This window comes from Calypte anna, chromosome 1, assembly GCF_003957555.1.
Source record: "Calypte anna isolate BGI_N300 chromosome 1, bCalAnn1_v1.p, whole genome shotgun sequence".
In the NCBI taxonomy this organism is placed as follows: domain Eukaryota; kingdom Metazoa; phylum Chordata; class Aves; order Apodiformes; family Trochilidae; genus Calypte; species Calypte anna.
In genome coordinates, this window is record NC_044244.1 from 129,683,962 (window position 1) to 129,756,050 (window position 72,089).

Here is a 72,089-nt window from a genome sequence, read left to right on the forward strand (position 1 = left end):
AAAATAGGTTTGTTGGTCTCAAAAGCATTTGGTGTTAGATATCACATTTCACATCCTGAAGCACTGTATCCTACTGTATATGTTACTTTATTCAGGGGAAAAGAACTGAATTTTCTTTGTTTCCTTCACGTGCTTTAGAAATAAGAATTTCTGAATTTCAATCATGGTTTAATTCTCATACAGGATATTTAATACCTTCAGAGCTTCTACTAAAGCAAAATAAAAACAGAACCAGATAATCAAACAGATAGATGACAAACATTTTAATTGAGATAAGAGCAGCAAACAACAGGTATATTCAAAGAGGACAAAGACATAATTACCATCTGATGAAAAGAACTTCCAGCAATATATCTCTGTCAAGTGCTTCAGATTCCAAGTAGGGTTGCCATTGTGCCATTTTTTGTGCCTAGATTGTGTATTTACAAATGCCTCTGTATTTCACAAAGACATAAGAAAATTATAATCTTAATTAGATCAAGAGTGCAAAATGAAAATCAAGTTGCAACTATGAGTGCTAGAAAAAAACCTTGAGATAGAGATCATGCTGGAAAGATTAATATGACACGTTATTTAATTTAAGTAAATATTGCTATGTTGCAAAAATAATTTTAAAGAAAATACAGAGTTGTTCGTTACAGTTGCCTTAGGGAAAATATATATGAGTGATATTGTCTTCATACTCCTACTCACTCTGCTCTTTATGAAAATATTTTTATTGCCTGTTTTGCAGTCTTGGTTCACATGGTTGTTTAATTCATTAAGTTGAAAATCACTTTTTTTGCACATTATGTGAAATATATTCCCTTTTATATAAAAATATATATACACACATATTGTTATGTATGTAGAGATATATTTAAACAGAGAGAGAAAAGACAAAAAAGAGAGAATGTGTGTTACCAAAGCAAAGATAATCAGCTTTTCTATCTTATTCAATGGGAACAATAGTAATAAATTTCCTATTGAGGTCTGCAAAAATGGCTTTTTTTCAGTTATTAGTGTCTCAGCTGGATGTTTTCTGTGAATGAATGTCTACACTGGGCAGAACCATAGGAAATCCAAAAAGCTATTATAAACCATCGTATGTAAAAATAGTTCAGATTATATGTGGGTGGAAGATTTGTCTTGACTACTCTGACAGAATTCATGCCCCTCTCACAGCATCCAGTTTGCAATGGTTTTGTTTCTTTTCAGATGCTTGTATTTCATTTACTGTTCATCTCTTTATCAGGTCTCCCATACAGTGAGAGCTCCCATGAAAGCCCCTTTGCTCTGGTTTCAGGTGCTGCTCTGAGTTAATGCAAGCAGACATACAGTAGTTAAGATTTTAACACCTAGAGTCACAGTTTTGCCTGCAAAAAAGGTGGTTTCTTTGCCACAGAGCTAGACTCCCTGTTAGTAAACCATAAAGGGGGAAATCCAGAAGTTGCTAGCTGTGAAACTTGGATCTCAGTAGAAACCATTATTTAGGAAAAAATAAACAAATAAAGAAACAAACAAAAAAACCCACCAACAACACAACAAATAAACAAAAAAGCCCAAAATACCCAAAAAAGCCCCCCCAAAAACCAAAAACCAAACCCAAAACAAACCAGCCAAACACAACAAACACAGACCAAAAATCAGAACAAACAAAACAAAATAATCCAAAACATTTAAAATGCTGAATCACTGCTACCGTTAGCATTTAAATTCCAGAAAGTGCAAAAATTGCTCATATATCTAAAAATGTCACTGAGCTTGAGTACCACACTAGTGAGACTTTATTTAGAGTACTGCATCCAGTTCTGGGCTCCCCTGTTCAAGAGGGACAGGGATTTACTTGAGAGAGCACAAGGGAGGGCTACAAGGATGATTAAGGGACTGGAGCACCTGCCTTATGAAGAAGGCTGAGAGACCTGGGGCTTCTGAGTCTGGAGAGGAGAAGACTGAGAGGGGATCTAATTAATGTGTGTAAATATATGAGGCTGGGTGTCAAGAAGGAAGGTACAACCTCTTCTCACTTGTGCCCTGTGATGGGATGAGGGGCAAGGGATTCAAGATAGAGCACAGGAAGTTCCACCTCAACATGGGGAAGAATTTCTTCACTGTAAGGGTTACAGAGCCCTGGCACAGGCTCCCCAGAGAGGTTGTGGAGTCTCCTTCTCTGGGGACTTTCAGGACCCATTTCTGAGTGACCTGCCCTAGTTTTGGTCCTGCTCTGACACAGGGGTTGGACTCCATGATCTTCAGAGGTCCCTTCCAACCACTGATATTCTGTGATTCTGTGATTCTGAAATGATCTGAGACAGAGTATTCATTTACACTGATATTTAGACTTCATCATGTTCCTTTTCCATGTCTAACTGAAAATGATGCTTTTCTTTATAAATTTTAGACTGAGTCATCCAGCCCATTTCAGCAGCTGTATTAGCAAAAAAGAACCTTTTAACCTGGTAGCTATAACACATTTGTAAGGGAACAGAATATAATGCAAATTAGCTCCAATATAGGTTGGGCAGGGACTGGCTTGAGAACAGCCCTGAGGAAAAGAACCTGCGGGTACTGGTGGATGAGAAGTTCAACATGAGCCATCAGTGTACACTTGCGGCCCAGAAACCCAACAGGATCCTTGGATGCATCAAGAGAATCATGGCCAGAGGTCGAGGGAAGTGATTCTCCCCCTCTACTCTGCTCTCATGAGACCCCACCTAGAGTAATGCATCCAGTTCTGGAGCCCCTGTTACAGGAGGAACATGGATGTGCTGGAGTGTGTCCAGAGAAAGGCCACAAGGATGATCAGAGGGCTGGAGCACCTCTCTTGTGAAGACAGACTGAGAGAGTTGGGGTTCAGTCTGGAGAGGAGAAGGCTCTGAGGAGACCTTATTGTAACTTTCCAATATCTGAAGGGGGACAAAAAGAAAGCTGGTGAAGGATTTTTCAGGATGCCAAATAGTGATAGGAGTAGGATGAATGGATTCAAACTAGAGGAGGGTAGATTTAGATTGGAAGATAGGAGGAAGTTCTTCACCATGAGGGTGGTGAAATACTGGAACAGGCTGCTCAGAGAGGTGGTGGAAGCCGCATCCCTGGAAGTTTTTATGGTCAGGCTGGAAGGGGCTCTGAGAAACCTGATCCAGTGGGAGGTGTCTGTGCCCATGGCAGGGAGGTTGGAACTGGATGATCTTAAAGGTCCCTTCCAACCCTGAAAATTCTATGATTCTAAATAAAACTGGCAGCCCTTTTATTAGGCTTATTTGTACTATGTCAGTTCTGGCTAGTCCAAAAAGACCTTTATTGAATTAAGAAGAGGTGGAAAAGGTTGTGTCATAAGTTTCCATTTCAGCATTTTACAACAAAATTATAATAAAGTTATTATTCTGATTACAAATGATGCTGCAGTTGTTTATTTTCCTAAATTAATAAACTTTAGGGTGGGCGACAGGATTACTCTAAGACTGTATAAAGCATCAAAAAAATCCAAACTAATACACATTTGGATAAATGTAAATGGCACAAAATATTCTACATAACATGAACATTAACTTAAGTAACATTAACATTAACATTAAGTAATAATATTTGTACAATCAGCATGCCAAAGTATCTCAGAGGACTCTCTTGTGTGGGGCCCATGGTCCCTTTCCTTCTACCTGGGTCAAAAAGCCACAGACAATCTCTGCAACATGTTGTCTTGCCTGATGAAAACTGTCCCAAAGGGAGTGAAGGTCACAGCTGAGAAAGAAATGAAAGTAAAAATGGAAAAAGCAAAGAAGAGAACAGCACGTATAGACCTGCCCCTTATGCCCAGAAAATAGATCAAAGTTAACAGGAGTAATCGTATTTGATGAGATCCCTGCACCATAAAGGTAGTATATGTTGTGGAGGTCCCAATTCTGCCAACCTGGAGTACGTACCCAGAATGCAGAGTTTTTAAAGGGTTGTGTAAGTTTGGAAACTGTAACGGTGCTGGGCATGAGCTAACATGTACACAGGCTTTTAAATCCAGGCTGTTTGCATCTGGCTGTCTTAGAGCATGGGTGAAAAATATGCACAACTGTCTCCAGCTGATCACGTAGATATCCTGTATGTGAATAAACACATTTCAACTGAAGGAGGGGAAAAGAAGACAACACATTGTGAAGCAAAATGTATCTGTAACTCATTTGCTTTGATTGGCAGACCCTCACTTCAAAATCCCTACCTCTCCAGGTCCTCAGTCTGGCCAATAAAAATTTGGACACCAGGCTAAGATCAGAAGCCTCAGGGGAAGAAGTGTTGCCACAGACCCAAGCCTCAAAGAGGTGATGCCACCAAAACCTGCTTCTCATTAAAACCATGCAATATTGCATGCTGCCTTTTTCTACCATTCTTAGGCAAACAGATTAATGTATTTAAAATATACCTGTCTTTCCTGTCTCCCAAAAAGCTCTATCCTGGAATAGATAAAGTTGAATGTTGGATCTGGGTGACTTTCATCTCAGCCTCATTCCTCCTTCTAGGAAGACATCTGGCAGAAAATCCATCACTATGTGCATAATAAAAATGACTGAGATCAGAAAAATTTTATTTTTTTCCAGTTTTAGTTTTATTTTCACATTTGGATTTAGACAGCATCTAGCTTTGCAGATAATCATTATCATTGTTTAATGGTGCTCTCTGTTCCTAAATATCAGCTAGAAAACACACACCTCTGACAGCACTGTCTAAACTAAGAAGTAAGCTTCAAAGCCTACACAAAAAGAAGGAAGAGTGGTGTAGGATTGAGTAGGACAGGACAAGACAGGACAGGGTAGGGAAGGCAGGGCAGGGCAGGGCAAGGTATACACTGTTCTCTAATGACACCTATATTACATGTCTCTTTCAAATATTATTGTGATATGCCTTCTATTTCCATTTGCTATAAAACATAAATTACTTGGTTATTTCCCTTCATATGAAATTAATTTTTTACTGAAAAAAGGATTGGCGAGTTCATGGATATGAATCTGACTTAAGTGGCTGATAATTGTGCTACTAACTTGAGTGAATGCAGAGCCAGGACCTCATCTGCATGAGTTTTCCTATGTACTCACTGCAGCTACATTTTTGGTTTCTGTATATGCCATCCCTAAAATTGTTTTGAGGGCATTACAGGATGTTATGTCACATAATTGCTTATTAATTGGTGCAAAAGTTATACTGCAAGAGTAACAACTTCAGGAAACAGTAGTAATGTATCCGTAATAAAATCCAGACTGTGTTCTAGAAGACTGCTTTTTCCTTCTGAGATTAGTCTTTCCTCACAAGAAAAATTAAAAAAGAAAAAAAACCCACCACACCACAAGAAGTGGCCTAACCACAGTACTCAAGGAACTTATAACACATGGAGTTCATATATCTTGGAAGAAAGAAATGTGGAATTCCACAACCATGTACACCCCACCTAGAGAATTTAACTCCCTGTCTGATGAACCAGGAATGACATCATGAATCACTAAGTGGTTGTTTGCTTTGTGAGTAGTTAATTTCTGGTGTATTACGTATAGATATGTGGGTGAAAAATTATTTTACTGAAATGGACTTTAAGCCATTTCCCCAACAGTTGCATTATATGCCTTTGTGCCTTTCTGTGAAGTAATTGTTTTTTCTTTATCTTCCATGCAGTTCTGTGTAATTTTTAAGGCATCCTGGATCTAAAACAAGATAGGCAGAGAGGTGGGTTATTTGTGTAAATCAAAATGGAGTCTCTTATTTTGCATATAATGTAGATTCTTACCTGAAGTTGTATCCCACTGCAATGGACCCCAGATTTTTATCTACATGGTTAGATAAAAGAAAGCGTTAGGATTAACGATACCAGAGCCTAAGCATTTCCAAACACTTCCTAGGTGATGCTCCTTTACAGAAGGGGTTCAAATCCCCAGAACATGCAAAGGGAAAGGTGACCTTTGGAAATCTGCTAGTGGGATGCACCATTGCATGGTCCACCATTCCCAGACCCAGTGTACCTACAACACAAGAGCAAGAGTTTGATCCACCACCTAAGGTGGTGAAATGAACAAGAGAAATGAAGCTGGTAAAGGGTTTGGAGCACAACCCTTATGAGGAAGGGCTGAGGGAGCTGGGATTGTTCAGTCTGGAGAAAAGGAGGCTGAGGGGAGATCTTACTGCTCTCTACAGCTATCTGAAAAGAGTTTGTAGAGAGCTGGGAGTCAGCCTGCTCTCCCAAGTAACAAATGATAGGACAAGTGGGAATGGCCTCAAATTGTGCCAGAGAAGGTTTAGGTTGGATATTAGGAAAAATTCCTTCACTGAAAGGGTTTTCAGGCACTGGAACAGGATGCCTAGGGAAGTGGGCACATCACTTACCCTGAATGTATTTGAAAGATATAGTGTGTTTTATTTAAAAGATGTGGTGCTTGAGGAGATGGTATAGTGGTGGAGTTGGCAGTGCTGGGTTAATGGTTAGATACTGTGATCTTAAAGGTTGTTTCCATCCAAAATTATTCTACAATTATAAGTATTCACAGGCCACAACAGAGGCTGTCCCTGCCTCTGGTCAGCAATTCACTGGAGGACAATCTAAGCTGGGGCATGAACATATGTTTGCATGTAAATGTTGCAAGGAAGGTGAGCCTCAATAGGAAAACAAACTTACAGATTTTACAGCATTGTCAAAGGCTGGCAAAAGTGGAAACCATGGAAGAAGAAATGCAGAACTTCAGTGTCACATCATCCAGCAGGAAACCATGAAAAAATAACCACTTGATATATGTAAAATACTGATTCAGTTCTTCAGATTTCATCAAGTTCAATAAATGCAGAGTCACATCCTTAAACTTCACGATTCATCATAAATGGTTTAAGTTTGGTTTACATGAAATTTATGGACTATTCATTTTTTCTATGTTGCCATTCCTTTGAAAAAAAGCATTATATGTTAAAAATTCACAGCTGCACCTCCTGTCATTTGTCTTTTTCTTGTGTATATGTTTGAAATCAGCTTCCCCATTGCCCAGTTTCCTCTTAGATAATATGCAGTCCCAGAAAACATGAATCTGTACCTAATTAGAGAGAAAAAGGTAAAAGGAGGGGTTGGTCTGGATCTATCTGATCATTCATATTGTACATATCTGTACTAAATGCTAAATTTAATCATTGAGAAGCTTAAATGTACCAGTACTCTGCAGCATTAAGCAATAGAAAAGATCCACAGACAGATCACTTAGCAGATATACCACACACATGGGTTTGTTGACAAGTTTAGTCTTGCCAATTATATCAGAAGCATGTTCCTTTTTTGAAAGAGGAAAACACCACAAAAACAGAAGATGGAATCTGTTCTGTAATAATAGCCACAAACCCCTACTGAAGAGTAGGAAACTGAAGTCTGAAACTGAAACGAAATTTTTCTTGACTTTAACAGGGACAAGATTTCACCAGCCAGATCAATGTTCAGAAATCTCTGAGAGGTCTTTTTTCTTTAAAAAAATCAAGTCATCCAAGCTTCTTAAATTCTGAGTAACAAATAAGAGTAAACCATGATTCTAATCAGGCTCACCTTTCTTAAATGCAGTGCTCACTGGGATATACAATGGAGACTGTTCAATCCAAAATATTTTAATGATGCTCTTAATGGCTTGGGTTTTGCATTTAATTTTGGCATTTTTCCTAAGACAGTCAATTCAGACTCAGCTGCAGCAATAATGGGTGCAGACAGGTCCCGCACAGCATAAGAGCCTGGAAATAAGGAATGAGTGATCTTTTCCATATCATATACATAGTTTGAGTGTTCTAAATATGGCTGAGCCACTTAACAGCATTACACTTTTTCTCTTAAACTGGAAGCTTTAATCTTATTTCAGATTGAAGAATCAAGGAACTGAGACCCTACAGAAAAAGTTTAACCCAGCACTGCCACAACCTGAAAACAGTTGCTTTATAACAGTTCAACTATATCTGTTGAATGAAAAAAAGGGTACTTGATATGGCAAGGAAATGGACTTCCAAGTCCAAGAAAAATACTGAATTTTTTCTTAACTTGTTCAGTCCCAACCTGAAGTAGCCAAAAGTTTTATATTGCAGGTGGACTGGCAGAGGCCTGAGGACCCTTGGAGCCTTAATTGCTCTGCGAAGCCTCAGAATTAAAAAATCTGGCACATGATCAAGTGAGCTGAAAGAAGCCAAGAAGGCTGGGGAGATCAGGCCTCTCAAGGCTTCCATGTTCTTGGCTCAGAATTAACCCTCCAGGTGGTCTGATGATGATCCTGTAGCTTGGAGAGGAGGCTCTGCTAAGGAGCCAGAGAGAGAGATTTTCATCCATCAGACATATCTACATTCCTGCAAACAACTTCAGCGAATCAGCATTTTCCACTGAAGCAATTTTCCATTAAAAAATTGCAGTCAGTCTGAATGCTGTCTGCATGCTACAATACAAAAACATGTGGACAGTCAGTGTCCTGCCTCTCTAAACCACTTTCTCCTGCCTTCTTACACTCTTTTCCCATTTTTCTGAGTTTAAAATTCTAATAAAATATACTGAGGTTTTATAGTCTGTTTATTCTGTGCTTGGTATACAATTTATTTATTTATTAATATATGATATTATATATTACATATATATATAAAATATATCATATATTTGTATATTATATATCATATATTTATTATTACAATGTATATTTATTATTAGATTATATTTATTATTATTATTATGTGCATTGGTACGCAATACCAATGGAGTATACCAATGGTATACAATAACAGTGCAGTTCCTAGTATCAGACTCTGTAATATGCCCAGTCACAACACTGGGTGTCCCCAGTGGCTGGGAAGGAATACATGGTTTGAAGTTTCCTCAAGCCCATGGCTCTCTTTCATTTTAGGATCTTATTGATCTGTCACATTCAGGAAGACAGTTTAAAAGATTTTTCTTGTTATTTTGTCAGTTGCTATAGGTGATTGTCCTGCTTTGGCCCAGAATAAAGGTAATTTTCTGTCTTGTACCTTTGCTTTCAGCTAAGTCTCTTGTAAGTAGCTGCACTTGCTGAAATTAACAGCAAGTTTCTCAGGCAGTGTCTGCTTCTGGGACTGATAACACTCGATGTTTATAGTTACAGCCAGAGACTGGTGTGCAGAGCCAAGGACACTGCTCAGCTCTGAGGAACATTTTACCCTCCAGAAGGAGAAAAGGAGTAAAGAGGTCCCACCTGCAGCCCTCCTTTGGGGAGGAACGGACAAGATAGATGCCAAAATTGACCAGAGTATTCCATCCCATACATGTCATAATCAGTATAAATTTGAGGGATCACAAGGGCCAAACCCCTCCCTGCTTCCCCTTCTTCACCTGTCCCTGTTTGCTTCAGCATCCTGGGAGGAGTCCATCTATTCATCTGCCTGTGGTCCTGATCCATGCCAGCCCATATCTGTGTGTTCCTGCCTCCAGCTCCCGACTGCTGCCAACTCCAGGAGTCCAGCCTGGACTTTCCCAGGGCTGCCCTGCAGCCTCAATGGTGACATGAGAGTTATTGGGGGAAAGAGGGAGGAACATGGAATCAATTTTCCTGTATATTTCTATGCATTTAGTAATTTTTTTGGGGTGAGCTCCAGTGGTGCAATCAGGTTAGCGCAGTGCTTATAGAAGCAGCACAAAGCCCAGCAACACCAAGGCTGTGAGTTCAAGTGGGAGCTGAGCCTGGCCTTCAAGCCTCACCTTTTATTGGCCCCCTGGTCCTGCTCATGCCCAGTTGGGGCCCACACTAATCAGGCACAGGTGGGCTTGACACAAGCTCATGCACACTACCTGGTAATTAGTGGCACCTGGTTGCCTCATTTCACTACAATTTTTCCTTTTTATCATTCCTGTTTCATTAAAGCTGTGTAGTTTAGTTTCCAACCCATAAGTCTCTCTCCCTTATTCTCTCTCCTTCCTTTATTAGGGAGGGGAGGGGGATTATTAGAGAGCATCTGTTACTTGGCTTAATTGCCGGGCCAGTGTTAAACCGTGACAGTGATGAAATGCAGCAACACGATAAAGCTCCTTCTTACTCTATCTGCAACTTAACATATGCCAGGAAGAACCAATTCAGCCTACCATGTAGGCTTCACCATCTGCTTGACCCACCTTACTTAACTACCACTGTAAGGAGGGGTGATTCTGACCAAGTTGACTTATTTTCAGTGTCTCTAGGACTAGCTCCATACCCCTAATAAAATACCAGTGAAATGCCCCTAGGTTGTTTAGTCTCTACAGCACATAAAAGACCTTGGGCAGAGTTTTTGACAACATTTTCACATCCCCCAAGTGCAGGGAGGGTGTGCAATCTTCAAACAAGCTGACACAAGAGAGGCCTGCTGAGGTTGGCTCAGCTTATTTGCAGTGAGCCCAAAGACAGAAGCCAATATTCCACCCTATAGCTGGAATCAGCAGCTTATCTGATTAACTATTTACAGTGTAGTTGGTATATGTAAGGAAGCTGGATTCTCTTCCTTTTTCTTAGGGCAAAACTTGTCCACTTGAGCATTTTAAGGCTGCAAATTAGCCTTAGTGCAATACTGTTATGAAGTAACTATACTCTTAATATTTAGAAAAAAACCCTCAAGTAGCTGCTTAGGGGTTTTATGGCATTTTTATCAAAAGATGATGCTATCATTCCACATCACAGTGTAATGATTTCCATTTGCTAGACAAAGGTATTTTAAATCTGTAAAATACCTGTAAGCATGGATAAAACTCTCAGGACACATCTGTAAATTCAAAAAGGCACACTGAAATCAAAATAGTAATAAATGCTTCTTGACTGCTATCTTAGATGCCAAATCGTATTCTGGAAGCATTTTTATAACTAAATTCTGAACTCTGAAATAAGGGTTTTGTAACGGAAACAATTACAAAGGGAAGGCCAAATCCCTGCATCTGGATTCAATGGAAACACCGTAAGGCTTGGATGCTCTTCATCTAAATATGTATATATAACACATGTACAAATAAATAAAAGCCCGAGTACTGTAGATGCAGTAATGTAAAAGTGTATGGTGGTATACAGTTTTTTTCTTGAGGAAAATAAGAAAAAGGTAGTAATAATCAATAAATATTTTAAAATTTAACTACTTTTCATGTTAAAACCCAGTATCTTTTATCTTTGATAACATTTTTTCTAAATGCAATCTTTTAAACTCAACTCTCCATCTGTGCTGGAAGATTTAACTCTACTCCTAAATATAGCCTCTAAGTGTTGTTTGGTATATATTTAAGAAAAAGCCTGCTTATTAGAGCAGCCCTAAGCTTTGTATACTTCCTTTGTAGCAGCAAGAAGACAAGTCAAACATGGGGATTTTCCTAGAAGGATCCCTAGGTTGTGTACTGCATGGCACTAATGTGGAATGGGATGTGTACGCTGCCTGAACTCAGACTGCTCTTATAACACCATGTTACAGCTAATTAACTACTACAGAATGAATTAAATTGCTGTCTGATATTACCTAATATATGCTGGTGATGTATGCTATAAAAATACACAAATCACATATCATATCAAAACTCTGATTTCTAAGGTCCTGGTCCACAATCATTCAGCCATTCATATCACACAGACTTGCATAATCCTGCACTATTAAAAACATCTTAAACTGACTAAGGTAAAGCAAAATATAATCTAAATATGCACTTACTTATCTGACTTGCTGTATGTAAGGAAAATATCTTTTCTCCTTGTTCACATTCTGTTCTACTATTTACACAGCTCCCGTACAAAACAATTACAACTGTTCATTCTGTAAGACTGCACATAAGTTAATTAAAAAAAAAAAAAAAAAAAAAAAAAAGAAAGAAATATTTGCTCAAATCCTCTAGCTTCTAAAAGTACACATTTGTTTTGTAGTCTTCAGTTCAGGTCTTATAGAGGATAGTAAGACATTTGTGGCCTGTAGGAATACTTTGTAAAAATCTTGATGGACCAGGACATATATCTCAGAGGATAATTTCTCCAGGGTTTGTGCTCACTAACGTGCCATTAATTATCTGAGGCAGACCATTAAAAGCATGTATCAGTATGGTCAGGCTTAGCACTGCAGTAAGTACATTGAGTGACAATGCTGCTGAGCATCCCCTTCAGGATTTAAAGTTTGCTTCCAGGTGTGAGATCCAATGACTCTGAAGTGTTTCTCTGTTAGCCTTCAATGAAGAAATACATGTGTGAGAGTACCAAAAAGGGCAGGAAGTTTTTTAAATCAAAGGAGTTTTTGCAAAAGCAGAATGGGATAAAAACGGAGAGCCTGAATATTATTTATTCCACCACATTAACATGGTGGAATAGTTGTCCAGTGAAAATAAGAGGGGAAAGATCCCTGGTTAGTTTTGCAAATAACCTCGTTAAGTTTCTTAAAAAGGTTGTACATCAGGATAGCCTTTTGTGACAGGAGGCTGAGTTCATGGGCCCAAGAGTCACACGTGCATGATAGTGAGGTAACTGCAGCCTGTAATGTGTTTCAAGCAGGAAAAGTGTCAGCAAGGCTCGGACTTCAAAGGGAAGCTCACTGCTAAGAGGTGAATACTTGGCTCTAGGTTTCCTTGGCAAAAAGAACTTGCAAAGCTGAGCAGTGGACTGGCAGCAGACTTGTAAGCATAGGATCTGTTTAAATTCATAGGATTCTGTTTAAATGTTGCTCTTCAGACAAAAAAGAACAACAGTGGCTGAGAAGGTTAAAACCGAGGAAGTGGAGGAACATTTCATGATTTGCAATGCCAAATAATACAGTGCAAACCACAGTCACCCAGGAAAGTGAAGGCGACTCATGTGGAGAATGTTTATTGCACACTGCTTCTTGCATTATTCTTGGTTTTTTTAATACCTCAATAAACTTGAATTCTTGGCTAAGGAAGGAAAGCAAATGAAGTAATGTTCTCATCACCTCTTTTATTTCAGCTTCTATTTTGAAAAGAGGGAAATATTTTTCTTTCCTTGGTTGATTCTTTAGCTCACAACATATAGAAAAAAGTGTGGCTCTGTTACTCTTCATTTTGTAGATGTGGGAGTAGCATAGAAAATGCCTGACAACAGTTTCTATGTTATTACTCCCAGGTTATTAACAGTCTGATAGAAGTATCCTACCCAGTTGAAAGAAAAACTTCCTTTTCATAGTGCTTCTCTGGGAAATTAGAGGAAAAAAGATATAAAAGCATACAATATACTTCCTCTGATGGTATCTCTCTTTATAAATTGCAGCACATTCCTTCATTCATCCTTTTCATCTTTAAATAACTTCACTTTTTAGTACTTCCAGGTGCCACATCATTTATTGCCCTTTTGCTTTGTCATTTAGAGCACAGGGGTGAAGCAACAGCGTATCCCTCAAGCTATCAAGAGAAATGAGTTTTTTCCCCAGGTTTTCACACAGACCACCCTTCAGATAAGCAAGTTTCCAGTGGGCTGCACTGGTCTGGGGGGAGCTAAAAAAGCCCTGCCCAACTGCAGCAGTGTAGATAACCCTCATCCATCCTGTTCTCAAAGGTCTCCGGATGCGCGTCAGTCTGGAGTTGTCTGAATAGGCAGAAGTGTTGGTGCAGCACTATGCTCAAGCAAACAAACTCTGTGGAAAGGCAGACATGGGATCAGGCTAACACAGCTATACAATCCCTGCCTGGAGCTGGCCTCCAGCCATAGCCAGTGGGCTCCAGCCACCCACTAGACATACCCAAAGGCACTGGAAGCAGGGACAGTCGTGTGACGTCTTTGTTTGCACTGGCACGAGAAATCATTCTGTTTTGCAGATGCCAGGTGAAGGCCCACCAAGGCTGTAGGGACTTGTGATACAATCTATTAGTAATTCCCAGCCTTCCCTTGTTGCCTGGATTTTCTGCATACCTCAATGAGCCTTGGCCTATCATTGCTTTCCTTCCCACCCTGCTGACCCTAATTTTTCTTTATTTCTCGTTAAAAGGCATTTACTCCAATTAGTTTGTGATATAACTTTTCAGGCACTACAGTACAAACATGTGAAATGGCTAAAGCAAATAAAGGAAACACTGACACTGGCACTAAAGCAAGCGTGCTCTCCCAATAAAAACACCCAGCGCCTGAAGACAAGTAGAGAACAAGTCATGACAAGGGTATTATTTCTGTAAGTTAACAGTTTGTTTTCTGCATCATAAAATTGAATGCAGTCCATCAACATTTCTGGAACTCCTCATTTTTCTGCTGGAAGTTAAACAAGGTCCTAATTCATCTGGAGAAATTTATTCCCAATTCTCTGCCAAGCAGTAAAAGCAAGAGTTAATTTATTACCAGCTCCAACAGAAGGAATTTTAAAACTACCATTTTTTCACATGTGTACTACTCACTGGATTTCATTTTTCTGGGCTCCATCCTTGTGCTCTTTAGGAGAAAGCTGGGAAAGTCAACATGCCCATCAGGTATTTTTATCAGTGGGACTGGGGTCATCTATTCCTCTCTTTGCTGAGCCACAGCAAATTAAATATTCTAGATTTAGTTTCAAAAAGAAAACAGAAGCTCTGAGCTCTCCCTCCTTTTCTATGAAGCTGCTTGAAAAGGAAAGCTGAGAGAGCAGCTCTGCTCATCACTGTGTGAAGGACAGGACTGGATGGAGATAGCACAGGAGGAGGGAATGATGAAAGTTTAATGATGTATGCAGCTATACTTCAAGCAAGGACCACAGGATAGAGCATTATACTTTGATATGTGAGAAAGCAGAAACTTGGGTAAGAAGAAGAGTAGCTAGCTGATGGAAAAACAACCTCAAAGAGGAAGGCCTACAGGGAAATACAAGATCAGTTTTCTGAAGAAGGGTATAAGGAAGAGCACTTGCTGAGGACAGTGATACACTCACACTGCAGCTGCAAGGAGACGGCAGAAATTATGCTCTTTGAAAGGTTCAGAGAATAAAGATGAGTCACAGAATCACAGATTTGCCTCTGTTGAAGAAGGCCTCTAAGATCACTGTGTCCAACTGTCAACATTCCCAGTGTATGTATCAATGTAACAAATTAATAAAAGGTATCTATCAATATCTGTATCAACCACAAGAGAATTTCCTGAAGTGCCTCATCTACATGGCTTTTAAATATCTCCACGTATGGTGACTCCACCACCTCCCTGGGCAGCCTATTCCAATGCCTAACTACTCTCTCAGTAAAGAATTTCTTCCCCAGATCTACTCTAAACCTCTCCTGGAGCACTTCAGGCCATTTCCTCTAGTCCTATCACTACTCACTTTAAAGGAGGGGCCATCAACCACTTCCCTACAACCTCCTTTTAGGAAGTTGTAGAGAGCAATGAGATCTCCTCACAGCCACCTCTTCTCAAAACTAAGCAATCCAAATTCCCTCAGCCTCTCCTTACGGTCCTTGCTTTCCAGACCCTTCATCAGCTTGGTTGCCCTTCTCTGAACTCACTCCATCAGCTCAGTGTCTTTCTTGTGGTGAGGGGCCCAGAACTGAACACAGTACATGAGGTGCAGCTTCACCAGTGCTGAGTACAGGGGCACAATCACATCCCTTTTCCTGCTGGCCACACAATTCCTGATACAAGCCAGGATGGTATTGGCCTTCCTTCTTGGGTACCTGGGCACACTGCTGCCTCATATTCAGACAGGTATCAACCACCATCCCCAGGTCCTTGCTTGTCAGCTTTCAAGCCACTCCTGCCCAAGTCTCTGATGTTTCATGGGATTTTTGTGACCAAAGTGCAGGACCTGGCACTTGGCCTTGTTTAAACATCATTTTATTGGCCCTGGACCACTGGTCCAGCCTGTCTAGGTCCCTTGCAGAGCCTTCCTACCCTTAAGCAGATCCCTCCCACCCAGCTTTGTGTCATCTACAAACTTATTTACTCCTGGCCAAAAATCCTTTTTCCTCTTGATGATAATTCCATTCCAACTTGTGCCAGCAGGTCTGGTGTCATGTAAACATTCCCATAACCAAGAACCCTTTTTCAACCTATGGCATCAGCCTCTAAGCCACCTATTGTTCAGGCATGCTTTCCTTTTCCTTTCAGCATTCCCTGCCACTAAAGGAACTGAGGAAAACACCACCGGTGCTCCTAAACCCTCAACCATTTGTCTCAGCACCATGAAGTCCTTTTTTATTGTCTTGGGACTTCTCTTGGTTAACCTCATCATTGCCCACCTGCATGACTGGTAATGGGTAGTAATCAGATTGTCTTACCAGAGCTGGGAGCTTCCTTGTAACATCTCTGGCCCGAGCCCCTGGGAAGCAGACTTCCCTATGGGATGGGTCTGGACTGAACACCAGGCACTCTGTCCCCATCAGAAGGGAATCTCCTATGACTATTACCCTCCTATCAGTTTTTAAAGGAGTGGTCCTAATGCATGAGGCCTCTTGCCTGGGCAGCTCCCTGGATGGGTTTTGTCAACATCACCATTTGACTGGTCCTCTGGTTTCAGCACCCCATATTTGTTATGCAGGGGCACTTGGGATGGTGGGGAAGGCCAGGAAGGGATTCACCTGCTGCTCTAATGAGGAGCCTGTTTCCATTCATCTCCATCTCTTTGGTTCCCTCCTCTACCTGGTGGCTGGAGTGCAGGAGGTCCTCTGTCAGTGAACCATAGGGTCACAGGGAAAAATTAACACAAAGCTTCCTACATAAGCCTACAACCTTCCTACAAGCCTTCCTACAACCACATGGAGTGAGACCATCGCTCTTCTTTCACACTCACACCCACATATTTTAAACAGTATAAACTCATAATGACGGGGTGTCATAGTTTAACACTGTCCCGGCAATTAAACCGAGTAACAGATGCTCTCTATTAATCCCCTTCTCCTCCCTGATAAAGAAAGGAGAGAGAATAAGGGAGGGACACTTGTGGGTTGGAAACTAAACTACACAACTTTAATGAAACAGTAATGATAAATAGGAAAAAGTACTAAATACATACAAATATACAGGAAAATTGATACCACGTTACTTCCCCCCTTCTCCCCCAGTAACTCTCACGTCACCACCGAGGCTTCAGGGCAGCCCTGGGAAAGTCCAGGCTGGACTCCTGGAGTTGGCAGCAGTCGGGAACTGGATGCAAGAACACACAGATATGGGCTGGCATGGATCAGGACCACAGGCAGATGAATGGATGGAATCCTCCCAGGATGCTGAAGCAAACAGGGACAGGTGAAGAAGGGGAAGCAGGGACATGTATGGGGTGGAATACTCTGGTCAATTTTGGCATCTATCTTGTCCGTTCTTCCCCAAAGGAGGGCTGCAGGTGGGACCTCTTTATCCCTCTTGGAGGGTAAAATGTTCCTCAGAGCTAAGCAGTGTCCTTGGCTCTGCATACCAGTCTCTAGCAGTAACTATAAACATCGTGTGTTATCAGTCCTAGAAGCAGACACTGACTTAGAAACTTGCTGTTAATTTCAGCAAGTGCAGCTACTTACAAGAGACTTAGCTGAAAGCAAAAGTACAAGACAGAAAATCACCTTTATCCTGCCCCAAACCAGGACACAGGGGCTCTTAGGAACCAGTAGTAGGAACCATTTATCTCTCAACACAAGAAGAGAACCTTGAAAATTCCCTTGATTTTTTTTTCATTTTCTGTACTGATCTACACCTGTCTAGAAGAGAAGAAACATTCTTTACAATAGCTTGCTATCTGCAATCCTAATTTACTATGGTGCTCAGACTTCAGGTTATGACAGCCTATTGATTTTTACTTATTTACTGTTATCAGTTCATGTGCTCCCATTTCTGCATCAGTTGCAGACTTTTAATACTACACTACCCTATAAAACACAGTACTTGACTGATAAGATTTCTAAGACTATGACTTAAGTAAATGCTCAGTATTCTGAAATTAGGTTATATAGCAATCTGTAAAATCTAAATAATACTGCATTTTCCTACTTATCCTCATCTATTACTGATGTAGTTTGTGACTTTGTTAAAATATAATTACATAATTCCTTTCTTTTTAACAGTGTAATTATTTTTCCAAATGCCCAGAACATCAACCTGTTCCACCCTTGCTCCAGAATTTCAGACCTGATATCTGCAGGACACCATTTCATCACAGTGCATATGTGCTTCTTACAAACTATTGCATAGCTTGCTAATCTTTGTTTCAGCCTCTTTATTTGGGCTCCTTGATTCAAACTAACAAAAATACTTAAGCAAGGTAAGGTAACTGATTTATAGAAAACCCAAAACTTAATTCCTGAGAGAGCAGCAGCACTACAATAGTTTGCCAACATCCTACTTCAATGTTGGCTCATACAAACAGCATTAGGTAACTTCTGAAGGCTGTAAGTGATACTGATGGAAGCTTCCCATAAACACTGCTTCACAGTGAAGGACAGCTCTCTCTAATTATACCCTTTCTCAAATTATAATCCTTGATTTTCCCTTCACTACCTTCCAGTCTTATCCAAAGCATGTCATTAGTTTCTGCCATCACCCTGCTACAACACACAGGTTCTCGTTCACATAAATAGTCTTTCACCTTCAGGCTATCTTTCAGATATGGCTGAATCAGAAAGTCATTTGGTGCTCTCTATGGCATTTCTACTTTGCTTCCCTTGTTCCTTTGGGGCATTTTCCTATCACTTTGTAAATACTATCTAAGCAGCAGGTACTGCAGCTGTAATGACATGTATCAGTGACACAGATAATTACCTTCACCATTCCTTTGTTCTGCCTGTCCCTATCCACTGTGTAAAAACAATAAACAACATAGCTAGAGTTTATAGATAGGTTTTCCAGCTATTTACTGCAGCTAGCTACTAGACAACCGAGCATCACTTGACTGAAATGGGAGAAATTATACTGATGTACAAGAGCTGTCAATCAAGATACCAGTAAACATCACTTCTTGAAATACAACTGAAACACCAAACTGCAAAAAAGTATTATCATCACAGGACTGCCCAAGCCTGTGTAACATCTACAATTTCCCTATCCTGGACAATCTTTTATTGCTAACTCTCTAAGCGTCTCTCCTACCTATCTGTTCTTTAAAATGTTGTCCATCAATACTCTTTGTTTCCATAATTTTCTAACTGGATTCAAATGGATCCCATTAAAAACAAACAAAGAAAACCAACCAAACAAACAAACAAAAAACAACAAACAAACAATGCCCCCCCCCCAAAAAATCAAACCCAGTACAGATTGGTTTGTACTGTTACAGGTTCCAGTTTAGGTTTGGGACTGAGCTGTTGGAGAGCAGTATAGGGAAAAGGGACCTCGGGGTGCTGGTGGATGTAAGAATGACCATGAGCCAACAATGTGCCCCTGTGGCCAAGAAGGCCAATGGCATCCTGGGGTGCATTAGAAGGGGGGTGGTCAGTAGGTAGAGAGAGGTTCTCCTCCCCCTTTCCTCTGCCCTGGTGAGGCCACATCTGGAATATTTTGTCCAGTTCTGGGCCCCTCAGTTCCAGAAGGACAGGGAACTGCTTGAAAGAATACAGCACAGAGTGACCCAAGGTGAAGGGAGTGGAACATCTCCCTTATGAGGAAAGACTGAGGGAACTGGGTCTGTTCATCTTAGAGAAGAGGAGAATGAGGGGTGACCTCATCAATGTTCATAAATAAGTGTTAAGTGCCAGAAGAATGGACTCAAGCTTTTTCAGGAGTGATTAACAATAGGACAAGGGGCAATTGTTACAAACTGGAGCATAGGCAGTTCCATATAAGTATAAGGAAAAATTTTTTCACTGTAAGGGTGACCCACCTGGACATGTTTCTATGCAACCTGATGTAGATGACCCTGCTCTAACAAGAGGGGTTGGACTCAATGATCTTTTGAGGTCCCTTCCAATCCCTAACTTCCTATGATTCTATAATACCCAAATGCAGTAGGGTTCCTGTGAGACTGGAATATAACGTCTTAGGGGCTGCTTAAATGAATTCACCCTGAATAATAGTAAAATTAATAGCAACATTAAAAGACTCTTCACATACTACTTTAATACTTGATAAAGTATCTGCGCCTTCGGTTAGTGCAGTGGTGTCTTGGAAGTGGGGCTTTGCAAGAGTTACTCCTCTGACAAGCTGCTGAAAGTTCCCTGGCTTCCAGTTCTGGCCCTGTCTCTGCCCAAGACCAAGAAGATATAGGAAGCTTGATGTGCTTCCCTTGAAGGAAAAATGAAACTGCAAAAATATATAAAAAAAAAGATAAGCAGAGAAGAGGAGATGAGGAGGTGAAAGCAATGCCATAGCAAAGACACTGAGGTCAATGAAGATGGAGGGGAAGAAGGTGCCCTGCAGCCCATGGTGAGATGGCAGCTGTCCCCCTGCAACATATGGAGGAGCACGGTGGAGGGGTCCCTGCAGGATCACGGTAGGCAGGCATGGAGCTGCTGCTGGGGAGTGTCACAAATGGGCAGACATGGACCCGCGGCCGTGCCAGAGGAGGTGACTCTTTTCCTAAAGCAGCCGTGACTCTGTGTGCAGCCCAGGCGGGAGCAGTCTGTGCCTGAGGGACTGCACCTGTGGGAGGGACTCATGACGGAGGTGTTCCTGAAGGACTCTCTGGCATGAAGGCGACCAAGTGCTGGTGAGGGGGAAGGCAGTGAGGCGGTGAGGAAGGCAGGGAAGGCTGTGAGGAGTCCTCCCCCTGAGGAGGAAGGAGCGGCAGAAACACCGTGTGGGGAACTGAACCTAAACCCCCCCTGCCCCTCCCCTGTGCCCTGAGGGCGAGGCGGCAGGGAAGGGATCTGGGCCAGGAGGAAGGGAGGGGTGCAGGGAAGGCATTAAGATCTGGTCATGTTTTCTCTTTTTTCCCGGTAGATTAAATTAGTGGGTTTTTTCTCTTCCCATGTTGAGTCTGTCTGGTTTTGACTGTTACAGAAATTGGGAAGTAAAAAACTCCTTATCCTTGTCTCAATTAATAAGCCTCTTGGTGGATTTGCTCCTTGCTACCCCAAGGTCAGGTCTGGGAGGTGAGTGAGTGGAGAGACTTGGTTGTTACCCACTGGGCCTAAGCTGTGACAATCTGGATAAAGTATTATTAGCTATGAATTTAAAAAAAGTACATTTTCTACATTGTCCAAAGTTTTGAGTCTCCTAATAGGCCATCTGCAAAAGCTTTTCTATATTTAATGTGATACTCAAAACTTAACTGAATAACAGGTCTAGCCTGAGTGCCCATTGCACAGAGTGGCCCAAGGCAGGAGTGGGGCTGTCCTGGGGGTTGGCATGAGAGCACTGGAGGGGTACAGAACTGGACTTGGCTGTGCTGGGTTAATAGTCAGACTTGATGATCTTCAGGGTCTTTTCTAAATTGGTTCTGTGATTCTGTGAAATGCTGTCTTCAAATAGATAGGAGACCGCTGACTACTTCTGTCTGCAATGAGACCTTAGTAAAGTCAGATTCTTCTTGGTTGCATTTAAACCAGCTCTACACACTGCAGTTTTATTGAGATAGGTCAGGGAGATCAGATGATACACTAGTAATGACCAAATAATTGGACATCGGGCATAGGCACATGGTTGAAATGTTCCCTGTCGTGCAGAAGAACTTGAGAGTTCTACTCCAGTAGTCCAGTTGCCATCAAACTTACAATTTTTTTTTTCAAAATGTTCTGTGTCTGGCAGGGGCGGAGCCGGCTGTCTTCATTATAGCTAGTATGGGGCTGTGTGTTGGATTTGTCACCAAAACTGTGTTTATAATTGTTTTAGCTATTCCTGAGCAGTGCTTGCACAGCATCAAGGCCTTCCCTGCTTCTCACACCAACCCCTAGCAAGGAGGCCAGGGTGCACAAGGAGTCAGACACAGCTGGGACATCTGACCCCAACTGACCAAAGGGATATTCCATGCCTTTATCACATTGTGCTCAGCATATAAAACTGGGGGAACAAAGAAAAGGGGCGGGCATTCAGAGTATTGGCATTTGTCTTCCTAAGTAACCATTATGTGTGAAGGAGCCTGGCTTTCCTGGAGATGGCTGAAAACCTGCCTGCCAACAGGAAGCAATGATTGTATTCCTTGCTTTGTTTTCCTTGCGTGTGCAGCTTTTGCTTTACCTAATAATGTGTCCTTACCTCAGCCCATGGATTTTCTAATCGTTATGCTTCTGATTCTTCCTCAAATCCCACTGTGCATGAGTGTGTGAGTGGACGGGTGGGACTGAGTTGCCCACCAGAGTTAAACCATGGCATAAAAGGAGTTCTGCAACTAAGAGCATGGATTTGACTTTTTCTTTTTTTTTTTTTTTTTTTTTTTTTCCTTGAAAATGAATCTTTGTCTGTGCATTTAGAAGTCATGAATTATCCAGATTTTCACCTGCTTATTACTAACTGTTGAAGAGGCTTCCCCTCCCTTAACTTATATTGATAATCACACCTTTTGTAGGTTTCACAGCCAAACACAGTTCACTAACTCAGATTCTAAACCTTTCTGTTAATTTGTTCAAAATATCCTTGCCACAGCTTTACAGTCTAGAACATAATGCCATGTGCTATATTTATGTACCTTGAAGATGGAATTTGAAAGTTACATGCAAAAACTCAGAGGGATTCTTATAGTCTAAAATGCATCTATATAGGTTTTGTCCAACTATTTTGTGTCTTGAAAGACTAAGTTCTTTTGGTTTTTTCTAGAGCAGTGAATCTAGCTGCCACATCTTCTACCCAGAGAACAGAAAATTTTTTATATCCAAAAAACACACAGTGTAATGAAAAAGATGATAACCCATGGTCGTTGGTGGTACACTTAATTGTTGCATTTTTCACAGGACTAAAAGCAGGCTTACTTTTGTGTACTGAAAAAAGGTGCTAGTGCAGGAGGGAAACTGAGGAGAGGTGTGCTAATGATTTAGTGATTCTAATTTGAAGTTTGCTTCTCTGTTACATTTTAAAGGTAAAATGCAATTCGTGATTGAATCTACATTCAGTCTGGTTCATTTTCTGGTTTCTGCCATTTCTTGTGTCATTGCCATTGCCTCTTCACTCCACTTTTGAGATTTTTTTCTGTTCACAGGCATATTTTTGAGTGACTCTCTTCAAGTATGAGGTAGGAAGTCAGATCCTCAGAAATAGACAAGATACAGGTCTCTGTGGCAGTACAGTGCCAGCACGCACTGACGGTCGCAGTGAAGTTGGGTCTTAGTGCAGTAATGGGACACCTACACCACTACGACTAAGAGATCGAGACTGATTGGCCCAGTTTGGGGCTCATCTGCAGCACTCTGCGTGTGAGAGTGCACAAGGTAGAGAGATGCACATCCGAGCGTTTCATGAGCCCTGGATCGACCCAGCCCCCAGGAACAAACTTTCCGTGAGCTTCAGGTCCCGGATCCAGGCTTATGTTAGACTTAACCCGCCGCGGCCGCGGCCCCCCTTCACCCCTCCCTCCCCCCGGGCTCGGGCCCGCCCGCAGCCCCCCCTGCGGAGGGGCCGCCCACCCCGCAAGAGGACTCGCTCCGCCGCGCCCTCCCCCGGCATAGCGCCCGGCGCGGGCAGGCGGGAGGAGCGGCGGAGCGCGAAGCCCCGGTACCCCGCGCTTTTCGTCCCCATGCCGCGGCGGGCGGCGGGAGGCTGCGGCCGCGGGAGCTGCGAGTCCGGGCAGCCCGGCAAGGGGCGAGAAGCCGCCGGCATCGCCCGTCCACCCCTTCGCCCACGGAGATTTCGGAGCGAGGCACTCGGTTCCCTCCGGGGCTGAGGAGTTGAGGCGCACCAGCGGTCCCCGGCGACGTGGGGCAAGAAAGGCGAGCGCTGAGGGAAAGTAACAATAATTTAACAAAACAGCACCCCAGGAGCGGTCCTGTCCGGTTGCCGCGCATCGCTTATGTTTATTCGTGGGGACGCAAGCAGACCGGCAGATCCCGCAAAATGACGGGCGATGAGCCCTAAGGCGGCGTCGAGGCGGGCTGCCGCGGGCTGCGATGTGCCACGGCGAGCTGGTACCGGAGGAGAGGTCGGGAACCAGGTAGCCGCCGGCCGCCCGGCGCGCCGACCCCCGCCGCCGGCCGCCCGTAGCCCCCCGGGGGCATGGGAGAGGCGGGCAGCGCCTGTTGAAACCGCCGCGCCCGGTTGCAGGTAAGGAGCCAGCGAAGGGCCAGGAGCGACTGCCGGTGTCCGGTTGTGGGGAGGGATGTTTTGGGTTGGGGGGTCCCTTGAGGGTCTGTGCGGGAGGAGGAGCGGGTGTGGGTATGGGTGGGGGGGAAAGGAGGTGAGGCTGCCTGCCCGGCTGGCCGCGGTCGGGCGTCCCGCCGGTCGTGCCGCCGTGTGTCGGGGCCCGCCCTGCGCCCCTCTGCTCCCGTTGCTGAGTCCGGGGGGGACAAAGGAAAACCGGGAGGAAGGGGAACCGCGCCCTCTCCTCACCCATCTCGCCCCGTCCTCCACAGCTCCCCCATGGCCGCGGGGCGGCGGGAGGAGTAGCTCCGCTCAGGACCCCTCCGCCTCCCCGAGCCCCGCGGAGCGGGCGCGGTCTCCGCCCAGCGCCGTGCGGGCAGCGCTAACCGAGGCCCCGCCCCCGCCTGGCCCCGCCCCCTCACCGCCGCTCCCCGTACACGGAGGAGGTGGCGGAGCCGCAGCCCATTGGCTAAGGCGCTGCGCGGAGGCGGTGGAAGCAGCCAATAGCAGACGGCGCGAGAGGGGCAGTCGAGGGCTCCCCCTAGCGGCGGGGCGGGGAGGGTGGAGCCGGTGGGGCCTCGCCGGGCGCTGTCGCGGCGGGGTTTGTCCGGTGAAACCCATGGAATCGTGGAAGAGTTTTGTTTGGAAAAGACCTTCTAAAGCATCAAACCAGCACTGCCAAGTCCAGCACTTAAACTATCTCCCTGAGCACGATTTAATGGTTGACTTGGAAGAGTGGCTTTATCTTTGGTGGGGTTGAAGGCCCAGGACTTGGACACCACTGTTTCACATCCAGGTGAAGCACGGATGAGCCCCTCTGGCCCACTCTTCCCCAGCCCCTCACAAGTCACTGCAGTTTCCTGTTAACTTCAGGAAAAACTGCCTGTAATGAAATGCGGTGCCCTCTCCCAAAAGGAATTAAAATGGGTAGGGTGTTTTTAAAGGGAGTTTTTATTAAAGCATTAAGGAAAATTGCACCTGAATATTCTTAAGCAAATTAAAAGGTATTTGTCTTCTAAAGAATGGTAAATGTCTCATTAACTCGACCACAGATACCTGAGAAACCTCTTCATCCTGATGAGCCTTTCCTTTGAACTGTAACGGTTTGCCCATGAGGGTGTTAGAAAAAAAACTGTCTCTCCTTGCTAGCAGATCTGGCAATGTCTGACTTTTATACTAAAAGCAATAACTAGTAGAACTAATAATACCTAGTAGAACTGAATGACTTTCTGTTACTGTCACATAGTTATAAAAGAGCAGGAGTACTAAATTTCTGCTACTAATAGTAGCCTGCATTCTTGTACGGCTTGAATCTGAAGAGCTCAGATTCTTCTGGTAAGAATAAGGATATTTCAGACTAATTTCTCCAAATTTTGACTGCTTAATCTGTAATTAGACATCTACAAAATTATTTTATTTTCAGAAATTATCAATGGTCGCGGCCAATAACAATTGTGTTTTCCTCATCTGTTACAGTGTGCATCTTTAATTGACTCTTCAGGGGTCTAACTTCCCAGATTTAGGCACACAGTTATCAAAATCTGAACTTGTGTGTTCATAGACATACCAAGATTACAAATTTTAACTTCTTTACTTACATTTCCTCTGAGGCCTGTGCTTATGCTTCTAAGAAAATTGTCAAGTTTTAAAAATTCTGATAATTCATAACTCCTCTTTGGTTAAGATCAAAATTTAAAAGCATATCCAGCATCTCACAATAAAGCATAGAGAAAGAATCTCGATTGTTGCAAATCAAAGCCTTTCTTTCACTCCTCTCTCAGTGATACTTTTCTCTGTATACATTACGAATGAGATTTCATTCAGCCAGATTTTACCCTCCTGGCAGTTAGAAGCCAGTCTTAAAATTAGGAAGCTAGGCTAGGTGAGTTAGCTAATTAGGGACCCAATGAGGTTGAACCATACTATTTCTAGGTTTCTGATTAGGAAGATACCTGGTATTACTCAACCTCAAGTGCATATGGGATTGTTGTTTTGGGAGGTTTTTTTTCTTTCTTTCATTGACTGTAGAGGGAGCCATGGCAGTTTACTTGACCCAGATGCTTCCCTTTGAAGTTTTTCAGTTTTCGGGGGAGATAAGTCAGCACATAGAATAAATTCACCGATTTGCTGCTGCAAGGAGGCAGAATACCTCCAGTAGAATGGTAGAAGCAATTCTGAGAGACAAGTTAACTGCCAAGTGGCAACTGGAAGAAATAAAACCTCTTTTCTGACTGAACTTTGCCTTGATAGCCCACAGACCTTTTGGGACTTGTCGAGCATGGCTAGCTATGCAAAGCTTTTTAAGAAGAATAATGAAAGTGAGCGTTTCTCCTCTGTTTCCTTCGTTTTCCTTCCTCTCCCCCCACCCCGACGGCCCAGGAGGAGCGAAGCGCGGGGAGGTGACAAGATGGGGCAGCGGGCGGCGGCCGGGGCGCTCTCCGTGGTGCTGATCCTGGGGCTGGGGCTGCCGCCGGCCGCCCGCGCCTGCCCGCACCCCTGCGCCTGCTACCTCCCCACCGAGGTCCACTGCACCTTTCGGTCCTTAGCAGCTGTGCCGGCCAGGATCCCCAGACACGTGGAAAGGATCAACTTCGGGTTTGTATGGCAGTTTTTGGTTTTGTTTCGTTTTCTGTTTCTTTGGGGTTTTTTTGGTGTTTTTTTCCATAGCTTTATGTTCTCCGTGTTTTTTCACACGTGTGGAGTCATGGGATCTGTGTGTGTAGGTGGGCTTGTGAAGTAGAGTTGCAGAGATGGGCAGTGACTTGCAGGTGCTGTATTTCCAACACTACAGTTACTGGCATGGGGAAAGTTTTAGTGTAGCCCACACAGTTCAAATAAATATTATTATTCTCCAATAAATGTTATTTTCAAATAAATATTTATATCTTGGTGTCAGTTCTTGGCAAAAAAAAGCTGTGAGGTCTTCTATACTGTTTTACGAATACATTGATTTAAACCTACTATGGAATTTTTCCTTACTTTTAGTATTACACTTGATGTAAAAAAAAGCACTGAGAGTAAAATTCTATAATGAGACACTGGAACAGGTTGACCAGAGAAGTTTGCCCCCACTCTGGAAATGTTCAGGACCATTCTGAATAAACCTTTGAGCAACTTTGCGTAGTGGAAGATGTCCCTGCCCATACAGAGGGATGGAACTGGATGATTTTTAGGGTCCTTTCCAAATCAAACCATATTATTATTCTATGATAATATAGCCAGGTATTTTGGAGGACAATGAGATATTGCATATCTTAAAGCACTACAGTTAATCCAGAGTTATTCCATTGTTTTTGCAGGTTTGATGGGGTTTTGTTGCTTTGTTGTTTTTTTTTCAAGGACCTTAAGTGCAATATAAGCAGACATCAGTGTTCTGGTGAGATTGCTCAGGCTCTAACACACTTTTCTGTGCCAGGGTATTGCCAACTCACATTTACCTGTCAGAACACTTTATTTAGAGACTTCATGCCCAGATTAGCTCATACATTTAATTTTATGTCTACATACGGAAAAGCCAAATGTGGAGCTGGGCCATGAAGCTTAAGACTTCCACATTCGCAAATAAAACCTGATTTATTTGTCCACAGTGAAAATTAAATATATTGAAAAAATAGATTTTCTGTATTCCTTCTTTAAAAGGGGTTTCTAGGTTCAAATTATGTAATTGGAAGGTAGATTCGTAGATCTTATGTGGTTAGTTGACATACCTAATTACATGTTGTAACAGTAAGTCAATCAGGATGTGACTTCCTGCTTCTCGTGCTGTTTGGAAAGTACCCATTTTAATGTCCTGTCTCCAAATCTATATTCATTTATTGTTAGACATTGTTTTGGCAACATTGCAGGCTGTCTAGTTTGCCAGGCTCCATAGCATCATTGGTTGGCAACAGGCCATTAATATATTACCTTTCCATAAACTGAGCTGCATGGAAAAACATACTGACAACTATTAGAAATTAAATGCCTATTTATTTGTCTTATTCCTAAATTATGGTTTAAGTGCTGTAAAGTGAGTTAAAAGAAATCTTAATGTAAACATGAACTAAGTATACTTTGCCTAGGAAAAATATTTCAGTAACTTCTGGCCCTTTGACAGTGCATTAAGTTCTCCTATTTTTCCTGGAAGTTAAGTTATACTAATTCTACATTTGCAGTCCATGACAGTCAGTGCATAAAATGTAACTGCATATGTGATTTTTTTTTTCCAGGTTTAACAGTATACAGTCTATATATGAAAACTCCTTTGCAAGACTTACAAAACTGGAATTGCTCATGATACATGGAAATGACATTCAGAGTATACCTAATGGTGCTTTGAAAGATCTTGTGTCTCTGCAGGTAATTTTTAGGTCTTCTTAAATACTAGAAGTTTTAACTTCAGTGAATAACATAATATAAAAATAAGTGGGTTTTGTAGATATGATTTTTGCCCCAAAATACAGTGGAATCTACTAACTATGCCTGTGTAATACTTGCTATTGCAAAATAATACTCAGCTGTGTTCTCCCTCCCTCACCATCATTATTTGGTGGTGCAAATGATATTTGCATGTAGGTGGAAAACTTCTGCTTGCTTGCTATGCTGTTAGGATTTAAATCAAAACCAAAGATTGATGTATTTTATTCTTTTTTTTTTTAGGTTTTCAAAATCAGTTACAATAAATTGAAAGTCATAACTGGCGAGACTCTCCGAGGACTTTCAAGCTTAATGAGACTGCACATGGACCACAACAGAATTGAGTTTATTCATCCGGATGCTTTTAATGGATTAACGTCTCTGAGACTGGTTCACTTGGAAGGAAATTTGCTTCATCAGCTTCACCCCAACACCTTTTCAACATTTATGATCTTTGATTATTTCAAACTGTCAACAGTAAGACATCTCTACCTATCTGAAAATGCTCTTAGGACCTTGCCTGCAGGAATGTTTCAAGCTATGCCATTGCTGGAAAATCTTTATCTTCATGGGAATCCATGGTCCTGTGACTGCAGTTTAAAGTGGCTCCTTGAATGGAATGAAGTTTCTGGAGGTAAGAGCAAAAATATAATGCTTCTTCAACTCATACCATTAAATTTTTTTTTCAGTTTTGCGTGTGGCTGGGCTTGTTATTTCCTAAGTAGCATTACTTAGATGATGTCTATGTACACTATTATGTTCCCTTAGCATTCAATAAATGCATATATTTAAAATATATGCATATTTTTAAAATATATGTAAAGAGGAAGCAGTTCTGCATCATTAGATAAAAGTCTGTGTTCAAGAACAAAGGAATTTACTGTTGCATTCAAGATAGAAAAAGTGATAGTCAAGTTTAAAACTGGAAGGAGAAGATAGGCTACAACCCATTAGTGTGTTCCTTTGGACAGCAGTACACCTTTGACTGTTGGCTGGCAACTGTCTTCAACAAACAAAACTAGTAGCTGTGTGCTCTTATGGGAAGTGGAAATATTTGGACTTGTTTGGCTAAGGAAGGAATGGAAATCAGTTTTCCAAATTCCTGGATGAGTCCTCTAACTTAGATGCTATTAACATTAAGGTGGCTATGTAACGTGCATCCTTCATGTCTGTCTGCGTTTCTCCATTGATCATAACTTCCACAACTTTGCTCCACAATGGAGAAAATATATTTTATGTATTTTCAGAGAACACCCACAATAATATTTTCTTGTTCTAGAATAACTGGTCAGTCTGTCTGTCTATCTATCTATCTATCTATCTATCTATCTATCTATCTCATATTCAGGCTTAGATGTGAAATAATTATTGCACTGTTTAGCCTGGAACATTTCTGGCCATGTAAAGAAGAAAAATACTTGAGACAAAAAAGACCCAGAACAGTTTCATAATGTGTCTACACCAGGAATATACTAAATGAGAGGTTTTTTAATATCAGATTTTGATTTGGACATTTCAATTCACCTGTGCCCTGTGTCAGGTAGCTAAGTGTTTTCTACAACTGGCCAGAGTGACAGGTGTTACACTGGAGCTGCCACTAAAATATCAAGGGACAGTTGTCATTCAATTGCAAACAAAGATTTCTCAAATTCCTCCTGGAGTAAAAAATTTTATATAATCATTTGGAGCATGTATGGTGGATGATGGTGTGTCCTGTGGTCTTAAAATAGGTAATTCATACCAGTTTTGCACTTAGCTATAGTACAATAGTTTTAAAAGTGTGTGGTAGTTGAATGGGTAATGCAACTGTTCCTGCCTGAACTGATACTTGAGGATCAAATTTTAGACTCTTTCACTAAGTTATATTTAAAAATTCTTCTTTACTCTCCTTTATCCAAATGACTATTTATATCAAGTGTACCTAAGTTGCACTATAATTTGGAACAATTAAATATTAGATGAAGTTTCTTGTGCAGTTTGGATTGTTAGCAGTTTTATTCGATTAGTTTTCCTTTCTACACCCCAAAAGTAGTGATTATTGTAAAGAAAAGAGAATTTATCCATGACATTTACATATATGGATGATTTTGTGTCTCTATATAGCTGTAACATTAACTACTTTGGGACTTCTGTCCAGAAAGAGTTACTAAAGTTCTTCAGACTAGTGTGGCCACTGCCAAGTACATGGTGGGTCAGTTCTGTCATGAAGTGTGCTTTCCTTATCTTTGAAACATCATATTTGAATCTGGAAGTTATGGACTGGTTAAGTTAAATATTCAATTTTTAATAACTTCTCAATAGAATTGGTTTGTCAGACCAGCAAAGCATATGCTTTTCAATTAAAAAATGTTATGAAATTTTGTCACAATTTCCCCCTTCTTCTAGCATTTTATCCTATAGCCCACCTACATGTTGTTCATTCATTCAAAGATCCCTCATTCCTCAGGAGTGATCAGCATGATACTTATTCCTAGAATAACTGGAGTACATCTTGTTTATAGCATATTTCCAAACCAAACATGCAAGGTGACATTTGACAGAAATTTGAGCAGAACAATGTAGTAAAAAAGTGTTATTTTGCAGACAAGAGTCTTTCTGGAATTTATAGAAAAGAGGAGTCAAGATTATAATTTTCTGTTTTAACAGTCCCTTGGTTTAGTTTTTATTTTGTCATTATAGAGTTAACAGTTATTTTAGAGGTCAGGGAAGAAGTGGTACTTTCATTTATCTTTGTTTGCTTCTGATGAATTACTTGTAAGTGCAGGAACAGGTCAGCAGATTTTGGTAGTTCCAGTAGAATTGCAGTATTGTTGTTAACAAATAGAGAAAAAAAAAATGCTTTCTGGATTATTTCATGAGGAAGTCCATAACTTCTCAGGTAAGTGCTGCATTTTTGAAAGCTGAAAGGACCCAGTCCTCTTCACATTAAAATCCACAAATTAGATGGGTAGGCTGTCACTGTACAGATGCCGACTTATTGAGATAGCATCGATTTGTAATGACTTACAAAATGTTGCTCTGAACACTTTAATTTCTCGGCATTTTATTCAGAGGCAGTGAATTTAATTTTCAGAAGGGTGGAGTATTCAGTCTTCTCATTATAGTCAAGAGAAACTGTGGTCAGCTGGTCAGTGTGAGAATCAGGCACCCATTCAACTGTGAAAACAAAAAGGTGCCATTTTAAAAGCCTTGCCTTGTATGTCATGTGCCATAGGATGTTCCTTATGCAGTCATTTCACTTTTGAGAGTTACCTAATGCTAAAACAGAGTTTTTCAGATTGCCTAACTTCTGTTTTCTCTCTCTCTTTTTTTTTTTTTTTCTTGCAGGTGTTTTGAAATGCAAAAAGGACAAAGCGTATGATGGGGGACAGCTCTGTCCTAAGTGCAACAGCCCAAAACAGCTGCAGAAAGAAGACATGCAAAACTTGAAAGATATTTCCTGTAGGAAACCTGTCATTCAGTCCTCACTGAGGCAAAATATCAGCACTCAAGATGAAGAAGATGGTGACAGTTATGAACTCCCTCTGGAAGAGCTTCATTTATCTCCATGGAACATTACTCTAAATATGACTGATGAGCATGGCAATGTAGTCCACCTGAACTGTGAAATCAAAAAACCAACAGGCTCTACCAAAATTCAGTGGAATCAAATCCAGACTCAGGACATTGATATAAATGCTACAGTTTCACTGGATTTTGAATGTCCAATGAATCGAGAAAACTATGAAAAATTATGGAAACTTATAGCTTATTACAGTGAAGTACCTGTCAAATTAGAGAGGGAACTTATGCTCAGCAAGGAGCCTAAAATAAGCTACCAGTACCGGCAAGGCTCAGATTATGATGCTCTATACTACACAGGTGTAAAAGCTCAAATAGTGGCTGAGCCTTCCTGGGTAATGCAACCTCTTATAAATATACAATTAAACCGGCGCCAGAGTACAGGGAAAAAAGTGGTGCTGTCTTTTTTTACTGTATTTTCTCAGACAATCCATACCAAAGACACTGGGCAGCAGAGAAGCTGGGTAATGATAGAGCTAAACCAGACCACAGGGACAGCTCAAAGTGTGTTGGAAGGGTCAGAGTGTCAGCTGAGCTGCAACGTAAAAGCCTCTGAGAGCCCCTCCATTCAGTGGCTCTTTCCAGATGGGACTAAGCTTCAGGCACCATTTGATCAGAAAGACAGTAGATTTTCCATTCTCACTAGCGGACAGCTAATAATCAAAGCAGTGAGTTACTCTGACAGTGGTTTGTACCATTGCATTGCTCAAGTGAGAGATGATGTGGATACAATGGCTTACAGACTTCTAGTGCAGCCTCCAGTTATTCAGGTAGATGATTCAGATATAGTGAGAGTTGAAAAAAATGTTGGTGATCCCATAGCTTTGCCGTGCAATGCAGTTGCCATCCCAGACCCACAGCTGAGCTGGATTCTTCCAAACAGTCAGGTACTTAATGATTTATCAAACTCTTCAAAAGGATACATGTTGGACAATGGTACTTTGCTCATTCCAAAAAGCCACGTCAGTGACAGTGGCCATTACAGATGTGTGGCTGTCAATCAGCAGGGATCAGATCAGTTTGTTGTAAGGGTCACAGTAAATAAAATGGTGTCTGACAGGTCATTTAAAAGGATAAAACTAAGAAAGCGTCCAGGCTCAAAAGGTTTGTCAAAAACAAGAGGGCAAGTCATAGATGATGGAGAGGGATCAGGGGCAGATGTGGAGGAATTTCCACGCAGAAAGAGCCACCTGAAAGACCGGGAAATACCCTATAAACAAAAAAGTGACCAAGTGTCAGAGGCTCAAAGTAAGAAAGGGAAGAAAGGCAGAAGGAAAATGAAAATCTGGAAGAGTAATGATAGAACCCAAGACAGCAATGTTGCAGAAGGCCGGAGAGCATTTGAATCTCGAAGGAGAATTAATGTGGCAAGCAAGCAGATTAATCCACAGCATTGGGCTGATATTTTGGCAAAGGTCCGTGGGAAGAATATTCCTAGAACAACAGCAGCTACAGCCATTTCTTTAACAACTGCACTGCCATCAGTCATACCAAAACCCACCCCAGTCCCTCATCCAGTAGCCAGCCCTCCACCTTCAGAGACAGAGGCTGATGTGATAGATTCCTCTGCTGATGCATCCCCTGTGGGTGAAGATGAGCCATTCTCTGTCACTGTTTCCCACGACATTAAAGCATTTTCTGTCCAGTCCATGGTAACAACATCAGAAACACAACCATTTTTTGACCACAGGGTTTTAGAAACACCTGCAAGTATAATGTCTGAAGAAATCACTGTATTGGGTCCAGATTTGACCCCTGTCTCTTCTACTGTGCAACCCCAAGGCCAGCAACATCTTGACATCAGGACTGGTGATTCAGCTGTAGTCAGAGAAAATATCCATGCTCCCACTGAAGAGCCTGTAACCAGGAAAATTCTAACAAACTCTCCTACTATTCAGAACAGTTTATTCACAGTGGAAAATGCAGATAGAACATCAGAGGAAAATTCTGCTTTTGCTGAGCTACCACTTGATGCTACTGTCCTAGCTGAATCGCAGACCGTGGCTCTTCATAGCGTCTCGGAGACAAGTATGAAGTTAAGTGAAATGGACCTGACAAGTGTTGACACCATAACTCTAACACCTTCTCAGTTGGATGAGTTCATCCCAACAGATTCTGTAGGCACTACTACCATTTCTTCATCTGCTTCTCCATTTGTTGCAGAAAAGAGCAATGATTTGATAAACCATCACGAAGAAGTATCCACAGGTCAGACAAAAATGGCAGACTTAAATACAAGTTTTTCAGCAGTCACACGCATCAGGGTTCAGAGTGAGGAAGAACCTGAGATCCACTTGAATACAGTGACTCAAAAAAGCATGTCCAGCAGTTACACAGTGAGTTTTCAGGGAGGAGAACATAGAAACCTGGCTACTCCAAAACCAGATCCCACATTCATGTTGCACAGTATTAATGCTCTTCATAAAACATCGGAAGGGATAAAACCTGCTTCTTCCATCAGTATAACTACCACTTTGGCCACAACAACAACACCCTATAGAAAGACCGTACCTTCACCTGTTACTCAGCATAGTAGAAAAAGGCCTTATGGGAGAAGGAGATTGAGGCCCAACAGAACCCGACAAAGACCAAAGCCTTTCCCCCATGTTGTTTCAACCACAAAAGCAATATCTGTCATTCCAAGGACACCTGAAGTTGAAGCTGTGATGAGAACTTCTTCATCTCTTGAAAGTTATGATCTTAAAAACAATGTCAAAATGAAGGCAAAGGAAGAGGAGAATATGAAATTTGCTCCTTCATTAGTTACTGATCCAGTTGTCCTAGAGAAAAGTACCAAAATCAAGGAGGAGGTCACAACTTACTTCTTTAGGCCTACTGCTTCTCCACCTGAATCAAAACATGTGACACTCTCTACTGCTTCTGCAACTTTGGCACTTCCCGTGACTGCACCTATCACAATTTTATCATCACATGTTGTACATGATGCAGTTCCCACGATGAAGTCAAGTGCACCTCTGAAACCAGAGCAAAGTGAAGTGCCAACATATCACTCATTAGACAATATATCTGAGGAGAAGAACATTAAAGCAGATTCTAAAACTACAGATAATCAGAAACAACAGTCAAGCACAACACCTTCTGAGCATGTGAACAGCTTGTTACTCTCTACAAAATCAGAATCTCAAGAAGAACCTATCCTATTTGACTCAAAATCTGTGGTTAATGAAACAACTTCTGAAACATTCCAGCTGATACATCCTACAATGATTGATGTAAGTGCTCCTGTTGCCACAGTGGAAGTTTCTAAGGACCTCTCGGTTTCAAAGGACTCCTGGAAGCCCACAGTGTCTTTAGAAGCACCAGCAATTACAGAGCCACCTCAGCAACAAGAGATGATTACTTTGTCTTCCTCCTTCAGCACAACAGAAACTCAGACTTTTCCACCTAGAGAAACAAAGAAATCTATTGCTTCTCAGACGGGGACCAGTTCATCTTCCTGGGATGAAAAGGAAGCTACATCACATATATTTCATCATGATCCCACTCTGCAGACAACTGAAAAGCCAACTACATCTGCTGCCTTTATTCCATTTTTAAAGCTTGCCACACTTCCCCCTTCCATTTCAATCACTTCACATCCTTCTCTTCATTATACCGCTGAGGAACAGAATACCTTCAATAAAGAAAGGTTCTCAGAAGGAAAGCAAGCTGAAGCAGATGGTGACAAGTTGGTGGGAAGCTCAAGAGAGAGCATATACACTACTCCTTCCACTAGCCAAAACAAGATTAGCATTCAGTCAAAAGAGGAGCAGTTCAAAGAGTTGTATAGCAGCAAGTCAAACAACAGTTTACTGCTAAATCCAAACCTTCCCCATCCACCCATTGGAATGATACCAAACATAAACCAAAGACTGCCTGTTGTGCCTCCAAAATACGTTCCAGTACGAGGCACAGTGAAGCCTCCATATGTTGTAACACAGGGTTCATTTCACTATTTCATAACACACCAGCCTCTTCACTACACAAACAAACCAGAGATAACAGCTTATGCAGCACATACCATCCAGGACAAAAAATCTTTCACCTCTCAGAGAGAAGCAACAACCCCAGTACCAGCCTCTCCATTTCACAAAGCAAATCCATTCCCTACAAGCAAGTTTAGTAATCAGAGCCAGAACAGATTCAATATTAATTCAAGATTTTTTGGAAATAACCATGTTCCAGATAGCAGAGGCACAGCAGGGAGGCAGCCAAGTCAAGGGATCCCTTATTATCCCAGCTCCAGAATGCCATTTCTTTTCAACAGAACAAGGATATTCCCTCATTTAAGTATGCATCCTAAACCAGTAGTTCCTAGTCAACTAGTCCCAAAAGACACAAATGAGAAGAAGGTTGCCCAGGTCTCCCCTACTAGGATTACAGTGCAGAAAGCCACAGCTATTCCAGTGCCTCCAGTGCCCCACACAACAACAACATCACCACCACCAGCAACTTTGAAGGTTACCCCTCCAAACTTTCTCTCTCAGCGCACAAAACCACAGACACCCTCTACTGTTCATCCTTTTCCAAATATCCGCTATCATCATCAAAAAGTTCCATCTGTGCCTTATGTGGGAGGCATTATGCCACACAATTCAACTGTAATTCAATCTTCCACAAATTTCAGGATAAATGGAGAAAGACCAAAAATTATCACAAAAGGGTCTCAAAGCATATCCATACTTGCTGAAACAGATGCTTTTATCCCTTGTGACGCAGTAGGGGAACCCAAGCCTTTTATTACTTGGACAAAAGTCTCTACAGGTAAGACATAGAAAAAAGTGCTTTTCCACATAATTTTTAAAGGGCATAAATACTTGGGTTGTTGCATAGAAATGCAACATGATTGAAGGAATAACCCAAAACACTGAAAAATAAATTCTGCTTTCTTTCATTGTTACAGATAAAATGTGACTAATTGCAGATCATCATAACAAGTAAAAATAACTTGAATGTATTTATTGTAGTAAAAGAAAACCTCCACCATTTATTGTCAGTTTTTTGAAGAGGGTGTAGCAGCCAACTGTGATTATTCACAGCAGTTAGAATTTATGATGACAGTTTTGAGCATGTGTTTGTTAACATGGCTGCCTTAAATACTGAAGTGTATGTCATCTCCATGAACAAAAGGAAAAGAGAAATTATGTGAAGATTTCAGAGGAATCCTGGAGCATGAACACTTCTAAAAGTTCGTACAGTATACATGCTTGTGAACTGTTAGTTCTGCAACAGAAACAAATGTCAATTTGGGCTGTAGAGAGCATCAGAAGATGTCATGTGATTCACCTGAAGTTGTAGCTGGTATTAAGTAATACCAATAAGTCTTGGATAACCTTGTTTCAGTGCAAAAATGGATGCCTTAAACCTTCTGACTTTCCATTTATTTCTTTTCTCTCACCTTCCCAGGAGCTCTAATGACAGCCAACACCAGGTTACAGAGGTTTGAAGTCTGGAAAAATGGTACCCTCCTTATCCGAAATGTTCAACTTCAGGATCGTGGACAGTATTTGTGCACAGCTCAGAACCTGCATGGCATGGATAAAATGATCGTTGTGCTCACAGTTGCCGCCCACCAGCCCAAAATTTTACTTTCCCGCTACCGAGATGTCACAGTCTATTTTGGAGAGACCATAGCAATGGAATGTCAGGCCAGTGGGACTCCAAGCCCACATATTTCATGGATTTTCCCAGACAGGAAGATTTTGCAAACAGTCACCACCACAGAGAGCAGAATAATGCTTCATGAAAATCGTACCTTGTCTATCAAGCAGGCAACTTTTTCAGACCGAGGAGTTTACAAATGTGTAGCAAGCAATGCTGCAGGAGCTGACAGCATTGCAGTGAGGCTGCATATTGCAGCCCTACCCCCCATCATCCAGCAAGATAAGCAACAGAACATTTCCTTGCCCCTTGGTAGCAGTATTAACATCCACTGCACTGCCAAAGCAGCACCTCCTCCCAGCGTCCGCTGGGTGGTTTTTGATGGCACACAAATCCGACCTTCGCAGTTCGTCAATGGGAATTTATTTGTTTTTCCCAATGGAACTCTCTATATTCGCAACGTCTCTCCCAAGGACAGTGGGACCTATGAGTGTATTGCTGCTAATATGGTGGGAAGTGCCAGGAGAACAGTACAACTCCATGTGAAGAAGCATGCATCTAATGCTAAGATTACTGGGAGCTCTCCTCAGAGGACAGATGTAACCTACGGCAGCATCCTGCAGTTGGACTGCAGTGCTTCTGGTGACCCCTGGCCTCGAATATTATGGAGGTTACCTTCCAAAAGGATGATTGATTCACTACACAGGTAAATCACTGAGGTCTCACAGTTTAATTACAGTTCAGATGACCTTTTAGAGAAAAGACCATATCTGTACACATTTCATTCTTGATTTCTGTGAGTTTTGAATGAGAATCCCAATACTTAAGGAAGATTTTGGAATTATACCAAATGACAACTAAGTCATAACTTAACATAATTTTCTTGAAAATAATAGTTCTCTGGAAAAGTTAGCTTCAAGTGTTTAGCATAAGCTGACACCGTTTGTCTTTTACAGCCATTTGTAAATGTAGTGAAAAGTCCAATGGCAAAAGTTACAGCTTGTGTACTGCTTGTTCCAGTGTGCTTAGTCTGCCTGATGGTGTTTTATAGGTGCCTGCTTTTCCCCAGGAGAAATAAGATCACTGAATTTTGTTTATCTGTGGTACAAATCATTGTACACAGTAAATCTGGAGCAAAGAAATAATCTTATAATTATTATATTATCTTTATTTATATCTTTATTTATTATTTATATCTTTATTATATTTATCTTTATTTGTGTTACATTATATTATTATATTATCTTATAATTATTTAAGTAAGCATAATCATTTTAACATAAATACACATTACCTTGTAATAAGGTCTGTGCAAAGCCAGTTGCATATAAATGCCTAAATACCTTCTTCAATGTTTGCAATACCAAGTAAAACTTCACTTCTCCAAACCTACAGTGTGTCCTATACCTTTCTAGAAACAAAATTTCTGCTCTATAAATTGCTCATTACTCACACTTTGAGTGCAGATAAGGAGTGTACTGAAATTAAAGTGCACCATTGTGAACAACTTTGTTAGTAGCTGAACATAGAAAGTATTTTTTTCATATCGACAAAAAATATATTTAGGTTGTCTGAAGATAGCACAAAATCCAGAATTCAGTTTGTGCCTCATAGTGATAGCAAGAATCATTTAAATTTTCCCTCGTGATCTTATGAGAGCTGTTTTTCAAATACAGGAGATCTTTGGGCAGAAAACTGGGGCAACTAAGAAAATTAATTTTGACCACAATGCAGTATTCCATAGTGAAGCAGAGAAGAATAATATCTTTTTAGCACATTGAAAATATTTTTTTTCCATATTTCACAACTTAGCAATATTTTGCTTCTTTGAGATTGTTCTAAAGATTTAAAATATTAATACTCAGTTCCAGAAGAAGTTGGTTTGTTTTTAGGTGAAGACCCAAGTAGCAGAATGCATAGATAGGAACCATACAGGTTTATGCGGTCTGTATCATTCAGAAATCCAACATGATTGAATGTTACAGAATACTGTCAGAAGAGTCAAAAATACCATTATTAATTTTTTTAAATTGATGTTCAATGTTTAAAAACACTGTTGAAGTAATTCAATGGAGCTTGTCTACAAGCGAGTAGAATTTTTTTTTCCATTTGTTTTTTGGTGATATTTACCTTTGACACTTCAGATCATCTAATTATCTAACAATAGCAGTGTTCCTCTCCTGTTTTTCCATATTGTTGTTCGTTTTTTTTCCCCCCAGGTTTAACTCAATGAGTAATACCTAAAATGTGATTATGCAACTCATCTTCTGTTATTTTTTTTCTCTCATTACAGTAGCTTGGAGACTCGAATCAAAGTATTCAGCAATGGGACTTTGGTTGTCCATTCAGTTACAGATAAAGATGCGGGAGACTATTTGTGTGTGGCACGCAATAAGATCGGGGATGACTATGTGGTCCTTAAAGTGAATGTGATGATGAAGCCAGCAAAAATAGAACATAAAAACGAGAATAACCACAAGGTCAAGTATGGAGGGGACCTAAAAGTTGATTGTGTAGCCACAGGTCTGCCATATCCTGAGATCTCCTGGGGTCTCCCAGATGGCAGCATGATCAATACCTTCATGCAGTCAGATGACAGCGGCAGCCGGACAAAGCGATACGTGGTCTTTGATAATGGGACCCTGTATTTCAATGATGTTGGACTGAGAGAGGAAGGGGACTACACCTGCTATGCTGAGAATCAAATTGGGAAGGATGAGATGAAAGTGAGAGTCAAAGTAGTGGCCGAGCCTGCAACTATCAAGAACAAAACATACGTCGTTATTAACGTGCCCTATGGAGATGTTGTCACAGTAGCATGTGAAGCCAAAGGAGAACCCACTCCCAAAGTGATCTGGCTCTCCCCAACCAACAGGCCCATTCCTGCTCTGTCTGAGAAATACCAGGTGTATATGGATGGCACCCTCCTCATCCAAAAAGCACAAAGATCTGACAGTGGTAACTATACTTGTGTAGCACGAAACAGTGCTGGAGAAGATCGGAAAATTGTCTGGATCCACGTTAATGTTCAGCCACCTAGAATCAATGGTCACCTCAGTGCAATAACATCTGTGACAGAGACAGCCATCAGGGACAGCCGGAAACTTATTGACTGCAAAGCTGAAGGCATTCCTGCTCCACGAGTCTTATGGGCTTTTCCAGAAGGAGTGATTCTGCCAGCTCCCTATTATGGGAACAGAATCACTGTGCATTGCAATGGTACATTGGACATCAGAGGGGTGAAGCAGACGGACGCAGTGCAGCTCATATGCATTGGAAGGAATGAAGGAGGGGAAGCGAGGCTGATTGTACAACTCCTCGTCACAGACCACTTGGAGAAACCCTCCTTCAGAGACCCTGTCAATGAAAGGATCACTGCCATTGCTGGGCACAGCATCAATCTGAACTGTTCAGTCCAGGGGAACCCCAAGCCCAACACAAGCTGGATCCTTCCCAACGGCACTGAAGTGCTGAGTGGCAGCCGTCTGCACAGATTTTACCATAAGAGGGATGGGATCTTACACATCAGCAGCCTCTCTTCTGGGGATGCTGGGACTTACCGCTGTACTGCCAGAAACCCAGGAGGTTATGTGGAACGGGTAGTCTTCCTGAAGGTGGGACTCAGGCCAGAAATCAGTAACCAGTACAACAACCTGGTGAGCATCATCAATGGAGAAACTCTGCAGCTCCATTGCATCACCCAGCCAAACCAGCGGGTGCACATCTCCTGGACGCTGCCCAGTGGGATGATTCTGGATGCCCCCCAAGCTGTGGGTCGCTTCTCCCTGATGGAGAACGGCTCACTGACAGTGCGTGAGGCTTCTGTATTTGACAGGGGCACTTACCTGTGCAAGGCATCTACTGAGTATGGCACTTCCATGATGAATGTGCCTGTCATTGTGATAGCCTACCCTCCACGGATCACCAGTGAGCCAGCACCTGTCATTTACGCCAGGCCTGGAAATTCAGTCAAACTGAACTGCATGGCCATTGGAATTCCTAAAGCAGAAATAACATGGGAGCTTCCAGACAAATCACATCTGACAACAGGAGCTCAGTCCCGTCTGTATGGAAACAAATTCCTGCACCCTCAGGGGTCGTTAGTCATCCAGCAGCCCACTCAAAGGGATGCAGGCTTCTATAAATGCACTGCTAAAAATATACTCGGCAGTGATTCGAAAACAACCTACATACACATATTCTAACACTAAACAAATGCCTTTGGCTGGATGTTTGCGTTCAAGTCACTGCCAAGCAAGTACAGCAAGGAAAGTACTGCTTGCAACAAAGCCAGGAAGTCTGAGGGCAATGAAAAAAAAAAAAAAAATCCTATTTTCATGCAAAATGAATTGCTTTTGTACTGGCTAGGGTAGTAAGTCCCTGCAAGAAAAGGAGGCAGTAGACATACTGAAACGTACTAACACATTGGAAAAGGTCTTTAAGTTGTTAAGAGAGTGTAGTGTGGTTTTTCGTGCTATCCAATAGCATCCGAGACCTAAAGTACTTTATTCTTGTCAATAGTCTAAAGCTATTTCATGTTCTAACAAGCACCTTAAAAGTACCAAAGAAGTATTAACTGTTAATAAATGAGCTGCAGTGATAGAAGTGCTTTAGTAAAACATAATTTTCTTTATACTCTGCAGCGCTTTTACATAATCTAGCCTTATAGAATATGATTACTAACCTTTCTGTTCATTCTTCTATCAGCTTTTCAAAATCAAAGACTAACTTAGCAAATAAAAATGACCTATTTTAATAACGATACAGGCAGACACAAGTAACCTTAACATATGAACAAGCCTTTTCCAGTTACTACGGACACTACAGTCAAATAATTCATTATATATTTTATATATATTTCTAAATCAGACTATGAGACTAGAAAGAGAAACAATGAACTTGGTCTCATTTTATAAATTATTGGTCTTTACAAGACTCTGATACATTACAGTGTTTTATAATATTAAGGTCAATATACTGTACATTTTATAATAAAAAAATATTTTCCAAAAAATTTATTAACTGTGTTTTTCATTTTATTTTGAGGAAATAAGAAACTCCAAAAAGTAACAGTATGAAGTTAAATCAAAATACAGAAGTCATTTGGTGTTATACATACTATTTATCTTTTTAAGCAGTATTTCCTAATAAAAAAAGTGACATGTATATTTCAGGATATATATACAGTTTTTTTACTTCTTCTGCAGTCAAGGGTGTTTTTTCCATAATGTAAATAATTTTAATGAGATTTATCAATTATGTTATAGAAATAATTCCTGCAAGAGGCTGAATATGCCTGTTTCAACAAATGACCACAATCAGAATTTTGCAGATGTTAATTCACCTTTAAACTTTGTGAATTCTCTGAGCTATTTCTGAATTCTTAAGGTTCTGAGTGTTCATAAAACTTTTGTCTTATAATATGATGAGAATAAAAGCTTTATTTTTATTTTCCCTATTGATGAAAGCATGACAGAAAGTAACCTGAAGTTTTATGCTAGTATTTATGTTTAGGAAGAACTATAAGCAAAGATTTCCTCACCACACAGCTTTATCCAGTTTAGTAAAATTGTAAACTGTTGCAAAATGCATATATATCATCATGATATGCAGAACTGAGCTACCTAAATTAAGAAATAGTTGATTAGAACAAGGATGTTAAGTTAAATGACAACCACAAGGACATTGCTGAAGATATAGGAGGCATAATTTATGTGATAGAATACTTTATAAAACGTGCTTCTTCCAAAAGTCAATGCAGGCCAAAAAGTTGTGATTTATACACAAGCATTTCTTAAAGTTGTAGTTATATTACTGGTCTAATTAAATAGCAATTATGTCTTAGTTTCTCTTTTATGGCTTAAACCTCTGAGGTCTAAATCAGCAAATCAGTGCTCAAGGTGAAGCATGTGCCTAAATAGCTGGCAGATATGGAGGCACTTGTACAAGTAGTTAGTGAAGAAAGAACAAGTATTCAATATTTTTAACTACATTGCTCATGTGGTCTTTTATAATCTGGATATTTTCCTTGAACATGTCACAGATTAGATATATATCTTTAGCCCCGTTACTTAATTTTAGAACTTTTTTTTATTTTATAGTAGTTCTTGGCAAATGGTAATACAATTTTTAATAGTAATAAATCTTTTAAAAGGGTCTGACATTAGCATTTTAGAATTGGAATAGGATTCAAGCACTTTTAATGATTTGTCTGTCCAGTCTTCACTTAACACTTACGTGAATTTAGAGGTATTCTTGGATGCTGAATGACTTCTTTATATTTCCATTAAGCAGAATTTGTATTTACGTTAAGGGATGAAAACAGAATCTAAAATCAAACATTTGATCTGTTGGGATCAAACAAAGCATCTGATAGTGTTTTATTCATCAATCCAGAATTTCAGCTGCTGCCAGTAGTAGTTTTGGAGGCACAAGATGTGAAAGATTTGGCTCATGACCTTTACTTAAATCAAGTCAGGACTTGCATGCTTGCAAAATTCCCTTGAAACTTGACTTAACAGTTTTTAATGTATTAAGATTTCCATAACAATTGCCTTTACCCCTTCTATGGAAGCGTAATCCCAATTATTATTATTATATAAATTATAATTTTCTTCAAAAATATTTGTAACTACACCTTAAGAAATATCACATGAACGGTTTTTATACTGAAGCAGTTTTTGGCCATATGCTCTGTCTGTCATCTTCTTTCTCTGCTAAAGTACCAGTTGTCCAGGAGATCCATCTTGAGTACCTTTTGCAGTAGTTCACAGGGAAGCCAAGTCTGTTCCAGGATTTCTCTTCCTAAGCCTGAATCCAAGTGTCACTCCGTGTGCTCAATCATCCATCAATTACAGGATGAAATGGTCACCTCACCAATAGGGATGTAGACAAAGCAGAGGTATTTAATACATTCTTTGCCTCTGTCTTCAGGACTGATGATGGATGAAGGGGGCCTCGATGCCCAGAATTGGAGGACTATGACTGCAATGAGGATTAACCCTTAGCTGACCTTGAACTTGTATGGGATCTGCTGCTACAGTTAGATCCCTACAAGTCCATGGAGCTTGACAGCATTCATTCAAGAAACGTCTAAGTGAAGCCTAATGTCATCACTAGGCCTCTCTTGATCATTTTTGGGAGGTCCTGGCAATCTGGAGAGATCCTAGTCGACTGGAAGCTGGTTAAGCTGTACCCATATTCAAGAAAGGCAAGGAGGACTCTGGAAACTACAGGCCAGTTAGTCTAATGGCAGTGCCTGATAAATTATGGGAAAGATTATTCTGAGTAGTACTGAAAAACACCTGGAAAACAACACAATCACTGGCCACAAGCAGCGTGACTTCCTGAAGGGAAAGTCCTGCTTGTCAACCTTAATTTTCTTTCATGACAGGGTAATCCACATAGCTGATCAAAGGAAGACAGTGAATGTAATATTTCTGGACTCCAGGAAATCTTTTGATACTATCTGTCACAGTATACTCCTGGATAAAATGCCCAACACACAGATGGGCAACAATGCTATACAATGGGTGAGCAACTGACTGACAGGTCAACCAGAAAGAGTGGCAGTGAATGGAGTAACATCAGGCTGGTGACTGGTCACTAGTGGGGTCTCACAGGGCTCCATCTTTGGCCCAGTCTTCTTCAATGTCTTTATGAATTACTTCGATGCAGGATTGGAAGGAATTGTAAGCAAGCAAGCAGATGACAAAATTAGGAGGAGGAGTTTACTCCCTTGAGTGCAGGCAGGCCCTGTAAAGAGACCTCGACCGGTTAGAGAGATGGGCAATCAACAACTGCATCAGCACTAACAAGGGCTAGTGACAAATTTTTCACCTAGGATGGGGCAACCCTGGTGGCAAGTACAGACTGGGTACTGAGTGGCTGAAGAGCAGCAGCGGAGAGGGACCTGGGAGTCCTGGATGATGGCAAACTGAACTTCAGCCAGCAATGTGCCCTGGGAGCCAGGAGGGCCAACTCTGTTCTGGGGAGCATCAAGCACAGCATTGCCAGCCAGTCAAGGGAGGTGATTGTCCCACTCTACTCTGCACTGGTACAGCCTCACCTTGAGTTCTGTGTGCAGTTTGGGGCACTGCAGTATAGAAAAGACATCAAGCTGTTGGAGAGCATCCAAATGAGAGCTACAAGGGTGGTGAAGGGTCTGGAAGGGATGACTTATGAAGAGCTGCTGAGGTCACTTGGATTGTTCAGTTTGGAGAAGAAGAGGCTGAGGGGTAACCTCATTTCAGTATACAGCTTCCTCACAAGGGGAAGAGATGGGACTGGCAGTAGTTTCTTCACTCCTATGGCCAAAGTTCTGTGATGTCCTGTGATGATTCGAAGTAACTTATAATTTTGGATCAGCAAGAACAAAGTCCAGCCACCAAGGATAACACAAGCAAAGCAATACAACCCTGTGAAGCTATGGCAAATATGTCGTGAGGCAAAAAAGATGGGGGGGGGGGCAGGTGAGGGAAATGGGGCGGGAGAAGCAAAAACAATGATGGGGAGAGAGTGAGCGAGAAGAGTGAGAAAGAGCGGAATATCATCACCCACAGGTCCAGGAGTGTCCAGCAATCTTTAGGGTGGTGATCCGATTCCAGACAGGGCAAAGGTCTGATACAGGGTTGCAGATCAGTGGTAGATGACCAAGAATGAACACTATGGTGTTCCTTAAATACACTGGGTTTCTCACCCATTCAGGCCCCTGGAATCTCGTCTCTCAGGAAGGTCCTCTCACCCCACAAAAAAGGCTATTGTTGTCCAAAAAGGCTATTGTTGGCCATCCCTCAGTCGGTAGCAGTCATTAGCCAGTTTTCCAGCTCCACCTGGGTGAGAACCTCCACCTGACATTTTCAGTCAATGTGAGTTAACACCCTAATATTCCATTTGTCACATTGTCATTTCAGGCAAAGAAAATTCAAAATTCCACTTTATGGAACCTCACAACAGGACTCAGGGAAATGGTGGGAAGCTGAATCAGGGAAGGTTTAGGTTAGATATCAGGAAAAGGTTTTCACCTGGAGGTCAGTTGAGCAGTGGAACAGGCTCCTCAGGGAAGTCGTCACAGCACCAAGCCTTCCTGAGTTTAGGAACCACTTAGATGATGCTCTCAGACACATGGTATGAGCTTTGGGGGTTCCTTACACAGGGACAGGAGTTGGACTTGATGATCCTGATGGGTCCTTCCAATTTGGCATAGTCTACAATTCTATGATTCTATGATCAAATTAAGGCAGCCATGGGACACTGAATTTAAATCATAACTTCTTCCTTTATTCCATGTCATTATCTGCAAGTTGTGTTCTATAAAATAATGATCAATTTGCATTACTGGAAGGACCCAAGATTTCATTAATTTTTTTTTTAAGAAATCTTTTAGACCAAGCAGGAGCCATGCATTTAAAGACAGTGGAGCTTGTTTCTTTTCTGATTTGGAAAAGTGCTTGCTCTTGGTTTGAGAAGGTTTCAACATTTTTACTTGATCAAACAAAGAAGGTTCTGGATAGTTTTCATGAAAAGGAAAACTTAAGATCCTTTGTTTTTTGTTTTAAAAATGGAAAAAAGTATGTGTTTGATGGTTTGGGTTTTCTCTGTGAAGCAGAGTAACAAGATGTTTCATTATAACTGGATTGCAGATGTCTGGAGCTGCGTATACATCTTGTGCTTTGGCCTCCACAAAGAAAGGTTCACTGTGACCATATCCCTAACAGAACCAACAAGTAATAAAAAAAATGGATGTGGGAAAATAGGCTGGAAAAGAAAAAAAAAAGGGGGAATTAACCAGGATATTTTTGTCATCCAGATCTGATAAAATTCCTGAAACCCTAGCCAGTTCACCTGCATATTTTAGTGATTATCTTCAAAACATCATGAGGGCCAGCTGAGGTACAGGAAGACTGCAAAATGCTAAAGCCGTGGTTGAGAAAACATAGAGTAGCAAAACCGTGGTAGCAAGAGAGGTATTTTACTTAATTTGTTACTAAGGAATCAACCTGAGAGCATCTGTAGAATAACATAGTGATAAGAAGCAGCTGCTCTGAAAGTTTCTGCAACAAATCATGTAATAGTAAACTAGTTACCTTCTCACAGAAGTAATTAGTTCAGATTAGGGGCAGAGATTTGGTATAGTATATCTTTGGCAGAAGATTTTACATAGTCACATGGAATGTTCTCATGTCCAAACTAAAGAAACATGATTTCTGTATTAGTAGAGGGAACTGATGTTTTCAAAACATTAGAATAGAAGTGATGAGCAGTTTTCAGTATGGGGGAACATGAAAACTAAATCCATCTTAAGTCTGGTACTTTTCTGTATTTTCACTAATGGCTGTCTTATATAGAGATGACACATTGAAAATATATGAATAGTATGAAACCAGAAAATAATATGAAATTAAAAGAGATTGAAACACACAGGACCAACTTGCAGTTCAGAATGGTCTTTCTAGATTGGTGAAATGATTGGGAAGTAAAAAAAATCTTAAATAAATACAAATGCAAAAGACCTTGAATACATGTAGAGCAAGCAATATGTGAAGAAGGAGTAGGAATTATAAAAGTTAACAACAGGATGCCATTTTAAACAAAGCACTGGCACTTTAGAATCACTTTACACACCAGGGCTGTGTGCTGCAACATACTGGAAATAATTACTCTCCATAATGGAAATAATTACTCTCTTTGCAGCCAAGCTCAAATACAAAGAAATATGAGAGAATCCCATAAAGTGTTTTAGGAAAGATAACCTATAAGGGTAAGTTGAAATAAGAAGAGTTTGTTCTGACTGAGAAAAAAAAGACCAAGTATTAAATACAATAATTAATCAACTGTGTAGGTAGTCCCTATGGAGACAGTGCTAAGTTGTTCTTCAGGTTCACGGAGGTTAGTATGAGAAATATTAGTGTTTACTTCAGGCAAACTATAGGCTAGATACTAAAAAAACCTTAATTGTAAGAACATTAGAACAACCCATTATTTTCTTGAGAACTGCCATTTGTTTAATTGTCATCCAAGCATTAACCTGTGACAGACTGTTTCTGTCCCAGCTCAAATCAGGACAAGAACACTTTGAAATTCTTATCTTTGGACATTTAAAACCAGTTTTGTCTGATAACTCGCAGTCAACACCACTTTCCAAGAAACTGAGAGATCTTGAAGGTTCCTTCATCATCTACATTTCTATCTTTCCTAGATTTTCCTGTAACTATGGAGGACAGCAATTCCATATATTGGTAAAAGAAAAATTTGTTTGCTAATTTGAGTCTATGTTTGTGATTTTTAGCTACGTAATCTTCATGACAGTCTATGAAAGACTCAACTCCAGTACCTGACAGATAGGGACACCTGACAAATACAGGCACATGACAGATATGCCCACTGTGACCACATCTTTATGCTGGAAACCTTGTGGAGGCTTTTCTAGAGGCAGCTATGTCACAGGTTCTATTTTATCATTCAAAGAATTTAGTTTACAAAGACATCTCACACTAGATGATTCACAGAATTGCACAGAGGAGAAAGAACTGTGAGGACTTTAGTTTATTTTACCTAACCTGGCTTTTATTTATCCGTGTTTTCAAATAAGCATTCACTACCTTTCTGTGTAGCCAGCTATCATGAAAAGTTCCTAAAAGCCATACAAGCTAATTTATAGCTTGTACTCTCACTCCCACCTTTATGTTGTTTGCAGCTTGACATAGTGCATTTTGGATATAGTGTCAACCTTTGTCAACCATTAACACACCATTAGGCATTCCTCAAACACTCAGTGCCCTAGTCTAGCAACCACAACGGTGGCTCAAGGGTTGGACTTGATGATCTCTGAGGTCCCTTCCAACCCAGCCAATTCTATGATTCTATGATTCTATGATTCTATGATTCTATGTTTCCTGAAAAGAGATAAACAGTAGGATAGAAGCCATTGCACACAGTGAGGGGGAAAAAAATGAAGTAAATCTCGGAGGATTATCATCTTCTAGTGGAAATAGTGCCTTGTTAGAGCTATTGCCATTTCTCATGTATAAAGTTGAAGATGGAGTTGTGCGCCCTGAAGCTTGTGTAATTTTGCAGCTAGTTCTGTTGGCCAAAAAAAAAAAAGGTACTGTTTTTCCCTGCAAATTTTTGCATTCTTTTTAGGCCCCGTAACACCAGCACTGAACAACAAGTGTAAATATATGGGTTAGAATCTCACCTGCCATAAGCTGTCTGAGCCTGGCTGAAAAGCCACCAAAAATATTCATCACCCCCACCTCTTTGGAAGAAAATTGAGTTTGATAGGTGGTGCAATTGTGGGAGGGAGTGCAACCAAGAGACAGACAGTGTGGTGGTACAGGAGGACATTCCTGGTTTTCATCAGTTTTTTGCACATGAGAAGCAAAGACCCTCTGCTTACTCTTTATTTCGAGTAAGAAAACTTTTCCACGCCTGGTCTCTCACCTTTCTTTCCTACCTATAGTCAAGACCCCCTGTTGCTCTTCATATGGTGAGAGTGATCCATCTGACACTGGGGGTAATGTGACGTGGAAGATGCTATGATGTTGTACTGCAGCTGTGTACCACCTACTAAGCACTTCTTTGAATGTCAGGCCTCCATAAAAGAAAACGCATGTTGGCAGCAGTACTGCCACATGCCACATGCTGTGGCTTCTCCCCTACTCCTGTGACCCCACTTGTCAAGCACAGCTGGCTATAATATCAAAGAATTCACAGACTGGCCATGTCTGATGTGCCAGATCACTGAGTGGGAAGGAGGCATAAAGACATGATGTCTCCCAGCTGTTGGGGTCTGGAGATAACAGCCAGGAGTATGGGTCTGGACAGGTGTGGGGTTGGAAAGACATTAGATATAAAATTAAAAGAATAAGTGGTGCTGTCACACCTAATTACCTCCTGTGGTGCTCTGTGTCACTCAAAGCACACCTGGAATCACATGTACATTCCGTAATCCCTGAATTAACAACACATGCATGGAATTCACTGTTACCTTTGTTCCCAGTGTTACTTAAAAAATTTTTAAGGCTCTGTTCAATGTACTTAACCACTACACTCACCCACTAAGACCTGCTCTGTGCTTTAGCTTTTTGGGAAATTAAGAGACCAAATGAGCAACATTTTCATAAAGTCTTATTACTGATCTGTGAAAAGAGTATTTTTAATTAAGGATGACAAATGCATGCAGCTTCTGTAGATTTAGCAAGCCATGCACCCCTCTGAAATCAATGGGACATTCCTTGGACTCCCAGTTGTCTATTAAAAGAAATTCTTAACAGTTTCCTAACTGAATCATTTTTTCCTATAGAGTGGTTCTGGGAACTTCTTAAGGAAATGGAAAATCTGAGTATTTTGAAAGCAAAGGAAAAATATGGCAATTGGTACCTTTCTTATAGAAAATGGAGTTTAACTTTAAATTATGTTCTTTCAAAAAGCTAACACCTTGTTGAAGTTTCTTCACACTGTGCAGGACAGCCAGATAGTAGCCTGTTCAGTTGTTTTTGAAAATCCTGCTACTTTCTTGCTTAAAGTCTGAATAGAAGTCTTAAGAGGCAGTCATAGTGACCATACTACTGTGCCATTATTACAGCATCCACAGAAGGTGGGTGTACATAAATAAATGCATGTAGATATTAAAAAATTGTAACAGGCATCTTATCATAATACATATTTACTATTGTAATCTGCAACATCAATGTAATGAAAATGTTTTTTAATCATGTTTAAGTCTCACATCTATTACACAATCTGGCTTGTGTCTTACAAGGAGATTGGAGGCAATGCAGTCAGGCAAGGTGGGGTGACCTTATCTGTTAGGTTGTTGGTTGAAAAAAAAATAAACTACCCACACTCTGCTTTCTCTGCTGCAGCAGAAAAACTCCCCTACATTCCCTTACATCAGCTCTTTTGTTAATGTAAACTCCCCCTCAGCCAGTTCAACTCGTTCATTAGCTAAAAAACTAGGGGGGTGGTCACAGGGGAGGGGAGGTGGAGTGCAGGGTTTCTGCCTGGTTAGTGAGTTACCTGGTGTGGACTCTCATACCCGGCTCATCCAGGTAAGTAGAGGAAGGCCCACAAGTGAGAAAGTAAACACTCATTGATCTAGAATGAAGTAAGGAGAAGCAGAAGCATCTTTTCCAACAGCTGTACCTGTTAAGCTTGCCTTGACATTTCTGATTTTGACTTGTGAATAATAGGGGTGAGGGAAAATCTCTCAGAATATAATGAGATTTTTGTATTATACCTCTCCTGTTGATTATATATGCTTTTGTATAGTTTTGTGAACACTTTCCTGAAGCATCTATAAGTGTACTTTTATAACTCTATGTAATGATGCTGACCAGAAGACCTCTGTAGATGGAGGAGTTCTAGAATCATAAAATCATTTTGGTTGGAAAAGACCTTTAGTATCAAATCCATCTGTTTACCCAGCACTACCAAGTCCACCACTAAACCATGTGATTGAGCACCACATCAACATGTCTTTTAAATATCTTCAGATATGATGATTCAGCCACTTCCTGGGGAAGTCTGACAAATCTTCCAATGTAGAATTTTTTCTAATATCCATTTTAAATCTCTGAGGAGGAGGTCAGTGACCCACATGACAGGTAACCTGAGTAGGTGCAGCCCCACGCAGTGCTGTGCTGCACATGTAGTGTGGTCTTCAGACCCATCTTGTGCTGCTCACATCCTGCTGAAGGATAAAACTGGGCAGTAATTTATAATAAAAGAGTCTGCAGGCAGTCCCCAACTCAGTGCCAGTGACTGCACCACCATTATGGGCTTGCCTTTGACTGACGGTTCAGCAAACAGCTCACACGTGCATTTTTTTTTTTTTTTTTTTTTTTTTTTTGGCAGTAGAAATTAAAAATAGAGTTGTTTTCTTCTAAAAAATAGCTCAGATTACCAAACTGGGGCAACTCTACCACAGCTAGGCTCTTCACAGCATGCAGCGTCCTGATTAGAGGCCCTCTGGTCCTTCATGGCTCAGGGTTTCCAGCATCAGACAGGAAGCAAAGTTATCTATACCACCCTCTCTTTTTTTATGGTGCTAGCTTTAAATAATGCCATTTTAAGATACACTTTACAGAGTGACTTTCTTACTGGGATCATAATGAACCGTACCTCCTGGTGCAAAGCACAGTGTATTCATTCCTTTTGATAGTACAAAAGCTATGCAGTCTAATAATAATTCTCGTGAAGAAGTGTTATCTTCGTCAAAGGCAGAGTTGGCAAGAAAGAGAATACTCAGGCAAATTCTCTTTTACAATAAGTTTCATTGTTTTTCACAAAGTATGAGGTAATTGCACATTCTCTAAAGGAGAAGTGAACTGAACTTGAAGCAGTGTTCTAAGGCCAGAGGAACTCCTACAGATCCTTCTCCATATTCTAGATAACTTTAAGACTTGCCCTCAAGTAGACCATATCCCAGCATTTCTCATAACCTTTAACAACAAAAGAAACATTAATCTGTACCTAGGTCACCTCAGCACGTTGAACATACAGTTATGCTTAATAACAGCCATGAATCTAACAATTCTGAAGAAAGCAAGTACCTCAAAAAAAATTCTTTTTCCTCTCATTACTGAACAATTTGTGTACCCTGGGAAGACACACACTTACAACAAAGGTCCGCTTGGCCCCATGAACTTATGCTGTATGTCATGCTGTTTTAATTAAATTTTAATTTAATTAATTACAGTGTTTTGACTCATACAAATGGTTTATTGATGTGTCTAGAGAAAGCCATGTAAAGGACTAAATGGAGAGGAGACATGAGGTGAGACCTCACAGAATCCGAATTATATGCAAAGAAGGATTTAGGGACCTGAGTTTTGGGTTTTCTTCACTGTGACCTTTTTTGGTATTATAAACTTCATTTTGAATATATTTAGGCTGTGTGTTGCCAATGCTTAAAAAAAAAAAAAAAAAAAAAAAAGTGTCCTGTTACAGTTTCTTCTTACAGTCATTTCATTACACTTCATTTCCATTCTTAAATTGCTGGACAATGTTTAAGAGTTTTCAGCTTACCCAGTTCAAATTTTAGAAAAGAACTATTATTAGAATAAAAGTAGTCCTGGTGATTCATGCAACGTGTCAGCAGATCTGAGGGAGATTCCCAGCTCATAAAAAAACAAAGCAAAAAAGAAACAGGCTCTTTTTGCATAAACAACCACAGTAAATGTTGAAAGGCTTAATATTTATTTTAGTTAAAGGGATCAAAAAACTTATTTTTCTCTCTCTGATTAACTTCACTTAAAACAGGGTAACACATACATAAGTGTACAAAAATACAGAAAACAAAGCTACTTCAACATGAGACACGCAACAAGAACTGACTTGAGCCCTTCCCATTAGAGGTTTCTTTATACAGGCTGATGTAGACCATATGCCAAATTCAATTACTGAAGACCAGGATTGTGCTTCCTGACACCATACAGATTTCCACAGACCTGAGGAAAACAAAAATTAGCAGTAGTTAGAGATGACAGATCATTGTGAGAGCAAAATTTAGCTCAGAGTAATTTCTTATACTGACTCGTACTAAAAAGATCCCAGTTTTTGCCATCCTTCCTACAAAGTTTCTCTAAAAGTCAACTGAACTTCATAAACCTACATATGCAGAAAGGTATTACTAAATATAGACTGAAATGTAAAAATCTGGTCTCAGGTAGGAGAAAACAAATGTCAAAAATGTGTCTCCTGTTCATCGAGATTCAAGAGAACTGTGCCACCTTCATTGCAATAGATGTTCTGTGAGTCTAAGTGTCCCTGGAAAAAAAAAAGAAGAAAAAAAAGAAAAAAAAGAAAGAGGTTAAAACTGTTGCTTGTGGCCACTTTCTAATAGTATAGGTCATAGTGATGTACTCACAGAGGAGCCCTATATCATGTTATTCAGCATGGCTATCTGTATCACAAATTCCTCTCAGCCTTTACCCAGATAATTACCCAGATAGAAATCTCAGGATTAAGCCATGATATTAAGTTAATAACAAAATAAGAGTAACTTTGTCTATATCTATATATCTATATATCTATATTTTCGACAAAGGTGAAGATCCTGATATGTGTACAAGTGTTTGTATGACCTTATCTCTTTCTTTAGATATATTTGTGGGTGGGTATCTACGTGCATCTGTATGTGATTTTATGCATACATTCTCTTTGGATATACATGTATATATGGATGTGTGTACCTACCTTTTTGCTTATGTAGATTCTGCCCTTTCCGTGTGGATAAATGGGGAAGAGAAATTGTAGAGCTACACCCAAAAATGAAAAATAAATTTTTCCCAGCTTTTTTGCACTGATAAGAAAAAAACATATCCCTTTCCTTGACTGCAAAGCATGAAGTACTGTACAATCCTGCAGAATGAAATCTCTGATATGAAGAATAACAGTGTTCTGAGATGCTGGGAAGCCACACTTGCCACAGGCTATTTGGGGGGGTCGTTTCTGATGATTTTGGAAGTACCTAGATATTCCACATCACTCATGGGTTCATTTATTGCTTTCCCTGGCAAAGGAGTCAATTCCAGCACATCTTTGAATTTCCTCTTTTTTTCTCTCAGCCAGCTTTAGGAATCGATGACCCATGCTACAGTGAAACAGCAGATTTGCCATGCTTTGATCATCTAAGGAAAATTCTCATCTCTGGAAGTCTTTTATCTATTATTCTTCCAGCATGATCCAGAGAAGATACTAGCAGTGCCTAGTGGTGACCAACCATCTGCTGATGTTGCTTGAATGACATTAACAGTCTACATAAAGAAAAGAGGTTTTAAAAAAATCTAGCTTGATTTCCTTTGGCTTAATAATCATGGAATCTGCTGAGTTGGAAGGGACCCATCATGATCACCAAGCCCAACTCCTGTCCCTGTGTAGGGCACCCCCAGAATCACACCATGTGCCTTAGAGAGTCATCTGAACACCTCTTGAACTCAGACAGGCTTGGTGTTGTGACCCCTTCCCTGAGGAGTACGTTAAACTTTTTCCTTATATCTAACCTAAACCTCCCCTTATTCAGCTTCCTACCATTTCATGAGTCCTGTCTTTAGTCACAGGAATGAAGAAACTACTTCCAGTCCCATCTCTTCCCCTCATGAGGAAGCTGTATACTGCAACAAGGTCACCTCTCAGACTCTTTTTATCCAAACTGAACAATCCAAGTGGCCTCAGCAGCTCCTCATAAATCATCCCTTCCGGATTCTTCACCATCCTTGTTGCTCTCCTTTGGATGCTCTCCAACAGCTTGATGTCTTTTCTGTACTGCAGTGCCCCAACCTGCACACAGTACTCCAGGTGAGGCTGTACCAGTGCAGAGTAGAACGGGACAATCCCCTCACTTGATCAGCTGGGGACACTGTGCTTGATGCACCCCATAATAATACAAATACAAATGATCCATGAAGGATCACACTTTATATTTAAAATTACATATTTTTAAAAGTTATTGATGATTTTTTAGTTCATTTCTCTATGAGTCTCGCTATCTTTCTCTCAAAAATGCAAACCTTCCCATTTTCAAGACTGCCAAAATCTGTCTCTAGCACATCAAGGGAGGAACAGCATCTGCTGAACTCAAGTGTACTTGGCTGATGGTGGATATTTATACAGCACTTCCTATTTAACCTTTCCTTCTACTTTCGTACTAATCTGCAGGACATGCTGAGAAAGGTAATAAGCAATATTACAAGATACAACAGGCAAGACACACAGAAGTCATCAAAAGACTGTTAGAACACCCTGGTAGAGAATGGAGGCAAATAAATAAACACTGCTTTGCTTTTTTTTGTTGGTGTAAACCTATTGATTTTGGTCGAAAATTAGGAAAAATTTTAGCCTGTCATCACAGATTATACATATTCAAAATCTGACCACGAATCTTCAGTGAAGAAATGTTAAGAGGATGGAGAAACCTAAGGACTCTCAGATATAAGGTAGCAAGACACTTTTTTTTTTTTTTTTCCAAGATTACTTTTTATTATGATTGTTATTGCATGGAACTCCTAGCTTTTAGTTCAGGAAACGAATAAAACAGTCATTGTGTTTGGCACCCATTTTCAGGTCACAGGACAGTAACTGGCAGATTTTTATGTAATACTACATTAGAAACAAGCAGTGAAAATGTTGGAAAGAATCACAAGAGAACTGAACATACAAGAAGAGCACAATAAACCACATGATTGTTTAAGTCAAGTGCAAGTTTGAAAGATTTATTTACACAGTAGTTCAAAAGTGAACAGCCTTAACTGCCTGAACTTGCTCGAGGCTGTCTATTTTATCCCTTGTATTCATTAGATTAGAGTAACGCTCAGAGGCTTATTTCTGCATTAGTTGCATAAAGTCTCTGAAGGACATTAAGTATTAAACCACTAATTAAGTCATCCAGTAACTGTGGCCTTTGCATTTTTGGAGGGGCAGGGGTGGAGGACTGTGTTATAGTCATAGGAAGCAGTAATGTCTAAGTTAAGCTTGCCTAACTCAATGGAAACACTGAAAGGCTCAGTTTGTGCATGGTTGCTAAACTAATTGTTTGGACTGAAATTTTCCATGCTTGTCCTTTACTTCTGGTTTAGGATTTATGTTTCTATTTTGTTTCTTTGTGATTCTTAAAGGGTAATGCAGAAAAAATGGCTCAGTTGTTTTAAAATATTAAGTTAAGGAAAAAATTCTGCCAATATTGCAAACATTTTCCAACTATTTCATTGAAGCATTTGTTGAAGAACACAATGTTTGGAAGAACATAATTCTAAGATCAAAGAGGTGGGTGTGTGTTCTGTTTTACATCCCAGCCTCATTTGGCTCCTTCTTACCCCAAGTGGTATGTGTAATGATAGAAGAACACATTGGCTAATATGACTCCCAGTAAGAAAATGATGTGAATTGAATTCTCCCACACATCCTGTAACGATTCCAGATCCTAATGTGGGAAACAAGAACCTAAAAATAAGTTGCCACATGTACAGTTGTTCAGCATCTTTTAGAATAGTCTAGACCTCTTCTTTGTGCCCAAGTAAACTTCAAGTGAAATTTGATAATGATTTGAGATGTTTAAGAAGTATGGCAAACTTTGAAAATGCTGAACAAAATTATAAGGAAAGAGAAAAAACAAAAAAAACCCCACCAAAAACAACCAACAACAAAACAAACAAAAAGATACTGCATGGGAAATCAGTATTAATCCATGATAACACAGCACTGCAGTTTTTTAATTAACTTTGATGAACGTCTAATGCATTGCTGGTTAAGAGGTCACCATGTTAAAAAACAAATATCTGAATAAAACATAAAAATAGGCAAGTATCAGAAGACTGTAACCATCTAAAAAATGGCCCACATCTATATGGGGATTAAGATACATATGATTCAATAATTTTAGATAGAGCTATTCTGGGAGCATAAGCCTGGGATACCAAGAAGTTTACATGGAGGTCATAGGTCCTCAAATAGTATGCTAATTAATTATAAATCCATATTTCCATGTTGTAAAATTCTGGGTAAGCATGATATACCTAGAGAGACTACTAAGTTTTCAGACTTGAGAAATAGTTGCTTTGACAGAACAGCTCTTTTAGATGATTTTGTCCTTTCAGGAGAAAGTAACGAAATACATATCAATCGAGATTTTTTTTGCCTCTACCTCAGTTTGATCTCCAGTAAAACTGATGGCTTGGAAATTGTTAGAGTAATCAAATCCCTCCTGTTTCATACTACAATGTCCCACTGAAAAAGAAATGCATTGTCTAGACTTACCTGCTGGGATTCACTGCAGTGAAAACTGGGGTCCTGGGCTCCTGGTCTTCCAGCTCAGACATCATCTGTCAGAGTGTATCAGGGATCCCTACATGCTCTCACACCAGTCCTCCTTCGTATAGAAAAAAAAATATTAAAATATTGAAATGGATCAGAAACGTGGCTAACATGCCAGTATCTTGCTTCAGTATGAATGCAGGGTACTGGGAATTTGAACCCTTCCTGGGCTCAGCAATTTAAATAAATGCGATTACTCTCAAACAGATTAATAAAAAAATACTGTTTCTTCAGAAACTTTCCAGGTTCTTTTTTTTTACATTCTTGCTCTTAGATAGGGCCTGTTTCTCTGACAGGAAACACAATAGGGCAGGAAGGATATCTGCTTCAAAAGATTTTTACAGGGTGATGACTAGAATAGCAGCCATACATTTTTTTTTTCAGGATTGTCTGCAGTGGAACCTTGATGGAAGTTTGCTGCCATTTATCTGAAGTGTAAAAGGTGGTTGTGTATTGTATGTTCAGATCAATATCTAAATAAGTGAACAAACCAGAGGGCAAAACCATAGAATATAATTATGTTATTGTGCCCTTATTCTTTGGATGTTTTACATAGTGGCATTGAATCAAAAGAAAAGGAGACGTCAGTGCAAATACTTCTGTATGTCAAAAAAGGACTACATATTTCACTTTGTTTAAAAACTCTTTGGACCAAGAGATATATAATATGTATTTATCAAAATAAAGCAGCCCTAGAAGAGTATTTGCCAGCAATTAGAACAAAGTTGGAAAATAAATCTTGAATGTGTTAACTGAGCACTTAGGTAATCCCAGCCTTTGATCACCTTAAGTTTTATTATTTTATATTCAGAATTTTTATTTAGTTATAGCATTGTTAATGCTTCCTGATTATTAATCCTCATCACATTTCTCTTTTTTTGTGTTTCAAAATTTGCTTCTTCAAGGTGGTAATCACAGCCAAGACAATACACTGATTTATACTGACGTAACACTGATGTGAGATCAGCTCAAGGTCTGTTTCTAAAACTCTGCTTCAGGAATGTGAGAATCTTAGAATAAATATAGGATACTAGATATGTATCATGACCTCAGAAAAGGCTTTTGTGCTTAATGTAGCTTTCATTTGTTCTGGCTATAGCTGTTTGCCTGATAAATTGTGTTCTCTCTTAACCTTGTCATGCTTTTGTCAGTGGATCTTTATGGCTACACTAACATCCCCTTGAGCACTTGCTGAAAATAGTCAAAAGATATATGGTTTGGTTTAATATGAAGACAACTAATGTTAACTGGAAAAATTAAACACTCCTGAATAAATCTTTTACACCCCTTTTAAAGTTAAAAGGCCAAAGGATTTCAAATTGTATTAGTGAAATTGGGTACTCTCCTTTTTTTTCTATTCTCAGTTTGAGATTCCCCTAGAGGGCATAATTTTAAGGAAGATCATTCATATTGATTCTACCACTGTATTGCTTGTCTCAGCTACTGATTTGTACTTGTCTAAGTCCTCTGAATTCAAAATATGAGAGGAAAAAAAGAAAGAAAATCCAAAAAAAATAGAATAAATTTCAAAAACAAACAAACAAAAAACCTCAACCCAATAAAACTCCTTTATACTTTCTTGATGAGAATCATAAGAAATCAACTTTTGTGATTTTGTGGAAGGAATTAAAAATATTAGGGATATTTTGTGTTCCAGCTGCTATGTGCTGGATTCAATATGTATGGCTTTGTGAGACCCTGTTTTATCTACTCAAATACCAGAATTTCTTTCAGTTCAGTATTATTATTGTTCAGTTTGTGGCTAGGAAGGTATTTGGATACAAAATAAAAAAAAATAACCTCAGGCACAATGGAGCTTCTCAGTGTTCACTTTGTAGGGATTAGATATTAGGTTAGATATTAGACTTAGGTTAGATATTAGAAAGAATTTCTTCATGGAGAGGGTGATTAGGCTATGGAATGGACTGCCCGGAGAGGTGGTAGATTCTCCGTCCCTGGAGACATTTAAAAAAAGACTGGATGTGGCACTCAGTGCCATGGTCTAGCAACTGCTCCGGTGGGTCAAGGGTTGGACTAGATGATCTCTGAGGTCCCTTCCAACCCAGCTAATTCTATGATTCTATGATTCTATGATTCTTTCTTCAGCTGTGTTCTGATGCAGTCAAATTATTCAGTCATAGCCTACGTGTGTCTCTTCATCTTTTTTCTCTTGTTTCACTTTGGGATATTTTAAGAGTGCTTCATAGTGTTAACCTAAATAGTGGCTCTTAAATGAATATGACTTTTAAAACATGCTAACACATATCTTGCAGCACAAACTTCTTTCTAACCTTTCTTGCTTTAGTCTTTACAAATTGAGGATCTAGGGTTTCCTGTCTCCCCAGTCAGGCAAATCTCACTTTTGCTGGAATTCTTTATTACATGTTTCTAATATAAATCTTCAGGCTGTTATTGTCTTTTGAATGGGACCAGTAATTAGTGGATTTGAGTTTGATTTAAAAACAATACTCAGTAAAAAAAATATTATTGACCAGGGTTTTAGTGCAGGCCATTTGTATTTTCCTTCTAGATCTTAGATTTTGGTGACTTGAATGGGAGGGACCAGTTCTCACCCATGAGATGTTACTAGACACAGGCAGCCAGAGCCTGAAATTACATGACATTGCTATCAAAGTGTGCTCTCACTTGGCTACTTGTAACATATATTTGCTTATATTGTATAGCTTCCTGAGCATTCTTTACCTTAGCAGTCCAGCCCTGCTGTCAGCAGTTTTGAGTATTTGTTATTTTATACACTGTGGACTTCTCTGTGCTTGTCTTCCATTTATTTTTAGTTGAATTACCTTTGGAGCCTTGATTTAAACTTGTTTTGATTTCCCACTTTCTGTAGCCAGAGTTTTTGTTTACTGTTACAAAAATATTCCTGACATTATATGTCAAGTGGATTGATGTATTTTTTTAATTAATATTTATTTTTCTTCCAAAAAAACCCCTTTTTCTTCTTTCACCATTTAAGAAATATTTTTAATAATGAACATAGCCATTAATAAGTTTTTCTCTGATGAGAACTAGAATGGATTATATAAAAAACATATTAGAATTTAAAATGGTACCACAAAGTATGATCACTAGAACACATGCTATTCAGCCATTTTTTGCAGCTGTCTGTGCTTTTGTCTTCAGTCTAATTCTGTATAAAATTTTCAAGCAATTTTCCTAGGGAAATATGTTCCATTTCCTGACTCATAATTCTAAATTGGTGACTAGTCAACAATTTTCAAAGAGGGTACCAACACTATTAAGTGCTTTGTTGGACTGGGGCCTTAGGTATTTTTCACGTCATCTGCCAGGAGTGTGTTCAGCACACTGGGATGCAATGGCCTTCCTAACTTGAGCTATACTTTCCTGACTTGGAAAAAATCTCTTCCTCTCCAGCTTTTCTTGGCAGAGAGTCAATCTTTTTGGTTAGTAGCTCTGTGAATCTCTCACAGGAAAACTAATGCACTACCCAGAACTTTTTTTTTTTGGCTTGCATCAGGTTTTGTTATCATTTTACCAATCAATCAGTCCAATTTTAACAGTTTTAACATGCCCGCAATACTTCTTTGAACCTTTTTTCCTACCACTCCAAAATAAAAATCAGGTTTAGTGAAGGAAATCAGAGATTTTTTATTTAAAAACAAAACAAAGACAAAAAAAAATAAAGAACTCAACAAACAAAAAAAAGCCCGAACAACTAAAGCAAACTCAGGTAAAACCAGAGGCAGCTGAATTCTTCATGAGCTGAAATAGCTTTACCTATACCAGCAAACATTCTCAAAACTGCAAACTATAGTTATTGAAGGGTTTAGCACAAAGTCTTGAGTCATATTTTACTTTACTTCAGGACTGTGCTACAACTGGAAGGATAAAAAAAAAATTTAACATCAATATCTGATTTGTTTGAGAAACTAGATTTCCATAACTTACTGAAATTCTGCCCAGAGAAAACTCAACCTGAAGACTGAATCTAAAACTGAATCTAGTTTTTAATACTTCTATAAATATCGCTTCATCGAAAGCCCTGCCCATTTTTTTTTTTAAATAAAGTAGCTCTGATACAGTGAGTGATTTCTTCCTGTCTTTGACATATCCGTTCTCCCACTTCTGCATTCTAGGTACAGATTATACTTTCACTTAGTCTTGCTCAAGAGATCCTCACTATCATCTTCTCTCCTCTTCGGGTCCAGTCTCCAGTATCTTCAAGGCACAGCTCTTCCTACTTTCTTATGGCTCTCTTTTTATTGCTCTACCTCTGCATCTTGCATTTCCTTCCTTTACCCTCCAGTGTAGAAGATCTTTTCTGCCATTCACTTCCCTACCATGAGTTCCTGTGCCCTGATGGTCCCATGCTTACAGAAGTCAGTGTGTTTGTTCAGAAAACATAACTTCCTGCTCGTGTCATTCATGAGATGTCTGCAGATCTTCCTGACCTTCTCATTCATCAGATTTCTTTCAATTCTGTCTCATTTTTCAGATGTCTTTATTCCACAAGCTTTGTCAATGATACAAAACATGCAAATGTTGTTTGCAAGGTTTTCACACACACTTTGTACCAGCAGCAGTCCCTTTTTAGGTTTCTTGTCTTCAGAATGTTTGTCTTAAGAATGAAAGAGTGGGAGAAGAACACCTAGGACTATGTTTCCTACTCTCAAGATAGTGGCAGTTTGGTTACTTGAGCCTTTACCTTTGGGTAGTCCTGCTGTCTGAGTATCTTTGAAATTAATTACAAAGCATTAAGGAAACCAGAGGGCTTCATTTATGTACTGAACTGCAGGATCTCTGTCCTGCAGGTAACACATAGACTTCAAGAAGACAACTGACAAACTGGGGGCAAGCCATACGCCTTGTAAGCTGCACCATAAAAAGTATCTTCAGTTCACTTAGCACCTAAAAAGTAACAATATCTTCTTTCACCTTCAAAAGCAGATACTACATAAAGTTTTCCTGTTTTCTCTGCTTTTCTGCAGGAGAAGAATATTGCTAATGCAGATATTTTACAGACTGGTACTTGAGCTGAACAACACTGCTTCCATTGTCCCTTGCCTTCTCTACTCCCTGAAGTAAACATACTAACTTCCATGCTAAACATCACGGTAAGGATGTCTAGGAGGTTTGGATCTCTTCAGGATAAGCACTCCAAGGATTTAAGCTGTATCAGGGACCATCTGGTCATGCACACAGAGAGCCAAGCTGGGTCATAGCATGCAGCTAGCCTGAGCTCCCTATCATGCACTCCAGCTCATTTGACAGGACAGAAATATTGGAATGCACTTTCAGCGCTGGATCCCACTTGCACCTGTGCGTGATGCAGGGGGAACAGCCTGGCAGCCCAAACCTATTTATGCAAAGAGGAACAGTTTCAATGGAAGGGAAGGAGAATATTCTTTCTGTCAGTCTCCTTACCCCTCAAACATATTAGCTCAATCCAGCAATCTTCCCACAGTGGTGCGGCACATTACATGTTCATCTCTCAGTGTCTGTGGGAACCAAAAGATGCTGTCTCCCAAGAAGCAAGACAGATGCAGACAGTAGTTTGAACCAGCTGGCTCTCACAAACTCCCTCAGGGAGCTGCTGAGCTCTGCTGAATGTCATTCAAAAGCTGCTCTGTCTTTGGCACTGGTGCCTTCCTTGTTGACCCTGCTCTATTTCAGAGTTAGTGAGCTTTCTCGAACAAGGTAAATAGTGGTAGAGATGCAAGGAGGGAGAACTGGACCAGGTATTTAATACCTTCCTCCACATGTTTTGTAAAGGGAGACAGAAGCTTATATGTCTCCATTGCTTAAGCCTCTTACTGTAAATGACAGGTCTTGTACAGGAGGATGCAAGATAGAGGGAAACAACCAAGTTTCATACTTAAAGTGAAGCTCAGAAAGCCCATCTGTCTTCAACAGCATCTGTTGGTTACTTTTGGAAAATTATCCTACTGGCTTTGACAGTTCTTTAAATTACTGTATTATACAGAATTCCCAGTCAACTCACACAGGGCTTTAATTCTGCTGTTCAGGATAAGTCCATTTGTGTATTGAGAGCTGTGTGTCTAAAATAGTAACACAAATAAAAAATAAAAAATACTTGACTTGCTCAGATCACAGCAATCATCGTAAATCATTAATGGATTGCAAAAAAATAAAATACTTCTCCCTCAGCATTGCTTTGTAGGTTTTCTTGTCATAGAAGCCTTCTTTTGCTTCAGGAGACAGAAAAGTAAATCTCTTTTTTATAATTTAAACCTTTTGGATAAAATGTTCTACAGATCATAGAATCATAGAATCACAGAACGGTTTGGGTTGGAAGGGACCTTTAAAGGTCATCTAGTCCAACCCCCTTGTAGTAAGCAAGGAAATCCTCATCTAGATCAGGTTGCTCAGAGCCCTTGTCAAGCCTCACCTTGAACATCTCCAAGGATGAGACCTCAACTAGCTCCCTGGGCAATCTATTCCATTTTTACACTACCCTCATGATAAAGAGCTTTTTGAGAATCTACTCTTCTCAAATTTAAAACCATTAGCCCTCATCCTCAGCCACTCCAGGCCCTTGCAAACAGTCCATCTCCAACCTTCTTGTAGGCCCCCTTCAGGTACTGTGAGATTGCTATAAGGTCTCCCCAGAGCCTTCTCTTCTCCAGGCTGAACAACCCCAGCCCCCTCAGCCTGTCTTCATAGGAGAGGTGTTCCAGCCCCCTGATAATTTTCAGGGCCCTCCTCTGATCCCAGTTTCTAATGGACAGAAGACCAAGTTCTTATTGTAAGGTATATTTAATTAACACCTCACATATCTGAATTTGATAGGTTACTTAAAAATCACACAGTGATTCCAAAGTTTCATCTGACATGAGTAACAGGTTTGGTATGAACAGTAAACCAGGCAATTCCCTGCTTCACTCAACAGAGCCAATGATGTCATCCCTATTCTAGACTTGTCTAATGGACTGGCTGGCTTATAATGAGCCAATCTGCTTGCCACCACTTTTAAAGGGGCTTCAGTTGGTGAATTTCAGCTGGAAATGTTTTAGTCTACATGAACCACCCAGAGCAAGAGACGATTTTACCCAAGTGTAAAATAGACACTTTCCTTCTTGTCCCCCATCAGCCAAGAGTAGCAGAAAAGCACATTGTCTGTTTGGTGCTAGACAAAAGAGAAAGAGAGCAACAGAGAGACTGAAAGTCCTGTCAGATCAATCCCTCTGAAATTTAGATTAATTGAAGAGTTTCATGTGGAAACTTCCTCATGAAAGCACATTTCACTTTAACATCTCTATAGGTTTTCATCAGTTTTATTCATTCATCTCTCCAAAACCGCTAAAGATTCATACTTGATTGTTTCCTTTGTTTACATCCATTATTTGCTAAAGATTTGGAAAGCTTTTTATGGTGCGAGTTGAAGTCTGGTCTCAGTTGTACACATAGAATCCTGATATGTATTTTCTTTATTTTCTTTCTGTCAGTCAGGTTCTAATGTTTTACAGCCTATTTGCCTAACTGAAAGCTGGAAGGAACTAACTAAACAGAATGGCTCTGAAATACAGAAGAGAGGCTTTTTTTTTTTTTTTTTTTTTTTTTTTTTTTTTTTTTTTTTTTGTCTGGGTTTTGTTTTATATAGGAATGAAAACTTAATTGAACTGACATAGTGCAAAGCTTGAGCGTGTGGCATGCCAATCAAGTTAGCTCAAGTGACCTTGCCCTTTTGTGTGCTACAATGAATTCTGAAATGAAGCTCTGGTCCAAGGCAGTAGATCAAAACCCTTATCCAAGCTTCTTGTGGGAATTAGTTTGGATCCAATCCAAGATAAGGCTCCAGCTGCTCCCATCAGGCAGGAAACTTAGAAATCTCAGTTAATCCAGCCTAACCACGAAACTTTCATAGCTATAAATATAAAGCTTTTTTCTTTGCAAAAAAATACCTACTTTATTCATCTAATGAGACTGATTAATCTCATATGAAGAATTTTCCTGTTGTCTATCAAGTGTCTTCATCTTCTATAGAGTTGTATAGTAAACATGTGAATATAGATTCTCCTTACACAGTTGTACTGTGTAAGGGAACACTTTTTAATATGTTTAAGATATATTACTTGCTAATCTTTTCTTTGGCTTGTCACATCTTTTTGCGTAAACAGAAAGGGAACTTTTGTAACTCCGTGCTTAATGATTAAGTAAACCTTTCTCTCATTCCAAAACTAACTGGGGCCATACCTATTATGGCCATCTGTAGAAGGTAACATCAGCCTGGCACAGCAGTGCCAGGCAGAGCAAATACAACCATGTCTGAGGTAGGGTGTATTTTTGAAAAATAGACCAAAGTATGAAAAGAAGAGACAGGGTATTAAACATTGTAGAGCCTGTTTTAGCAGTAATCAAGACTGGCAGGAAGCATAGATGTCTTTCAAAGAAACTTTTGAGTTGGCAAGATTCACCAGAAAAAAAAAAGACATCTGGGTACTACAGATAAACATCCAAAGCAAACCTTACAATCCCTGGAACCTTCCTTGTCATAGGACCCTTGAGCACACAGTCCTATTCCTTCTTTCAAATTAACAGCAGACCTTCTACCTTGGACAAATACAAGAGTATGCACCCTGCCACCTACAGCAGCTACTTGCTGAAGGACACTTATTTCTTTATATGTATAGCAGTGAAACATTTTGTGGTTCCCAAAGGTTTTTTATCCTTAGAATATATTAAATTTAAGCATCCTCTTCCACTATTAAGTTACAATCCCTCTGTCTCCACCTCTGTTTTCAGGACTTTTTTTTTCTCAAAAAAAAAAAAAAAAAAATCACCACAGGCTCAGTTCTAGCAAATAAAATCCCAACAGAAGTAAACACTGCAACATCAACTTTATATTATCATAATGTTTATCTTCCATTATTTACACAAAGTATTTAGCTTCTACTTTCCTAAAGAAGCTCTTTAGACTATAAGTCAGAATTTTAAAATGTGAGCATTACTGTTACAAAATGACCAGTGGTAAAGATGTAAAAATGATTGGAAATATATCAGAATGAGCTTTTCTCATTTAGTTTTGCAACTTCCTTCTATCTATTATGGGTTTTACATTGTACCTCACTATCTGAAGGAAGAATTTTCTCCTATTCCAAAGTTAAATTTTAGTAGAGTCAGTCGCTTTCAGTGACAGTGGTATGATGCCAGCCATGACACATATGTCTGAGTTTATGTAAATATTTCACCCTCATTTCTAAAATTCCTTCTGATTCCCTAATTACCACTAGACTGTAGCGTAACAAGGCAACCAGGTCCCTCTAATTGCCAAGGAGTGGGTGTGAGCTGGTATCAAGTCCACCTGTGCCTGGTTAGGGCAGGCCCCCTACTGAGCATTAGCAGGACCAGGGGGCCAATAAAAGGTGAGGCTCACACCCACAGGGCAGCTCACTTTTGGGCTGAGCAATAGAGAGACCAATAGGTCTTTGAGCCACAGGACCGATCTAGGCTAGTTCCACTCCGTGAACTATAGACTTAGAGCACTGCTTGCAAGTCTCTATTACGACACCTGGTTAGACCTTGAAGCGCCGATCCCTAAGAAAGGTTGGTCTCGCTGCACTAGACTGCCTATATTACAATGTTAGCACTAATATCATGGCTGTGTCTCCTTTGCTTCATGCCCCTTGAAATACTACTTGGAGAAAAGAAAAAGAAAAAAAAAGGAAAAGTTTTGTAAAACTCAGGTTTTAGACATTATAGCTATTCTTTTTTGAACCAGCCCTTACCTTCAAACACAGATCATATCTTCTCTCATAACCCAAGGAGTTAACCACGTCCTGTTGAAAAAAGACCTTGCCTAAAGAAGACGTAACAAACAAAGAAATATTTCTGACATGTCATAATTTATGGAGAATGAATGCCTGATGCAAACACTGAACACAGACTCATAGCTGGTGTTGTTATTAGGCTGCCGAGTGGGTTTATGTCTCTTGATATAAATATCATGTGCCTGTTTCTTCTCTGTGGTCTTACTCCCACTTCCCTCATTTTGTTATTTTAATTTTTTTTTATTCTCAGAGTAGTTTAAGAACCATATTATTGACCACTTACAATGTATAGTCTGAAATTACACTTAAAAAAAGGAAAGATCCCCTCTTCCTGGAGACAGATGTTTTGGTCTTTTATTTGGCTTTGTCCAGCTGACTTTTCTGAAAAGGAGCACTGGTATCAGAAATACCAGTATTCTAGATTATGCAAGATTTACCTTCAAAATTGTGATGTTTTTCTTCTAAAAATATTGAATGTTTAGGCATGTAAGGAGCATGGTCAAGCACACTGAAACACAGAATAGGGGCAAACCTATTTTCCTGACCAGACTGGTTGAATTCTAAGCTTCACTGAGTACTCCAGCAGGAGGAAAAAAAGGGTTTTTTTCCTCAGGAATGGAGTAAACCACAAAAATAGACATCAAAAGCAATGAAAAAAATAACAAATATTGAAACAAAAACATTTCAAAGAGGAGAGTGGGCAAGAAACCTTTCCCCTGATGCCAGCTGAATGGTTTTAATTGAAAAATACTGGATTTAATTGAACATTTACAAAACAGAGATCCTCAATTTAAGTTGCTTAGACATTTCCAATTTTGGCTGTGAATTCCAGTCCATAGGGACCTGCATGGTGGCAGACATTTCATCCCCCACCAGATCTGCTATACTGCAAGGGAATTTCTCCCTTGAGGGTGAAGGAGAGGTTAAAAATCCACATTCATGAAATTACTTTCAAGTTGAAGTGGCAGATGTAGTGGGGTTTTTTTGGTCATGTTATTTTTTTCTTTTAATGTTAACATTATCTTTTTAGTTTTATGCTTGTTTTCCGAAGTGTTATTTGCATTTAAGAGCCCTGTTTTACAGTCATTAGTTGTCAGGGCTTGCAAAGGCATTCAGCAATTGACATTATATATAGGTCTCACATTAATTATCTTTATTTAGATGGTTTTATCAATTTATGCCTGCATACAGACACTGGCATTGTTTTTCAATTCTGCTTTGTCTAAATAACAAATCTGTTTAAACTTTCTAGGTTTTCTTAACTGTATTGTGATTATATTCCCAAAAGCCTCTAAGGGGAAAAAGAATAGATGTGTTTCTAAGTGCAAGCATATGGATTTTAGTATACAGAGCAGCCAGTCTACTCAGTGATTGCATTACAATTTTGCAGGGTTAAACTAACAAGGCATTATGAGAAAAGACAAATAAGAATAATGTTGTCTGCATTTATAATTAATTTATTGATAACCAGAAAACATTATTACAAACAAAATAGCTAATCAAAATTAATAATCAATTACTGGTTTTGCTGGCCCATTTGAATTTATGACTTCATTACATACACAGACATCCTTTGAGTGAGGCTCTTGATATTTGCTCTACAAGTGCCATGCCACAGGACTTTGGTTCTGCTCCCTGCCTGGGGGAGCCAAGCTTTACAGCTGCTCCTCCCACAGTGAATTTTGGTTCCCTGTTTATTGGAAAGTATTTCAAGACAGAGCCATGACTTACAGATCTGGAATCTGCTGCCTGAAAACATTCATCAGAACAAAAGTTTTCTCAGATTGTTCACAAATGTTACTGAACAATAAAACACTCTGCAGAGACTGAAGCCACACCCAGCATCTAATTAGTTTGAAAGGATTTTTCAACTTTTTTTTTTTTTAATGCTATTTCACCCTTTTTAATCTAATGCATTGTGGTTTTTCTTTCTTTTTGATGAACTTCCTTAAACCATGTGTTCTATTAAAATGGTTCATCTAACCATTTCTCCCTTTGAGCATTTTTTTTAAATTTATTTCTACCAAGTTCATATCTAAAAATAAATCATAGAACTTGGCTAAAACAAATTTAAGGAGGAGAAGATGTGTGATTCTTAGACTTATAGGTTCATAGGATAATGCAGGTTGGAAAGGAACAACATTTATCTTTCCCAGTGTCCTAGCTATATTATTTCATATTCCATTAGCTAGCTTGCAATCTGGAAGTCATATAACAAAAGATGCAACCATTTCCTGAACTTATTACAAGTAGCTGCTGTGGCATTTCTTAGATTGTACCTCAAATATCACTGAGAATCATTTGAGTTATCATAAATTTTAAGAAAATAAAAGTAACTGCAAGACTTAAGAGCTTATTTTATCAACATCTGGGTAGCACCAAGATGAGATTTTCTTGTTCTTTTTAAATTTTTCTTTAATTTCAACAATAAATAGAAAAAAGTATCTTCCATTTTATTCAACTGTCATTCAAATTGTAGATTTTAAAGTTCCCCATAAAATACCTTCTATGTTTTACATTTAAGCTTAATCTTCTATGTTTTGTCTCCTCGATGAGGAATATAGAATGTATTTAAGAAAAAAATTGTCAAATCTTTAAAGAGGAATGCAAATATACAATATGACAACGAAATACCCTTTGTCTCCTTAAGATATCTTTCAACTCATTACTTTCCAGAATATCTACTTTAAACAAGATGTGCTCAGTGTACAAGATCTGAGTGCATCCTGATTTTTCCCATTGTAACAGAGTACAAATCACATCTAAAGGCCTAGATGATTGTTATTCTCAAAAGGTTAAGAATCATGTTTGAAAAACAACTACTTCTTCCTTGGTTTTGGTTTTGTTTTTTTTTTAAATGTTATTTCAGTCCCTCAAGAGAAGTTATGGTTTGGTCTCTTTCCTGTGTACAACAGTGTGCTTCAATTAATTGATTTTCTACACAGTTCCTCATGTATTAACATTGAATTAACATCTATCCAAATTCCAATACTTGTGAAAAGGCAAGTAACAAGGAGATGAATTCTCTGTTTGATTCTGGCTGGCAAAGGATCTAAGGGTGGATAAGGGCCAGATACTAAACAGAAGACCGTGGGGGTATATTCAAAACATAATCATGCTTTGTATTCAGCATCTGCCATAACACACTCGTTGCCTGAGTATTTTTTTATGTGCCACAAAGATAAAACTATTCAAGAAATATCACTTTCATCCAGTCACAGAGCTGTATGGAAGCTCAGATGATGTCTATGGTATTTGACATAACAGTGTTCATTCACAGATGATAATCTAAGATTATTGCCAGCTTCTCTGTTAAGGGAATAGGTGTGTGAGTAAGTTTTATTTCAAACCAGATGTCATGGTCATTAATCTCAAGAGCTTCTGCCAAAAAGGAAGAAATGGAAAGAGATTATTCATTGATCACATGGGTATTAGGTTTCCAAGTGATAGCCTCCAAGACCTGGAATTTCCTTGTGAAACTTTCCTGCACTGGAATTTGCATCTTCTGAAATGGAAAGTGAAGGAATCACAGAGTTGCTCTGTCTGAGATGAAAGATGGTGGAGCTCAGGAAACCCATACTCGAAGGGTGCTTGTATTTAATAAGCACCTGCCAATGTGTTAAACCAAAACCAGGACTAAAAAGAGATAGGAGACATGCATAAAATGTTCACTGAAGCACTGAAGTTATCTAAAATATCTAATATATATATATATAACATATATATAATTTTATCTAAAATATTCACATTTTTTAATTTGCCAAACCACATTTTCCCACACTCCCAATATCATTATAAATCTTTTGACAGATTTTTTAATAGTTTATATAAGAGAACACCACCTGCTTAAGGGGAAGGGAAAGAATTCCAGTCTGTATAAAACAGCATTCCACAAAACAAAAATGCTGACACTGGAGAAACATGAATGTATCCTTATTTAATT

The 72,089-nt window shown here is 39.9% G+C and overlaps 1 protein-coding gene across 1 annotated transcript; it reads left to right on the plus strand.

Moving 5' to 3' along the window:
* The first annotated feature begins 26,400 nt into the window (after nt 1–26,400).
* MXRA5 (matrix remodeling associated 5) lies at nt 26,401–41,885 on the plus strand. The gene is made up of 6 exons (XM_008501120.2): nt 26,401–26,603; nt 28,217–28,346; nt 28,647–29,037; nt 31,731–36,728; nt 37,371–38,271; nt 39,859–41,885. Exons 1-6 carry the CDS (start codon nt 26,416–26,418, stop codon nt 41,768–41,770), a joined length of 8,520 nt encoding a protein of 2,839 aa, XP_008499342.2. The 5' UTR covers nt 26,401–26,415; the 3' UTR covers nt 41,771–41,885.
* The last annotated feature ends 30,204 nt before the right edge of the window (nt 41,886–72,089 follow it).

Coding starts and splice junctions, on each gene's coding strand:
- MXRA5 (XM_008501120.2), top strand. CDS start 26,416: ATGGGGCAGCGGGCGGCGGCCGGGGCGCTCTCCGTGGTGCTGATCCTG. Junction 26,604..28,216: donor GTGGAAAGGATCAACTTCGG/GTTTGTATGGCA, acceptor TTTTTTTTCCAG/GTTTAACAGTATACAGTCTA. Junction 29,038..31,730: donor ATGGAATGAAGTTTCTGGAG/GTAAGAGCAAAA, acceptor TTTTTCTTGCAG/GTGTTTTGAAATGCAAAAAG.